Source organism: Podarcis cretensis, assembly GCF_951804945.1.
Source record: "Podarcis cretensis genome assembly, chromosome: 14".
NCBI lineage: Eukaryota > Metazoa > Chordata > Lepidosauria > Squamata > Lacertidae > Podarcis > Podarcis cretensis.
In genome coordinates this window covers 56,255,392-56,327,187 of record NC_137183.1, presented here as the reverse complement: position 1 = coordinate 56,327,187, position 71,796 = coordinate 56,255,392, and the positions used below count along the sequence as shown (strand labels likewise).

At 47.0% G+C, this 71,796-nt stretch overlaps 1 protein-coding gene and 1 long non-coding RNA gene across 2 annotated transcripts; both read right to left on the bottom strand.

Moving 5' to 3' along the window:
- Window positions 1-1,878: 1,878 nt before the first annotated feature.
- LOC307203567 lies at window positions 1,879-3,011 on the bottom strand. Its single transcript, XR_013833295.1, has 3 exons — window positions 2,514-3,011; window positions 2,076-2,189; window positions 1,879-1,939 (listed from the first exon to the last, which is right to left on the bottom strand). It is a non-coding gene; the product is annotated as an uncharacterized lncRNA (long non-coding RNA).
- Window positions 3,012-34,433: 31,422 nt separating this feature from the next.
- Window positions 34,434-59,271, bottom strand: LOC307202698 (vomeronasal type-2 receptor 26-like; the record flags this gene model as incomplete). The annotated part of the gene is made up of 6 exons (XM_079952863.1): window positions 34,434-35,335; window positions 37,106-37,232; window positions 44,538-44,829; window positions 45,774-45,886; window positions 48,006-48,234; window positions 59,225-59,271. The coding sequence occupies 6 exons, from the start codon at window positions 59,269-59,271 to the stop codon at window positions 34,434-34,436; spliced, it is 1,710 nt and encodes a 569-aa protein (XP_079808989.1).
- Between the last annotated feature and the right edge of the window lie 12,525 nt (window positions 59,272-71,796).

The window sequence follows — 71,796 nt, the reverse complement described above, 5'->3', positions numbered from 1 at the left end:
GCAGTGTAACGGTCAGGAGGAAGGTCACTGGGTTGGCGCGAGAGCCAAGTTCAAATGTACAGGCGCGCGGGACAGCAGAGAACGAGGATTGGGAACCAGGTCCTAAAGCCCGCCGGAGGCAGGGGGAGGAGTCAGGCGACTCAGCGTCAGAAGAGAGCAGAAAGGGGAATGCCTTGGCAGACAGGAGGACCCAGAGGAGGAGAGGGCAGAGGCAGAGGTGGAGCAGGGCTAGAATCTTAAACTGGTGTCAGAGGGGAGGAGATTCAGAGGGAACTTCGGCGGTCTAGGGTTTAAGACGTAGAGCTGCGCGCTACGGCTTTGAAATGGAAACTGAACTTCAATAAAGACTTTTGTATATAACGACGACCTAGCGTTGGTCCTCTGTGAGCTGGGACCTGGGGGCAGCTCTGACACTACGTTTTCCATTTTTGGAGAGACCGTGGGAAAATGCAATCTCTCTGACCATTGAGGAATCGAGACTGTTAGCTGAGAGGATTGCCAGGGTGTAAGGAGAGGAAAAGAGACTTTTCAACCAGCTGTTTGAGCAGAAATCCACCATTGGGGAAGGCAGGCTGCACCTCTGGAAAGGACCAGGCCTTGTGGAAGTGTAGGAACTGTGCGGTCTTAACGATTTAGAGAGATAGCTAGGTATTTCCCACCGTTCCCTTGGCTCCTTGCGGCTAAGAAGCTTTTCTGGTGGATGGAAGTGGACTTAGGCAGATGTAGCATTCGACATTAAGGAATAAAGCACAGCCCATGGAGGCAACCCACCTTTTGCAACTGCATGGAGATGTCTGTTACCTGCCTTGCCTCTTTTTCTTCTCTTTCCTTTCACTGCCACACTGCTGGGCAAATCAGGTGTTTGGTTAAACAAGCTGTTTGGGTCTTGTCTCAAAAGATCCCCTTTCCCCCTCTCGCCCCACAAGGCAGCAGCAGGAGGGCCCTGGCACTGGCATCTTTGGGGCACTGACATCTCCTCTCAAAAGATTCCCTCTTCTCCCTCCCTCCGTCAGGCAAAACTTCCCCCTTCCTTCTCCTCCCCCTTTTTGGGAGCAAGAATTCAGCACAACCCAGAGAGACCTGAGAAATAACAGTAGGGCAGACTTTTTCCACAAGAACTGAAAGAGGGATCCGTGTAAAAACAGGCACAGGATCTGCCAAGGAGATTAATTAGCATCCCAAAGTGGTACACTTGCACGTTACATCTTAAGATAAATGTTTTGGAAGAGGCCTAAATTAAAAAAGAGAATTAATTTCCAAGCAAATACTTGAATGCCCAGTGAATTAGAGAGGCAGGGAGCTGACTGGTTTGTCGAATTTGAGAAAGGGGCCAGTCTGTTGGCATGCCGACGGGCAGCTCCACGATCCGGACCTGGTCCTGCAAATGCAAAGCGGGTAGTTCAGGGCCAGGCTGCCTCTGGGGCTGGGGGTGGGAGGGCAGTCCCGGGTGCGAGGCCCTCCCCTCTCAAAAAGCAACCTTGCCGATGCCCTCGAACTGGGGCGCCTCTGTTCGTATGTGCCTGTGTGTCTCTCGAACCCCGGATCCCCCAAGCATTGGACCTCCCCTCCCCTTCACCATCGCTCACCTGGCGGTGCTCCTCGCACCCGCCTCTGGCCGCTTATGCTATGTTGTCCACCGCGATGGCGCCCGCTTCCAGCACCGCCTGCAAGACATGGGTTCAAAGCAGCAGCTCCTCCTGCCAGGAAGGAATTTGAATCCGACACCTGCTGAATGTCTCACCCCAGAGGCGTTTCAAAGTGGCAGGGAGTCCCAAAGGGGAATTGGGAGTCTCTTTTTCGAACTGAAAAGCCCCACGTCTTGATAGGAACACCAGTGGCAGGCAGTCCCAAAGGCACCAGACTTTCTGAGATGGCTTACCTGGAACTTGCCACCGCTGTCAAGGAGAAGCCTCTCCTCCCACCAGACCATGCGCTCCCCCTGCGGGCCGGACAGGAGCACCCGGAGGGAAAGGAAGACAGAGTCAGGTGGGCAGGGGGTTCAGGTGTCGGAGGCTCTGCTAGAATTCCCTTCCCGCAGCAGGCAGTTCCACCAACCCAAGCCAAACCCAACTCACCGCTTTCTCCCCAGAAAGCCATGCGGTAGCAGAAGCAGCCGGCGCCTTTAAGGGTCTTGTTGGCGAGGCGGGCGGCGTGGTGCCCGGCGCCCACCTGGATGGAGATGTGGCGCCCTAGAGAGAAATGAAAAGAATAAAGAGAGAAGCCCAGTTCCTCACACCCAGACCTGGCTCAGAGCAAACCGTTCTTGCAACGCTTCCTTCCGATCCCCTTGGCCCACCTCGCAGGGTTGTAAGCCTCCCGCCCCAGACGCATGGGGGTACCACGTGCGAGACTCACCGTCGGTGCCTGGCCCGGCCCAATCCCAGCTCCGTCAGTTGCCATGGGGCTTCCTTCAGCCACAGGAGCCGGATTCCAAATCGCATGTGTCGATCCCCTGGCCCTCTTTTGCACCCGGAACCCTTTGGTCACGCGGCGCTACAACTCCCAAGACTTACCTCCAGGTCATCGGGCGCCACAGGACGGCACAGCCCCTCCATCGCCACCTGCGCACGAGAGAGGGGGATGCACATGCTGCCCCAAACTCGAACCCGGCACCGTTCCTCCAACCCGACGCCGTGACAATATAAAGAATAGGAAAAGATAATACAAAAATGATAATAAGAAATACTATTTGTTCATTAATATTTGTTCATTGGTCTGTGAACCGCCCTGTATATAAAAATTTCATTCCTCTCATCTGAAAAGTCTCGGGCGACGCCACCCCTTCAAGGGGATCCCTCCCTCCGCTGAAATCCCTTGCTAGAGCTGAAGCTGCAGGTTCGAGTCCCGCCCTCTTCCGGGGCGAAAACTCCCTTTGGAAATCTAGGCCCGCCTGCCAGCTGACTGAATGGACTTGCAGTGCTTGCCACCTTGGGAACTCCCTGCCACTGGAGATGAAGAAATCCCCTCGCCTCTGGAGATGGGGACGTCTACTCCTTGGGAACTCCCTGCCACTTGATTCGCAGGCCAGACCTTCTGGCATCCTGGGCCCTCCCAGCCTCTTGCTCTCCAACCCGCACCATCTGGGGAACTGCCAGCCACTTGCTGATCTGGGAAGAGGCAGGAATTGGACGGTGTCCGCAAAGTTTGGGGGGCAGAGACCAGCCTTGCCAAGGGGAAAGAACGTGTGGGGCAACTGGCTCAGGTCCCGGGTTTGAATTGGAGCCACAGCTCAGCTTGCCCTTGAAATCCACCTGCTTGCCCCCTGAGACTTGCCCTCAAAGATCCATTGCAGAGAGCAGCTCCCTCCTTTGTAACTCCCCGCCAAGGGATAGTTTGGGGGCGGGGCAGAAACAGGATCAAGGATGGATTTTTTACATTTGATTTGAGGTTTTGAGAAATTTACAAAATGAGGTTTCTTGAGCCATCGAGAAATTCTTGGCAAACTGATAGGAATGGTTTAAGTCATTTGGTCAAGCCAATGTCTATATTTATTATGTATATTTACGTATATATTTATTATGTGTGTGTGTGTGTATCTATATATATGTATAATACTGTCAGGGGATCTGACAAATATGTATATATATATTATCCTATACCCTCCCTTCCTCCCAGGCAGCTTTGAGAAATTTAGGATGGGGAAATCATTACAAAACTAGTAACGATTCTTCAAATTGAAGCATCCTCCTCATTATCATCATTATTATTATCATTAATAGGACGCATTCCCAGCAAACCCAGACAGGGACTCCCGGCAGCTTATGGATCGAGGCACCCCAATCTGCGGCCCTCCAGATGTTTTGGGACTACAACTCCCATGATCCCTAGCAAACAGCACCAGCGGTCAGGGATGATGGGAATTGTAGTCCAAAACATCTGGAGGGCTGCAGGTTGGGGGTGCCTGGATAAAATGACAGGATATATAATTATATAATATAATAACATAACAACAACAATAATATTATAATATAATATATTATAATATATAATAATAAGGAGAAGCCAGGCCCCTTAGGCACTGTTGGGACTCCTCCCAGAGGGGATTTTTTTTTGGGGGGGGGTCCCTCCAGCCTTCCTTCTCTGCAGGGACCCCCAGAAGCATCTAGTCTGATCCCTGAAATGCAGAGATGCAGAAATCTAGTTTAGCCCCTGCTGCCCTCAACCAACATGGCGCCGCCGCCACCTCTTATGTCCTTTCTTCCCCCCTCCGGCCCCTTGCCCTCTTTCCAGTATCCATGTCTATTCCAGTATTGGCCACAATAACAAACACACACACACACACAGACCTACTCCCTGCAACAAAGGCCACAGGCACACAAACCCACCTGCTGCAGATATACAGAAGATATCCTAAAATATATGTATCCTTCCATTTGCACTAGAGATAATTCGAACAATGCTGATGGGGGGGGTCTGTTTCAATTGCTACTTATGGGTGCTTAAAATAAATAACTAAACAAAGCAGCAGAGTTATTTATTTTAAGCACCCATACACAGCTTTGAAAGCATAAAAAGCATTCCTGGAATAGAAATCAAGACTCAAGTAAACAGTGGCCCCATGTGGCCAGTGCTGGAATAGAATTCATGATAATTTCTAGGTGTAAGTTATTTCCAATTAGGAATTTGAATCTGGCTTTTTAATTATTTCCCCTTTCAAACTTTTAATTTATCTCATTTATTTCATTTGGACTCTGAAGCATACAAATGAACTTTATCTCAATGGATCAAGAATTAGTACCTGGCCCATTGGTATAGCCAAGGGGGAGCGGGGGGGGGGGCGGAGCACTAGAAATCCTTAACTATCTGACCAATCCCATTGGCTCTGTCCCCCTTTCCAAAGTCCTGCCCTCCAACAAAGACCCTGGCTATGCTGATGACCTGGCCCCCAGCTTCCTGGCTGAGTCAAATTTCTCAACATTTCACATTATGTGTAGTTTCAGGATTCTTCACATTAACACCAATTCTGGTTTTGAGAAGACAAATAGCTAACCAAACTTTAAGCAACCTTCTCTCCCACCACAAAGTAGTTCTCCCTTCAAGGTCATAGCCTCAAAGGGAGCATTTCCTTCAGAAAAATGAATTTCACAACTAACCCTAACCCCAACCCCAAGACCAACCCCAACCCCAACCCCAACCCCAACCCCAAGCCCAACCCCAACCCCAACCCCTAACCCTAACCCTAACCCTAACCCTAACCCTAACCCTAACCCTCAAAAAGGATTTGAGATGCCTTTCACTCCTAATTTATTCCCAACATAAATTGAGCTATATGAGGATGAGGAAAACCCTGAGTAGAAGAATCAGCTTTGGGTCGTATTCCAATCTCTCTGGAAACTGCCAAAATAGAAGTAGGAATGGGGGTATTTGTGGCACATTGACTGAGTCAAGAACCATGCTGACAGGAGTTTCCCTAAGCAAATACGCATAGCCAAATTTTCTCAAGATCTCTATCATCAGCATTTGTCTAGATGCACAATGAAGAGATGGCCATACTCTTTCATTTTGCTTTTCTTATGAGCTGCTCCCTGTCGTTCAGCTCAGGCCTCAGCAGAATGATGTAGCATTTTGGAGAAAAGATGCAACCCAGTAATCCAGCACCGGATGATAAGATGGAGAAGATCTCCACAGCCACCATGTATTTCCCTTTAGTGCTTAGGTAAGTTGGGAGAAATGATAACCAAACACTGCAAAATGCCAACATGCTGAAGGTGATGAACTTGGCTTCATTGAAACTATCTGGCAACCTCCTGGCTAGAAAAGCCACAAAGAAGCTGACAAAGGCTAGCCAGCTCATATAGCCCAAGACACAGTAAAACATGGTAACTGATCCCTCATTACATTCCAGTATGATTTTCCCTTTCAGTGAGTGTGTGTCCCTATCTGGGAATGGAGGGGAAGTGCTTAACCACAGAGCACAAATTCCGGTTTGAATGGAGGTGCAGGAAAGTACAAGAGCATTGGCCGGCCCTTTCCCTACCCATCTTCTCACCCGGGATCCTGGTTCCGTTGCTATGAATGCTAGAACCACAGTGATGGTTTTGGCCAAAATGCTGGAAAGGGCCACTGAGAAAATGATGCCGAAGGCTGCTTGCCGGAGAAGGCAGACCACCTTTCCGGGCTGACCAATGAAGAGCAAGGAGCAGAGGAAGCAGAGAAGGAGGGAGATGAGGAGGACGTAGGTGAGGCTGCGGTTGTTGGCTTTGACAATGGGAGTGTCCTTGTGCTTCACAAAAGTTCCAAGTACTAAAAGAGTGATTAAAGAGAAAGAAATGGCAAAGATAGCTAAAACGAATCCTAAAGTTTCTTTGTAAGAGAGGAAACTTGGCACCCTGGGAATGCACTGAGTTTGGCCCTTGTTTGCATACTTGTCATCAGGACAATTGGCACAAACATCCACATCTGAAAAAGAGAAAAAACAATTTTAATACTTCAAGATATTGACAAACATCCATCAAATGGAATCTGTTGTAGGAGCCAATGAAAGAGTGTCTAAAAAAAAAAAATACTCTTTAAAAACTTCTTGATGTTTTTAACTTGAGCTGGTGGACTGGAGTGACTGATTGATTCTCTGGTACACCAGGAAATTCCTGATTAAATCATGGTTTATGCTTTCTGTTTAAATAGTAGTTTCCTTAAATGCAATGCGATGAATATTATTATAATTCAGACTGTTTCTATTTGATTTGTTTTGAAGAACCTTGATCTGAATGCACATAAGGTGGCTGCAAACATTCCAGTCTTGGTTCAGGCCTGGTTTAAGCAGTTCATTTTGTTGTTGTTAAATAAAATAAATAAAAGAACTGTCATCTTGCTGAAGCTACAGAAGTCCGTATCTTGATAGTTCTAGGAACCTGACCATTTGAAAGTCCCATTAGCCTTAAACACTCAAACAGACTCTTATTGCCACATTCACTTGCAAACCTTTACATATGTTTTAAACTTCAATGCATACAAGCATTGCATCCTATGCATATTAAGCTGATATCTTTAACATCATGCTCCCTACCCTTTTTGTCAGAAATCATCCCTTCTGGACATGGAGCACAATCATAGCAGCAGAATTTCTCTCCCTCCTTCTTTTTCCTGCTGTAACCTGGATTGCAGTTGTCATTGCACACAGAATGAGGCAGCACCTGCATGAAATAATAAAAGATAGATTAGCAATAAGAGAGTAAGGCTGGATCTTGACACATCCAAGAAACATTTCAGTTAAACGTGTTGCAAACTTTGTATGAGAAATCGGGTTGGGAAAAAAATGGAACTCCACAGCGCCATCTGGTGCCACAGTTTTATAATGTATTAAAAAGCATATAAAGCACTTTTTCTTTGCCAATGTAGCTAAGTCCTAAGAGAGGATGTTGAGAATAGCAATGCCAGGAAATTTCTCCCCCACTAAGGCAAGATCTGTTAGGATATTTCCGTTCCACCTTAAAAGGGAGCAGGATGTTTGTGTCACAGCCTGCGTATTTCCTGTTCACAGGATGTTTCTGTTTTTGATAGAGCTGTTGTTTCTCTCTCTCTCTCTCTCTCTCTGCGCCTGAACACGCAACAGGCAGTCATGTTTTTTTCTTTGTTCTGACCAACGCTGAATAAACATTCTAAATGATACTCTCCTGAGTGCAACTTTCGCTGTGGATTATCTGCTGATAGAGCGTGCATCAGTTCTGGAATGTGGAAAGCTATTTTCTGGAGCTCGTGTCGCTAATTGCTGATACTGTATCTACGGGAGATTGATGGACGTCCGGAGTCGACGTGGAGGCAGTGATGCCCCATATCTCCCTGGCAGTATCCCAACAAGATCTTCCAGCAAGGGCAGCGTAGGATGAAGCAGGTCTTGGCTTCAGACTATGCTCAGTCCCCAAACCCTTGGCCAAATATACAAGTAACTTTCTTAGCCAAGGCTGACTGAGTCCAAGGAAGTGTTGTCTCCTAAAAGGGCATTCTGGGGGCAATGGAGGGGTAGGACCAGGCAGGCAGGACTTAAGCTGATTCCTAAGCTCAGAGTAGTGAAACCCTGTTCAAGGAAATGGGAATTCTGCCTAAACAGTACTCCATCTTCCCTTCTTAAAGTTCATTCATTTGGTCTTCCATGAATAGCACAGAGAACCAAGCCGAGCTCAGGGAACCCCCATAGGATTGCTGCCATGGGGCAAAATAAAACCTCTCCACATTAGATGCTCTACAATTCAAGTTTTGGTGGGGGGCACAAAGCCCAAATGTTTTGGAACCAGGAGATCTCAAAGATGGTCTCATCCCTTGGATACCCAGCTGATCGCTGCACTCAGGAGGAAAGGGTCTCCTGCAGATCCCATTTCTCGACGGGTCCATTTCTGTTGGCACCCACCCTTTGGCATCTCTCTTCTCTATTGAAGGCCTTCCTTTTTCAACAGACCTTTTCAGTGGGGATATTCATGTCAGTTTGCATTTCTTGGTACAGAAAGTACTGATCTGATATGTAGAGAAATTTCCTATTCTAATTAATTCAAGAGGGTTCTGGAAGCCTCTCTGTGTGAAAGAAACTGGTGCAAACTGTAAGTTTCTAGCTGACACGGAAGTTTCTATTCTCAAGATAAGTTTTGACTCAAGATACTCCAAATGATGTTACTCTGGAGGCAGATATTCTTATGTTTTGTTTTAAAGAAGAATTAAGGATCTACAATGATATCTCACCTGATTAAATCTTTGATGCCAGACAATTTGGCCATCATAAATGGTTAACTGTTTGCCTGGAGGAGCCCGAGGTTCCAGTCTTCCAATTTTGACTCTGACCACCGACCCATTAGGGAACATTTTCCAGTTTGTAACATCAAAGCCTGTAACTAATTCTCCATTGTCATTGAAGCACACAGTGTCTCCAACGCTGTTATTGAATATAATACGCCTTAGAAAGTGATGAACCTGGATTCAAAGAGAGGGGGAAAGTAGACATGATAACATCCCTTTTTTAAGCTGTGATTTCACTACATTTGTCTTTGATTCTGATTGTTTCTGATTCTGAATAATTTTTAAAACCCACTATATCATTATGTGGTTATTACTTACCAAAGCAAATTTCAAAAGAACAGCACCACAAAAAGATTTTTTTTGGTATGGAATTGTTTTATAGAATCTTAGATATCATTTTCACCTCTGCATGGAAACCTGCCATACTTTTAAATGAATGTTTTTTAATATATATATAAAGAAATTGTAATTACCTGCCATGGCTGCACATTCTGAAATTTCAATCTCCTGCCTTCTGCCATTTTTCTATGCTTGGAACGGGATTCATATATGGCATGCAAAGCATGGGCCACAGCATGGACCGCATTGTAAACACTGTAGCTGTGGCCTGTCATTTCCATTTCAAATAAGATTCCAGGAATATTCTCCAGCTTCTCCTCCCCAGTGCAGGTTTTCTCCTCCTTTTTTTCTACCTCCTTAGACATTTTTAATGAACAGCTGAATGCCTGTTCCCAGAAGTCCAGAATAAAACCATCCCTTTTGTTCCAGGAAGGTCTGATCTTTTGAATGAACTCTTGGAATCCTAATGGCTGATTTGAGTGAACTGTGAAGGATATGGAACCATGGAAAGTTTGCATTTCCCAAATCTTCTGAACAGACAGTGATTCAAAATCCCAGTGGGATGTAACAACCCACACTTTCCCTAGAGGAGGCAGTGCCATAAAGGGTGCTAGAAAGAGTAATACTCTCAATACTTGAAAGGATGGAGGCTCTCCGTATACAAATAACACATTGGCATTTCTCTGGATGATAGTTATGTAGGTTTCCCAGTGTTGTACAAGCAAACGTATCAGCTCATCCACATAGTTCCATTTTGGTATTCTTATGGTGAAGGCATAACAGATGCCATTTTCATCAAGCAATGGCACCATGGTCTGCAAAAACTGGTCCCCTTTGTCATTATCCACAGCAAAGAGCCCAACCCATGTCCATTTGAAATGCTGAAATAACTGCACAGCTCCCATGTATTGTTTGGCTTCATTTGGGACCATATGGTACAAAAAAGGGAAATGTGTTCTATCATCATGTGATGGTAAAAATGACCCATAAGTGAGCTGAAATGAAAATGGTAATCATTTTGCTGATTAAGATATTTTATTTTGGAATTACAGAATTGCAATGGGCTCGGCAACTCATGTGTTTGATGCTAGAAACACTGTGTTTGATGCTAGAAATTCAAAATTTCCCAACCCACCATTAAGCCTGCACTTATCCAATTTGCATATCAACATAGCAAGAGGAACTTGGTCAATAGCACTTCTAAAATCAAGAAGTTATGCCTAAAGTGTGAAAAATTTATACAGTGGTACCTCAGGTTACAGACGCTTCAGGTTACAGACTCTGCTAACCCAGAAATAATACCTCAGGTTAAGTACTTTGCTTCAGGATGAGAACAGAAATTGTGTGGCCCCATTAGCTAAAGTGGTGCTTCAGCTTAAGAACAGTTTCAGGTTAAGAATGGACCTCCAGAATGAATTCAGTTCTTAACCCGAGGTACCACTGTACATCACGCACACAGCTTACCTGTGGAGTTTTCTTGCTTGCTGAAATGATGGCCACATTGGCAGAGATCTCAGAAATGCATCCTCCAATGAGAGTTATCAAGATGTTCTGGTTGTGACATCTGTAGTTGGGGACAAACATCCGTTGTGTGGAAAGCAGACTAAGTGTGGCCTTATAAGTCGTTCGTGCAGTATAGTAGCTGTCCAGGATGCGGAAACCCAGAGAGATATTTGACAAGATTGCAGGATTTTCATTGATCTCTTTGACAGCAAATGTTAAGGCCAGGATGTGCTGGTAGTTCTTAGGCACTGAACTAGGAAAGGATTACAACTACTTAATAAAAAAGCAATATTTGTACCAACAACAACAACAGAATGCATTGTACTCATTGTCATTGTTCACCTGAGTGTTTTCAAGACTGAGGTTTACCTTAAACCCTAAAAGATAATGACATAAATAAAAACTGACAATTGAAATAGACATTCTTCCCATTAAGAACGAAATGGTCTAAATAAATTGGTATCATTCTCATGCTCAAAGATTCCTCCCTGAAATTGTTTTTGTCTTTCTCTTACATCCAACACCGATGATCAGTCCATGGTGTACGTGAAAATGTGTGTTAGGGTTATATCAAACATTAACATACTCAGATTAAATGCTTTCAGAACAACAGCCATGATTAATTAGGTTTATTAATTTCAACAAGTCTAACAATGGATGCAGCTTGGGGTGGGTGGTGTGCATTGGATTAGGATGACTCCTGTATCCCAGGCCATATCGTGCTGATGGATAAAGTCAGGCTGCTTGCCACTTCTGTGTCCATCCTGAGGTGTAGCAGCATTTAATCCTGCAATGTATTGCTGTATATAAGTTTCCTGATATATCTCTGTAATAAAGCACTAGAACTGATCGCTCTGGAATTTTTTGCATTTTTCTTTGCAATCCCTGCAAGTGGCTCCTTCAGAGCATCAGTCAATGTTTCTCCCTCATCTGTATTTGGACCTGCGGGACAGAGCAGACCCCTTCAGTCAAACCAGGTGTCCCCCATCCTATATTTGTGTTGCTGTTTATTCCTGCCTAAGTGTAGAACCTTATATTTGTCCTTACTGAAATTCATTTTGTTAGTTTTGGTACAGTTCTGCAAACTGTTAATGTAATCTTGAGTAGCAATTTTTTTCTGCTGACATACTAGCTACCCCCTAGTTTGGTGTCATCTGCAAATTTGATTAGCATCCCCTCTATTCCTTCATCCAAGTCATTCATAAAGATGTTAAGCAACACTGGGCCCAAGACACCACCCTGCAACATCACACTGGTCATTTTTTTCCAGAAGGATGAGGAACCATCAGTGAGCACTCTTTGGGAATGGTAAGAAACCAGCTAGGAATCTACCTAACATTGTCTAGCCCACATTTCACCAGCTTCTCCGCAAGAATGTCATGGAAGACCTTGTCAAAAGCCTTATTGAAATCAAGATATGCTACATCCACAGCATTCCTGCTGATGCACTAAGCTTGTAATGTTAATTTAAAAAGTAAATAAGATTTGCCTGGAAGGTCTTAGTTTTGAGAAACCCATGCTGGCTGTTAATAATCACAGCATCCTTTTCTAAGTGCCCAGAACAGACAATAAATAAATTCTTACTGAAGCACAGTGTTGCTTTATAATGTGTGCTCCATTACTATGGCCTGAATATTTTATAGGAGAAGAATAAAATAAATGAAATAATGCCTTACATGGGTTCATCAATCATTATCTGTGTAGGCTGTTCTATGAAAGAGAGGTTATTGTAGAGGAAAAAGACCTGAGAAACAATTCCCCCAATGACCAGGTCGCCCGGCTGGTAAAAATTATGAGGAATAGGAAGAGGATCATCAAAGATGCTGCAGTTAATAGAATGTGTCTTGCACACAGTATGACAAAGCAGTAACAGCAGAAACACCATAACCAACACAATCCTGTGGAAAAAGCTTTGCCTCCCAACATAGACTGCCATGTTTTGCCTCGACCTCCTTATCTGTTTTGCTACAAACTCCATTGAATGATAGCAAATGGTGGTGCTACACTGATTTGCACCAGAGCTTGGCATTTGAGGGACTGCATGAACTATAGCCTGGTCTTTGTATTTAGTAATGGCTCTGTGATCATCAATGTTCCTGAAGAGGGTGTTCTATTTCTCTCTTCACTCCCCCTTCCCCCAAAAAACCTGCTGAGTGCCAGGTATGTAAAAAATGATGAAGAACAGTGTATACTTTGGGGGTTAAAATCACGGCAGAATCATCTGGTGGGAAGCAGACCCTAACCTGCACAGGGAAAATGATGATGCAGGTGAATGACAGATCCCTACCTGTGTCCAGATCCACTGGTCAACAACACGAGGGTTTTATATCTTTCTTTCTTGTTCAGATTCTGACTGATGGTCTTGCCAATGACACACATTGTGTACGAGGATGGAAACCAGTAATTTTGACAATGAGAGGTGTGATGATAATTTCCCCTGAGTGTTGATGTTCCTTGAAATTGCATCATGAGAGATTGAAGTAGTAGGGGGTTTTTCTATCTGAACTCTACAACTATTTTTTTCTTCCTTGAGTGAAATGCAGTTGGTTGCACTTAGCTAGGAAGGCTGCTTTGTCCCTGACTAGAGATAAATTATCACACGTGGCTCACACATACTTGGCATACACCAACATCATCATCATCTTTACCCAGCTTTCTCCATAAAGTTCCCAGGTGAGTTGTACACACACACTGTCAAAAATCTGGGCTTAAAGCAATGGGCACCCAAGTGGTGGCTGCAGACACCCAGGGTGTCATCAGTGCCTCCCATGGAGCCCATAAGGGATATTATTTTTCCAATTCTGATGGTGTCAGATGGTTTATGGCATTTGTTTGCATAATGCACAAGAATATCTAAACTAGCAATTTTGGCATGGATAGGTGTTATTATAATTTCCCTTGTGTGCTGATGACATTTGAAGTTGCATAATGAATGGCAAAATTTTTCCTTCCTTTTCTTTTTTCAACTCTACAACAATTATTTTCTTCTTTGAGATATATTTAGTCAGTGGCACTTGATGAGGAGGTTGAAGGCTGCTTCTGTCCTAAGGAGAGGTTGTAAGGTAAAGGTAAAGGTACCCCTGCCCGTATGGGCCAGTCTTATCAGACTCTAGGGTTGTGCGCTCATCTCACTCTAGAGGCCGGGAGCCGGTGCCATCCGCAGACACTTCCGGGTCATGTGGCCAGAGTGACATCGCTGCTCTGGCGAGCCTGCACCAGAGCAGCACACGGAACGCTGTTTACCTTCCCGCTATAAAGTGGTACCTATTTATCTACTTGCACTTTAAGGGTGCTTTTGAACTGCTAGGTGGGCAGGAGCTGAGACCAAAAGACGGGAGCTCACCCCGCCACGGGGATTCGAACCGCCGACCATACAATCAGCAAGTCCTAGAAACTGTGGTTTTACCCACAGCGCCACCGCGTCCCCTAGGAGAGGTTGTAGTTATTGTTAGTGTTTTCAGAACTCACAGGGTTAAAGAGTTCTGTGTGACGTCCCTCAATTCCTGTCGCATGACTCACAAAGAGGGAGGAGTCGTTCCTCACTGTTCCGTCTCTGCTTCTGAGGAAGACGGTAGCAGCCATGAGTGCTAGAAGCCCAGGAGAATCTGAGAAATGCTGATTTGTTATTTTAACTGCTGTAATAAAAGACTGTAAGCACACAGACGCCTAGGTGTGTTTGGATCTTATACACTGAGAAGCATCAGTTTTCTGCTGTGTTTTACTCTGCACTTGTGGCTAACGGAGGAGGACCAGCAGAGGGATCGTCGCAGCTATAAGGAAGAGTGCCAGACCCGGAGATCGCTGTAAGCTGCGCCTAATTGGGGTCTTAAACAAATTAGCCACGTCGTTATCTGACAGGTTATGGACCTAATTACTGCTATAAAGCTGTTGCGAAGTGTGCCGAAATGCTTTGAAGTCAGCTGGGAAGACGCTGCTGAAAGCTGAAAGCTGATAGCCGGAGCCCTGCCTGACGCTGAGAGGCAGAGGAGCTGAGAGCTGAGAGCTGCTGCTACGTGAGTACAGCTGGGGCCCCGGGAAGAAAAATGACACAGTCCCAAAAGCATGGCTTTGAGCTTAAGCTGCCATGTGAGAAGCTGACGTGTGAAGGCTGGTGGAAGTGGAGCTTTCACGTAGAACTTTCCCTGGTCGGAGAAAACCTTTGGGAGACAGTCCAGCCGCCACAGAAAGCAGCTGGGGCAGCTATAAAAGCTGCAGGGTTGAGTGAAGCTGAAAAGCGTGTGCTAGCTTTTCTGGCAGAGAATGTGCATGATGCTCTGAAGCATGTTGTCCTGGATGCTGAGAGGCCTGAGGTTGCTTGGCTGGCACTCCGTGAGGCTTGTGAAGCGGGAGTGAGAAGCAAGAGCAAAGACGTGTGTCAGAGCTGCCTCCAGGTCCCAGCTCACAGAGGACCAACGCTAGGCTGTAGTTATGTACAAAAGTCTTTATTGAGATTCAGTTTCCATTTTAAAGCCGCAGCGTGCAGCTCTACGTCCCGACCTTAGACCGGCGAAGTCCCGTCTGAGTCTCCTCCCCTTCCACACCAGTTTAAGACTCTCGCCTTGCTCCACCTCTTCCTAAGTTCCTTTCTCCTCTGGGCCCTCCTGCCCGCTAGGGTCTCATCCTTCCTGGACTCCTCTGACGCTGACCCTGACGATTCTTGCCCCTCCTTCCGGCGGGCTTTAGGACCTGGTTCCCTATCCGGGCTACCTTCTGTGCCGCTCGCCTGTACCTTTGAACTTGGCGCGCGCGCCCAGCCTGCAACTTTCCTCTTGACCGTTAACTCGCTCTCCGATGGAGGCGTGGTCAACCCTGACTCATCTTCTCTCGCTGGTGGTGCATATGTGGGCTCTGACACCTGGAACTCCTCCCCCCCACTGCGCTCTGGTGGGGAAGCTGGTCCTGATTTGCAACTGCTGCTCTGGGAGTCCCCGCTGGCCCCTTGCTTCTGGGGTGTCCCCCTTGGCTCGCCCCTTGCCCTGCCCATCGGCGCCCCCTTCTGTGAATCTTCCGATTCGCTGGAGAGGCTCATGGAATCTATCGGGCTGCTGTCATATTCTCCTACGCTGCCCTCGGATTGCTCCCCCTCGCTCCCCATCTCTTCTCCTCCCTGCGCTCCCGCTGAGTCCCTGACATCCATCCCCCCCTCGAAGCCCCCCTTCCCCCCTCCCCCTCTTCTGGCGTGGGTTCCGGGTGCTCCAATGCTGTGGGGGTGCATGCCGGATACCGGTCTTTCCCCCTGGCATGCTGCCAGTCCGTGACGGGTACATCGACGTCGCTCTCCTCCGCTTCCATCTCGTTGCCGGCGTGTTCGAACCCAGGATCCTCCCCCAACCCATCCATGCCCCCTTGTTCCCCCATTTCCTCTGGGGAGTCTGCGTGCCAGGGCCCTCTGAGCAGTCCCCTGCGCCACTCCTCCTCGGGTTGAGTGTCCCACCAATAAGAGCGTTCCGCACCCAAGTCTGAGACCGACCCCTCTGGCGAGGTAGTCTCTGGAACCGTCTCCTCAGCCGAGGAGAACCCCTGAAACGTACTGGCTGAGAGTGTGGGGGTGAAAAGATATTCGTCAAAATAATCCTCCGGCATGGGCCTGTGTGGGAAGAGTGCGTGGAACTCGTCTTTGAGGTAGTGCTCCTCCACCGCATAGTACGGCACCCAGCTGTTGGCGCTGGCCAGGGCACCTTCCCTTGCGATGAGATATTCGACCCCCTCTTCCCCCCATCTCGAGTCCAAAATCTCCGTCACCTCGTTGAGTGGCCCCGCCCTCGGCGACCCCCCTGTCCTGGGTGCGTCACTAAGCGGACTGGGAGCCGTCCCTGGCTCCTGAAACCTGTGAGGTGCCTTGTAGGGCGTTAGCACCGATCTATGAAAGACCGGGTGCATTCTGGAACCCTCCGGTAGTGTCAAACGGAAAGCCACTGGGTTGATCTGTGCCTCGACTAGGTAAGGGCCTAGCTGCTTGTGTCCTAGCTTCTTCTTAGCTAAGGATCTGGCCGGCACTGCCTGGGCCGCTAACCAGACCCAGTCCCCTACCTGTATGTCCTCCCCCACTCTTCTGTGTTTGTCTGCTTGCACCTTGTATGCGTGTTTTGCTAGGTCTAACTGTCTACGGAGCTGTTCATGGACCTCCTGTAACTCCTCTGCCAATGCCTCTGCTCCCTGCGGCTCCCCCTCCCCCTCTTTCTCTAAGCCCGGGAAGGTCCTGGGATGTCGCCCGTTGTTGGCGAAAAGTGGTGTCACCCCCGTGGACACGTGTTGTGTGTTGTTGTAGGCAAATTCAGCCAGGGGCAGGTAGTCCACCCAGGTCGAGGGCTGCTGGTTAGCGTAGCATCTCAGGTACTGCTGCATGATGGCGTTGACCCTCTCCGCTTGTCCGTTGGTCTGCGGGTGTCTTGCCGACGCTAGGTTGACCTTGACGTTCAGGATTCCCATCAGCTTCCGCCAGAAACTCGAGATGAACTGGCGCCCCCGGTCGGACAGGATAGACCGTGGCAGGCCGTGTACCTTGAACACGTGGTCTATGAACAGCTTGGCTGTCTGTTCCGCTGTGGCCACCTTCGCGCAAGGAATGAAGTGCGCCATCTTGGTGAACATGTCGACTACCACGAGTACTGCTGTTTTGCCCCTCGAGCTGGGCAGGTCAGTGACAAAGTCCAAGGCCACCCTCTCCCACGGTTGGGACGGGGTCTGTAGCGGTTCTAACAGTCCCGCCGGCGGTCTGTGTACTGGTTTGGCCCTTTGGCATGTGTCGCACCTCGTGACGTAATCCGCGACTTCTCCCCGCATCTTGGGCCACCAAAAGTCTCTGGCTACTAATTCCACCGTCTTTTCCTTGCCGAAATGTCCGGCGCTGGGTGCGTCGTGTAGCTGTTGCAGTACTGTCGCGCGGAGTTCATCTCCCGGTACGTAGATGGCCCCCTTGCGGAGTAGCAGTCCGTCTCATATCTGGAACTCGTCGTCCTTCGCCGTGCCGCTGCGCACCTCCTCCATCTTGGATCGCGCGAAGGAATCTGTTCGCAGCTCGCGTCGTATCGCTTCCAGGTCTACGGTGGCTGAAGCGCATGCCCATGCCTTGGGTGCGAAAATGTGTTTGGCCGCTACCGGTGCTGCTTCCTCCAGATACTGCGGCTTCCTGGATAGCGCATCAGCCATGATGTTGTTGTCTCCGGGGATATATTCTATCCTGAAGTCGAAATCCGCAAAGAACTCCGCCCAGCGGATGTGTCTCTGGTTCAGGAACCGCGCCGTGCGCCAGTACTCCAGGTTCTTATGGTCCGTGCGAACTTGCACCGTGTGCTTGGCTCCGATGAGGAAGTGCCGCCACGCCTTGAAGGCTGCGTGAATTGCAAGCAACTCCCTGTCCCAGATGGTGTAGTTCTGCTCTGACTTGCTGAGTTTCCTGGAGTAGAAAGCACACGGCCTCCAATCCCCTTGTGGGTCTTGCTGCAACAGGACTGCCCCCACGGCTCTGTCGGAGGCATCCGTCTCCACCCTCATGGGTTTGCTGGGGTTCACATGCAGCAGTTGTTCCTCGGAAGCGAAAAGACGCTTGTGTTTCTGAAAAGACTGCTCCGCCTGCTCCGTCCAGATGAACTTCTTCTTCTTGGAGCTGAGGGTGTCCGTGATGGCCGCCGTCTGCATAGCAAAACCCTTGATGAACTTGCGATAAAAGTTAGCAAAGCCGACAAACCTCTGGACCTCCTTCCGATTGCGCGGGCTCTTCCAGTCCAGTACTGATCGTACCTTGGCGCTGTCCATGGCGATTCCCTTGTCGGACAGCTTGTAGCCCAGGAAATCCACCTCCGTCATGTCGAACTGGCATTTCTCCAGTTTGGCGTAAAGCCTGTGCTCCCGTAGTCTTTGCAGGACTTCCTTGACATCTCTCTCGTGAGCCTCCTGCGATTCCGAGAAGATCAGAATGTCGTCCAGGAAGCAGACGCACTTCTTGTAGAGGAGCCCCGCTAACACGTGATGCATGAAGGCTTGGAAGCAGTGGGAGCCATTTTGTAAACCGAAGGGCATAACCCTATACTCATAGGTGCCCAAGGGCGTGAACATGGCCGTCTTCCACTCGTCGCCCTCCCGCATGCGTATAAGATTGTACGCCCCTCGTAGATCCAGCTTGGTTTTCGAGTTTAAAATTCTGAAATCAACTACCAGCCTCTTTTGGGGCGTGTCTTTTTTCTTCACAAAGAACACAGGACTGCCCCCCACTGCTCTGGATTCTCGGATGAATCCCCGCTTCAAATTGTGATCTATGAACTCCCTGAGCTCTTGCAGTTCGTCTTCAGACATGGAGTACAGTTTTCCGGTCGGCAGCGTTGCCCCCGGCAGGAGGTCAATCTTGCAGTCGTAGGGTCTGTGGGGAGGCAGCTTGTCCGCTTCCTTCTCGCAGAAGACCTCCAAAAACGCCTTGTACTTGTCGGGTACCGCTTGCAGCATGCCCAGTTGTAGCTGTGGGTCATCCTCTTGCCCCTCGTCCTCCTGGTTAGTCATGATGCAATGTTCTGCGCAGTAGGAGGAGCAGAAGCTCAATTTACGCTGGTACCATGCCAATGCTGGGCTGTGCCTGTCCAACCAGCTCATGCCCAACACTATGGGCATGTCTGACAGGTGGGTGACGTTGAAGCTGATGACTTCGCGGTGATTTCCAATGCGCATCACCATTGGCGGCGTTTGCTGTACCACCTGTCCCCCCAGCAATTCTCTTCCATCGACTGTCACTACTTTCAGGGGCATCGCGGCAGGCAGGAGCGCTATGCTATGTTGCTTGATGAAATCCACTCCTATAAAGTCTGCATTGCTACCAGAGTCAATGGTAATAGGCACTTCCACGGTGAGCCCATTGGGAAGCAGGAGTGTTGCGGTGAGCTGCACCACTGGTTTGGGCGGGAGGGGGTCTGTGGGCTGTAAGATTCCTGGGGACTGCTTCACTGATTCGTCTGGCTGGGCCCCAGCGGCTCTGCTTCCAGCCAGACTTCGTCGTTTCCCTGCTGCGGTTCCCTCTGCTGAGCTGCTTCTGTTACTTTTGCTGAGGCTGCATTGTGCTTGCGGAGCCTCTGGGGGCACTCTTTTGCCATATGCTGAGCACTTTTGCAGATGTAACACTTCCTGTTCCCTCTAGGAGGCTTCACCTTGGCTGCTCCTGGTGTGAGGGCTCTGGTCGCTGACTGAGCCTTGGCACCACCTATCTCCATCGGCTCCTCTCTCCCTCCCAGTGGAGGCGTGGATTGAGAGCGCGCTGAGTCTCTGGGGAAGAAAGGAGGTGCCCTTGCTGGCGTGCGTCCCCAACGCCCTTCATCTTTGCTCCAGGGACGTTCTTCTAGCCGCACACCAATCGTCAGCGCCTTCTGGACCACTTCTTGAGTGCTCCGTGGCCTCTCCCCCCTTGCGATTTCATCTTTCACAGCCCCGTTGAGCCCCTCCCAGAACAGGTCCCTGACGGACGCTGAGTCTTTTTCCCATCCCAGCGCGTTGACCAATGCAAAAAAGCGGGAATGATATTGCCTTACAGTGGCTCTGCCTTGTTTCAAACCGTGAATCTCTTTTCTAGCGACATCCACATCTATGTCAATCTCCGATAAAAAACAATCGTCCATTGCCTTAATGAAGGCTTTTGCGTTTTGGAGGGCTGGATCATTATCTCTCCACAGATTGCGCAACCACGCTTTAGCTTCTCCATGGAGATGCGTTAGTATGAAGCCTACTTTCTCCTGCTCATCTCTAAAGTCCTTCTCCAGCAACTTTAGCGCAAAAACTACATCTGCTCTGAAGTTAGGATATTGCTGCAGACTCCCATCGAAATGCGACACCAGGCTCTCCCCTCTCTTCCCGAGCCCGATCCCTTCTGATTTGGCTCCCGGTGGCCCCTGTTTAGTCAACATTTCCAACCTGTTTTGCAGATCCTTGCAGACAGCATCTGATTCCTCTTCTCTCCTCCTTGCCGCTCGTATTTCTGCGTTAAGTTGTACCACGGCATCTTGCAAAGCTGCCAGTCGTTCTTCTGTAGTCATCTTGTGCTACTTTTGTGAGCTCGCGAAGCACCAATCTTCGCCCCTCGCTGCGTCCTCTCACGTTGCGAGGTTCTTTGAAATTTGAGACGGGACTTACTGTCAGAGCTGCCTCCAGGTCCCAGCTCACAGAGGACCAACGCTAGGCTGTAGTTATGTACAAAAGTCTTTATTGAGATTCAGTTTCCATTTTAAAGCCGCAGCGTGCAGCTCTACGTCCCGACCATAGACCGGCGAAGTCCCGTCTGAGTCTCCTCCCCTTCCACAGCAGTTTAAGACCCTCGCCTTGCTCCACCTCTTCCTAAGTTCCTTTCTCCTCTGGGCCCTCCTGCCCGCTAGGGTCTCATCCTTCCTGGACTCCTCTGACGCTGACCCTGACGATTCTTGCCCCTCCTTCCGGCGGGCTTTAGGACCTGGTTCCCTATCCGGGCTACCTTCTGTGCCGCTCGCCTGTACCTTTGAACTTGGCGCGCGCGCCCAGCCTGCAACTTTCCTCTTGACCGTTAACTCGCTCTCCGATGGAGGCGTGGTCAACCCTGACTCATCTTCTCTCGCTGGTGGTGCATATGTGGGCTCTGACACCTGGAACTCCTCCCCCCCACTGCGCTCTGGTGGGGAAGCTGGTCCTGATTTGCAACTGCTGCTCTGGGAGTCCCCGCTGGCCCCTTGCTTCTGGGGTGTCCCCCTTGGCTCGCCCCTTGCCCTGCCCATCGGCGCCCCCTTCTGTGAATCTTCCGATTCGCTGGAGAGGCTCATGGAATCTATCGGGCTGCTGTCATATTCTCCTACGCTGCCCTCGGATTGCTCCCCCTCGCTCCCCATCTCTTCTCCTCCCTGCGCTCCCGCTGAGTCCCTGACATCCATCCCCCCCTCGAAGCCCCCCTTCCCCCCTCCCCCTCTTCTGGCGTGGGTTCCGGGTGCTCCAATGCTGTGGGGGTGCATGCCGGATACCGGTCTTTCCCCCTGGCATGCTGCCAGTCCGTGACGGGTACATCGACGTCGCTCTCCTCCGCTTCCATCTCGTTGCCGGCGTGTTCGAACCCAGGATCCTCCCCCAACCCATCCATGCCCCCTTGTTCCCCCATTTCCTCTGGGGAGTCTGCGTGCCAGGGCCCTCTGAGCAGTCCCCTGCGCCACTCCTCCTCGGGTTGAGTGTCCCACCAATAAGAGCGTTCCGCACCCAAGTCTGAGACCGACCCCTCTGGCGAGGTAGTCTCTGGAACCGTCTCCTCAGCCGAGGAGAACCCCTGAAACGTACTGGCTGAGAGTGTGGGGGTGAAAAGATATTCGTCAAAATAATCCTCCGGCATGGGCCTGTGTGGGAAGAGTGCGTGGAACTCGTCTTTGAGGTAGTGCTCCTCCACCGCATAGTACGGCACCCAGCTGTTGGCGCTGGCCAGGGCACCTTCCCTTGCGATGAGATATTCGACCCCCTCTTCCCCCCATCTCGAGTCCAAAATCTCCGTCACCTCGTTGAGTGGCCCCGCCCTCGGCGACCCCCCTGTCCTGGGTGCGTCACTAAGCGGACTGGGAGCCGTCCCTGGCTCCTGAAACCTGTGAGGTGCCTTGTAGGGCGTTAGCACCGATCTATGAAAGACCGGGTGCATTCTGGAACCCTCCGGTAGTGTCAAACGGAAAGCCACTGGGTTGATCTGTGCCTCGACTAGGTAAGGGCCTAGCTGCTTGTGTCCTAGCTTCTTCTTAGCTAAGGATCTGGCCGGCACTGCCTGGGCCGCTAACCAGACCCAGTCCCCTACCTGTATGTCCTCCCCCACTCTTCTGTGTTTGTCTGCTTGCACCTTGTATGCGTGTTTTGCTAGGTCTAACTGTCTACGGAGCTGTTCATGGACCTCCTGTAACTCCTCTGCCAATGCCTCTGCTCCCTGCGGCTCCCCCTCCCCCTCTTTCTCTAAGCCCGGGAAGGTCCTGGGATGTCGCCCGTTGTTGGCGAAAAGTGGTGTCACCCCCGTGGACACGTGTTGTGTGTTGTTGTAGGCAAATTCAGCCAGGGGCAGGTAGTCCACCCAGGTCGAGGGCTGCTGGTTAGCGTAGCATCTCAGGTACTGCTGCATGATGGCGTTGACCCTCTCCGCTTGTCCGTTGGTCTGCGGGTGTCTTGCCGACGCTAGGTTGACCTTGACGTTCAGGATTCCCATCAGCTTCCGCCAGAAACTCGAGATGAACTGGCGCCCCCGGTCGGACAGGATAGACCGTGGCAGGCCGTGTACCTTGAACACGTGGTCTATGAACAGCTTGGCTGTCTGTTCCGCTGTGGCCACCTTCGCGCAAGGAATGAAGTGCGCCATCTTGGTGAACATGTCGACTACCACGAGTACTGCTGTTTTGCCCCTCGAGCTGGGCAGGTCAGTGACAAAGTCCAAGGCCACCCTCTCCCACGGTTGGGACGGGGTCTGTAGCGGTTCTAACAGTCCCGCCGGCGGTCTGTGTACTGGTTTGGCCCTTTGGCATGTGTCGCACCTCGTGACGTAATCCGCGACTTCTCCCCGCATCTTGGGCCACCAAAAGTCTCTGGCTACTAATTCCACCGTCTTTTCCTTGCCGAAATGTCCGGCGCTGGGTGCGTCGTGTAGCTGTTGCAGTACTGTCGCGCGGAGTTCATCTCCCGGTACGTAGATGGCCCCCTTGCGGAGTAGCAGTCCGTCTCATATCTGGAACTCGTCGTCCTTCGCCGTGCCGCTGCGCACCTCCTCCATCTTGGATCGCGCGAAGGAATCTGTTCGCAGCTCGCGTCGTATCGCTTCCAGGTCTACGGTGGCTGAAGCGCATGCCCATGCCTTGGGTGCGAAAATGTGTTTGGCCGCTACCGGTGCTGCTTCCTCCAGATACTGCGGCTTCCTGGATAGCGCATCAGCCATGATGTTGTTGTCTCCGGGGATATATTCTATCCTGAAGTCGAAATCCGCAAAGAACTCCGCCCAGCGGATGTGTCTCTGGTTCAGGAACCGCGCCGTGCGCCAGTACTCCAGGTTCTTATGGTCCGTGCGAACTTGCACCGTGTGCTTGGCTCCGATGAGGAAGTGCCGCCACGCCTTGAAGGCTGCGTGAATTGCAAGCAACTCCCTGTCCCAGATGGTGTAGTTCTGCTCTGACTTGCTGAGTTTCCTGGAGTAGAAAGCACACGGCCTCCAATCCCCTTGTGGGTCTTGCTGCAACAGGACTGCCCCCACGGCTCTGTCGGAGGCATCCGTCTCCACCCTCATGGGTTTGCTGGGGTTCACATGCAGCAGTTGTTCCTCGGAAGCGAAAAGACGCTTGTGTTTCTGAAAAGACTGCTCCGCCTGCTCCGTCCAGATGAACTTCTTCTTCTTGGAGCTGAGGGTGTCCGTGATGGCCGCCGTCTGCATAGCAAAACCCTTGATGAACTTGCGATAAAAGTTAGCAAAGCCGACAAACCTCTGGACCTCCTTCCGATTGCGCGGGCTCTTCCAGTCCAGTACTGATCGTACCTTGGCGCTGTCCATGGCGATTCCCTTGTCGGACAGCTTGTAGCCCAGGAAATCCACCTCCGTCATGTCGAACTGGCATTTCTCCAGTTTGGCGTAAAGCCTGTGCTCCCGTAGTCTTTGCAGGACTTCCTTGACATCTCTCTCGTGAGCCTCCTGCGATTCCGAGAAGATCAGAATGTCGTCCAGGAAGCAGACGCACTTCTTGTAGAGGAGCCCCGCTAACACGTGATGCATGAAGGCTTGGAAGCAGTGGGAGCCATTTTGTAAACCGAAGGGCATAACCCTATACTCATAGGTGCCCAAGGGCGTGAACATGGCCGTCTTCCACTCGTCGCCCTCCCGCATGCGTATAAGATTGTACGCCCCTCGTAGATCCAGCTTGGTTTTCGAGTTTAAAATTCTGAAATCAACTACCAGCCTCTTTTGGGGCGTGTCTTTTTTCTTCACAAAGAACACAGGACTGCCCCCCACTGCTCTGGATTCTCGGATGAATCCCCGCTTCAAATTGTGATCTATGAACTCCCTGAGCTCTTGCAGTTCGTCTTCAGACATGGAGTACAGTTTTCCGGTCGGCAGCGTTGCCCCCGGCAGGAGGTCAATCTTGCAGTCGTAGGGTCTGTGGGGAGGCAGCTTGTCCGCTTCCTTCTCGCAGAAGACCTCCAAAAACGCCTTGTACTTGTCGGGTACCGCTTGCAGCATGCCCAGTTGTAGCTGTGGGTCATCCTCTTGCCCCTCGTCCTCCTGGTTAGTCATGATGCAATGTTCTGCGCAGTAGGAGGAGCAGAAGCTCAATTTACGCTGGTACCATGCCAATGCTGGGCTGTGCCTGTCCAACCAGCTCATGCCCAACACTATGGGCATGTCTGACAGGTGGGTGACGTTGAAGCTGATGACTTCGCGGTGATTTCCAATGCGCATCACCATTGGCGGCGTTTGCTGTACCACCTGTCCCCCCAGCAATTCTCTTCCATCGACTGTCACTACTTTCAGGGGCATCGCGGCAGGCAGGAGCGCTATGCTATGTTGCTTGATGAAATCCACTCCTATAAAGTCTGCATTGCTACCAGAGTCAATGGTAATAGGCACTTCCACGGTGAGCCCATTGGGAAGCAGGAGTGTTGCGGTGAGCTGCACCACTGGTTTGGGCGGGAGGGGGTCTGTGGGCTGTAAGATTCCTGGGGACTGCTTCACTGATTCGTCTGGCTGGGCCCCAGCGGCTCTGCTTCCAGCCAGACTTCGTCGTTTCCCTGCTGCGGTTCCCTCTGCTGAGCTGCTTCTGTTACTTTTGCTGAGGCTGCATTGTGCTTGCGGAGCCTCTGGGGGCACTCTTTTGCCATATGCTGAGCACTTTTGCAGATGTAACACTTCCTGTTCCCTCTAGGAGGCTTCACCTTGGCTGCTCCTGGTGTGAGGGCTCTGGTCGCTGACTGAGCCTTGGCACCACCTATCTCCATCGGCTCCTCTCTCCCTCCCAGTGGAGGCGTGGATTGAGAGCGCGCTGAGTCTCTGGGGAAGAAAGGAGGTGCCCTTGCTGGCGTGCGTCCCCAACGCCCTTCATCTTTGCTCCAGGGACGTTCTTCTAGCCGCACACCAATCGTCAGCGCCTTCTGGACCACTTCTTGAGTGCTCCGTGGCCTCTCCCCCCTTGCGATTTCATCTTTCACAGCCCCGTTGAGCCCCTCCCAGAACAGGTCCCTGACGGACGCTGAGTCTTTTTCCCATCCCAGCGCGTTGACCAATGCAAAAAAGCGGGAATGATATTGCCTTACAGTGGCTCTGCCTTGTTTCAAACCGTGAATCTCTTTTCTAGCGACATCCACATCTATGTCAATCTCCGATAAAAAACAATCGTCCATTGCCTTAATGAAGGCTTTTGCGTTTTGGAGGGCTGGATCATTATCTCTCCACAGATTGCGCAACCACGCTTTAGCTTCTCCATGGAGATGCGTTAGTATGAAGCCTACTTTCTCCTGCTCATCTCTAAAGTCCTTCTCCAGCAACTTTAGCGCAAAAACTACGTCTGCTCTGAAGTTAGGATATTGCTGCAGACTCCCATCGAAATGCGACACCAGGCTCCCCCCTCTCTTCCCGAGCCCGATCCCTTCTGATTTGGCTCCCGGTGGCCCCTGTTTAGTCAACATTTCCAACCTGTTTTGCAGATCCTTGCAGACAGCATCTGATTCCTCTTCTCTCCTCCTTGCCGCTCGTATTTCTGCGTTAAGTTGTACCACGGCATCTTGCAAAGCTGCCAGTCGTTCTTCTGTAGTCATCTTGTGCTACTTTTGTGAGCTCGCGAAGCACCAATCTTCGCCCCTCGCTGCGTCCTCTCACGTTGCGAGGTTCTTTGAAATTTGAGACGGGACTTACTGTCAGAGCTGCCTCCAGGTCCCAGCTCACAGAGGACCAACGCTAGGCTGTAGTTATGTACAAAAGTCTTTATTGAGATTCAGTTTCCATTTTAAAGCCGCAGCGTGCAGCTCTACGTCCCGACCATAGACCGGCGAAGTCCCGTCTGAGTCTCCTCCCCTTCCACAGCAGTTTAAGACCCTCGCCTTGCTCCACCTCTTCCTAAGTTCCTTTCTCCTCTGGGCCCTCCTGCCCGCTAGGGTCTCATCCTTCCTGGACTCCTCTGACGCTGACCCTGACGATTCTTGCCCCTCCTTCCGGCGGGCTTTAGGACCTGGTTCCCTATCCGGGCTACCTTCTGTGCCGCTCGCCTGTACCTTTGAACTTGGCGCGCGCGCCCAGCCTGCAACTTTCCTCTTGACCGTTAACTCGCTCTCCGATGGAGGCGTGGTCAACCCTGACTCATCTTCTCTCGCTGGTGGTGCATATGTGGGCTCTGACACCTGGAACTCCTCCCCCCCACTGCGCTCTGGTGGGGAAGCTGGTCCTGATTTCCAACTGCTGCTCTGGGAGTCCCCGCTGGCCCCTTGCTTCTGGGGTGTCCCCCTTGGCTCGCCCCTTGCCCTGCCCATCGGCGCCCCCTTCTGTGAATCTTCCGATTCGCTGGAGAGGCTCATGGAATCTCTCGGGCTGCTGTCATATTCTCCTACGCTGCCCTCGGATTGCTCCCCCTCGCTCTCCATCTCTTCTCCTCCCTGCGCTCCCGCTGAGTCCCTGACAACGTGGCTGTATCCGAAGGGGAGAGGCAAGATGGCGCTGGGCACATTCTTGAGAGCCAACACACAGCTGAGGGAAGCTGTGGGCCCCCAGAGGGGGACGAAGGGACTATTGTTGGCAGCTGTATGAATGCTGCACCGTACCTGTGTGAGGAGCCAGGCCAGAAGCCAAGCGTTGGGAGCCCTTTACCCACTAGAGGGGGTGCAGGAAAACGTCCTGGGAGCCCTGAGAGCAGTGGGGGGGCAGTGAGCGGTGGAAGCTCAGAAATGGCTTGTTTTGCAAAGGCAGCCAAAAGTTGTTTTCGTCGTCAGCCGAGGTCTGGAAAGCTGCAGAGAGCTAGATGCTTCAAGGCCGGCCACCTGCACGAAGTGAAGATAAGCCCCAAAGAGTTGCGTGGGAACGCAGAGGCCAGTCCGGTCTCCAAGGCAACGGAGGAAGTTGCTTCTACGGAAGCTGCCAAGGTCCTGAACAAGGGGGAGTTGGTTGCTGTGACAACCAGAGAGAACAGCTGCAGAAGCCCAAAGGGAGGGGGCAGCGAGACGTTTGTTGCTATGGCGATGTTGAAGAACAGCTCTGAGAGAGACAATGACTTATGCTTTGTCATAGACTCAGGAGCTAACCGCAACCTGGTTCCTGAGACCCCTGCTGTCGAGATGTGGAATTGCAAGGCAATTCCAGCTGGAAAAACTGTTCAGTTTGCAAATGGGGAAAAGAAAAATGTAACTAATGTTGCAAATATTTTTCTTTCTGTTTTGCAGGAGCAGGTGGAGGTTTGCACTGTACCTGGGATGCAACACTGTATTTTTTGTTGTTGTTTAGTCGTTTAGTCGTGTCCGACTCTTCGTGACCCCATGGACCAGAGCACGCCAGGCCCTCCTGTCTTCCACTGCCTCCCGCAGTTTGGTCAGACTCATGTTTGTAGCTTCGAAGACACTATCCAACCATCTCGTCCTCTGTCGTCCCCTTCTCCTTGTGCCCTCCATCTTTCCCAACATCAGGGTCTTTTCCAGGGAGTCTTCTCTTCTCATGAGGTGGCCAAAGTATTGGAGCCTCAGCTTCACGATCTGTCCTTCCAGTGAGCACTCAGGGCTGATTTCCTTAAGAATGGATCGGTTTGTTCTTCTTGCAGTCCATGGGACTCTCAAGAGTCTCCTCCAGCACCATAATTCAAAGGAATCAATTCTTCGGCGATCTGCCTTCTTTATGGTCCAGCTCTCGCTTCCATACATCACTACTGGGAAAACCATAGCTTTTACTATACGGACCTTTGTTGGCAAGGTGATGTCTCTACTTTTTAAGATGCTGTCTAGGTTTGTCATTGCTTTCCTCCCAAGAAGCAGGCGTCTCTTAATTTCGTGGCTGCTGTCACCATCTGCAGTGATCATGGAGCCCAAGAAAGTAAAATCTCTCACTGCCTCCATTTCTTCTCCTTCTATTTGCCAGGAGGTGATGGGACCAGTGGCCATGATCTTCGTTTTTTTGATGTTGAGCTTCAGATCATATTTTGCGCTCTCCTCTTTCACCCTCAATAAAAGGTTCTTTAATTCCTCCTCACTTTCTGCCATCAAGGTTGTGTCATTTGCATATCTGAGGTTGTTGATATTTCTTCCGGCAATCTTAATTCCGGCTTCGGATTCATCCAGCCCAGCCTTTCTCATGATGAATTCTGCATATAAGTTAAATAAGCAGGGAGACAATATACAGCCTTGTCGTACTCCTTTCCCAATTTTGAACCAATCAGTTGTTCCATATCCAGTTCTAACTGTAGCTTCTTGTCCCACATAGAGATTTCTCAGGAGACAGATGAGGTGATCAGGCACTCCCATTTCTTTAAGAGCTTGCCATAGTTTGCTGTGGTCGACACAGTCAAAGGCTTTTGCATAGTCAATGAAGCAGAAGTAGATGTCTTTCTGGAACTCTCTAGCTTTCTCCATAATCCAGCGCATGTTTGCAATTTGGTCTCTGGTTCCTCTGCCTCTTCTAAATCCAGCTTGCACTTCTGGGAGTTCTCGGTCCACATACTGCTTGAGCCTTCCTTGTAGAATTTTAAGCATAACCTTGTGAAATGAGTGAAATTGTGCGGTAGTTGTAGCATTCTTTGGCACTGCCCTTCTTTGGGATTGGGATGTAGACTGATCTTCTCCAATCTTCTGGCCACTGCTGAGTTTTCCAAACTTGCTGGCATATTGAGTGTAGCACCTTAACAGCATCATCTTTTAAAATTTTAAATAGTTCAGCTGGAATACCATCACTTCCACTGGCCTTGTTATTTGCAGTGCTTTCTAAGGCCCATTTGACTTCACTCTCCAGGATGTCTGGCTCAAGGTCAGCAACCACACTACCTGGGGTGTACGAGACATCCATATCTTTCTGGTATAATTCCTCTGTGTATTCTTGCCACCTCTTCTTGATGTCTTCTGCTTCTGTTAGGTCCTTACCACTTTTGTCCTTTATTATGGTAATCTTTGAACGAAATGTTCCTTTCATATCTCCAATTTTCTTGAACAGATCTCTGGTTCTTCCCATTCTGTTGTTTTCCTCTATTTCTTTGCATTGCTCATTTAAGAAGGCCTTCTTATCTCTCCTTGCTATTTTTTGGAAATCTGCATTCAATTTCCTGTATCTTTCTCTATCTCCCTCGCATTTTGCTTGCTTTCTCTCCCCCGCTATTTGTAAGGCCTCGTTGGACAGCCACTTTGCTTTCTTGCATTTCCTTTTCATTGGGATGGTTTTCGTTGCTGCCTCCTGTATAATGTTGCGAGCCTCCATCCATAGTTCTTCAGGCACTCTGTCCAGCAGATCTAAATCCTTAAACCTGTTCCTCACTTCCACTGTGTATTCATAAGGGATTTGATTTAGATTGTATCTTACCGGCCCAGTGGTTTTTCCTACTTTCTTCAGTTTAAGCTTGAATTTTGCTATAAGAAGCTGATGATCTGAGCCACAGTCAGCTCCAGGTCTTGTTTTTGCTGACTGTATCGAGCTTCTCCATCTTTGGCTGCAGAGAATATAATCAATCTGATTTCGATGCTGCCCATCTGGTGATGTCCACGTGTAGAGTCGTCTCTTGTGTTGTTGGAAAAGTGTGTTTGTGATGACCAGCTTGTTCTCTTGACAGAACTCTATTAGCCTTTGCCCTGCTTCATTTTGCTCTCCAAGGCCAAACTTGCCAGTTGTTCCTTTTATCTCTTGACTCCCTACTTTAGCATTCCAATCTCCTATAATGAGAAGAACATCCTTCTTTGGTGTCACTTCTATAAGGTGTTGTAAGTCTTCATAGAATTGGTCAATTTCAGTTTCTTCTGCACCAGTAGTTGGTGCATAAACTTGGATTACTGTTATTGTCAGAGCTGCCTCCAGGTCCCAGCTCACAGAGGACCAACGCTAGGCTGTAGTTATGTACAAAAGTCTTTATTGAGATTCAGTTTCCATTTTAAAGCCGCAGCGTGCAGCTCTACGTCTCGACCTTAGATCGGCGAAGTCCCGTCTGAGTCTCCTCCCCTTCCACACCAGTTTAAGACCCTCGCCTTGCTCCACCTCTTCCTAAGTTCCTTTCTCCTCTGGGCCCTCCTGCCCGCTAGGGTCTCATCTTTCCTGGACTCCTCTGACGCTGACCCTGACGATTCTTGCCCCTCCTTCCGGCGGGCTTTAGGACCTGGTTCCCTATCCGGGCTACCTTCTGTGCCGCTCGCCTGTACCTTTGAACTTGGCGTGCGCGCCCAGCCTGCAACTTTCCTCTTGACCGTTAACTCGCTCTCCGATGGAGGCGTGGCTAACCCTGACTCATCTTCTCTCGCTGGTGGTGCATATGTGGGCTCTGACACCTGGAACTCCTCCCCCCCCACTGCGCTCTGGTGGGGAAGCTGTTCCTGATTTCCAACTGCTGCTCTGGGAGTCCCCGCTGGCCCCTTGCTTCTGGGGTGTCCCCCTTGGCTCGCCCCTTGCCCTGCCCATCGGCGCCCCCTTCTGTGAATCTTCCGATTCGCTGGAGAGGCTCATGGAATCTATCGGGCTGCTGTCATATTCTCCTACGCTGCCCTCGGATTGCTCCCCCTCGCTCTCCATCTCTTCTCCTCCCTGCGCTCCCGCTGAGTCCCTGACAGTTATGTTAAAAGGTCTGCCTTGGATTCGTATCGAGATCATTCTATCATTTTTGAGATCGCAACCCAGTACTGCTTTCGCAACTCTTTTGTTGACTATGAGGGCCACTCCATTTCTTTTGCGGGTTTCTTGCCCACAGTAGTAGATATGATGGTCATCCGAACTAAATTCGCCCATTCCCGTCCATTTTAGCTCACTGATGCCCAGGATGTCAATATTTATTCTTGCCATCTCATTTTTGACCACCTCCAACTTACCCAGGTTCATGGTTCTTACATTCCAGGTTCCTATGCAATATTTTTCTTTACAGCATTGGACTTTCCTTTTGCTTCCAGGCATATCCGCAACTGAACGTCCTTTCGGCTTTAGCCCAGCCGCTTCATCAGCTCTGGATCTACTTGTACTTGTCCTCCGCTCTTCCCCAGTAGCATGTTGGACGCCTTCTGACCTGAGGGGCTCATCTTCCAGTGTCATAACTTTTATATGCCTATTGTCTTTGTCCATGGAGTTTTCTTGGCAGGGATACTGGAGTGGCTTGCCGGTTCCTCCTCCAGGTGGATCACGTTTGGTCAAAACTCTCCACTATGACCTGTTCATCTTGGGTGCCCTGCTCGGCATAGTTCATAGCTTCTCTGAGTTCTTCAAGCCCCTTCGCCACGGCAAGGCAGTGATCCATGAAGGGGACACTGTATTTTATCTGTGCCTTATTTGTTGAAAAAGGGGTTTAAGGTGTACTTTGAGAATGATGCGTGTACAATCTCCAAGGGGGAGAAACAGCTGGTCAAAGTTGAAAAGGGGCAGAATGATCTCTTTGTTCTTAAAACGCCTCTGGAAGGTGAGGGGAAGGTTAAGAGGGCACAAGCTATGCGTGCTACAGTTCCCACTCATGTTTCATGTGCATGTGTTTGGCACAAGAAGACAGCTCATAGTTCTCTTGAAGAACTTCAGATGTTACAGGAGTGTACCAAGGGTTGTAAAATTCGGGAATGTGGAAAAACCCTAAGTTGTAAGACTTGCAGAAAGGCAAAGGTAAAAGGGTGCAGTTACCCCAGTGTGGACAGGGTAACCACAAAACCTTTTGAGCTTGTTCACATAGATCTGTTGGGCCCCATGGAAGAGCCAAGTCTGGGAGGGGCCAGGTTTTTGCTAACAATTTTTGATGACCATACACAGAACTCCTGGACACATGCTCTGAAATCCAAGGGAGATGCACCACAACTGATTAAAAGTTGGGTTGAGGAGGTGGAACTAAGGTTCTCTACCAGGGTACAGGGAGTTCGCAGTGACCGTTGTGCAGAGTTTACTGGGTCTGCTCTGCAGAAGTTCTTTCACCAGAAAGGGATACGTCACAAGGTGACTTCTCCTCAAGAGAGGGGGGTGGCAGAGCTCAGAAGTGAAGCTCTGGTTAAGGCTACACAGGTGTTGCTGTTAGACTCTGGGTTACCTCCAAGCTTTTGGATGGAGGCAATTAAGAATGTGAATTTCACCTGGAATCGGTCCTACAATTCAGTGGTAGGAGACACCCCATTTTTCATGCTTCACGGAAGGAAACCTCAGGTTCACTTCCTCCGTTCGTTTGGGTCACCAACCTTGGTGCCAGTGCCAAAGGCTTTGCAAAGGCTAGGTGGACCCAAGTTCCAGAAGATGATCTTCTGTGGGTATGAACCAGCTTCTAAAGCATGGAGATTTGCATACCCAGGAGGTGATCAGAGCAAGCTTCTGATCAGTAAACGTGCTGAGTTCTATGAGCAGGATAGTTGGTCAAAGACTCCTGCAAGGCATGATGTTCTCTCAGAATGCCTGTCTGATTCAGAGCAGGAAGATTCTGATGAGGAAGGAGAGCCAGGGGCTGAACCTGCTGACGACCAGGTCACTGACCAGGGTCAAGAACAGGATGGGGCGTCTCCACAGGTTGTCAAAAGAGAGCCCAAGAGTGAGCCTGCGTCTCCTGTTAGCGTAATGCAAAGGATTCGAAGACGCTTTAAGTCAGAGGGGGAATCCCGTGATGCAGAGGACACACCTACTGGCCACAGTGAGTCAGAGGAAATACCTGAGTTTGTGCCCAGGAGGTCCAGTCGCACAACGAAGGGCATTCCACCTGAGAGGTATCAGGCCACAGGGGTGTGGGTTGGTTTCGCACAGTGCGAACCTGAGAGTTGTGAGGATGTTCCACAGGTGCCTGACGAGAACGCCAAGAGAAGGCGCAAGGCATTGAGAAAGGGAGTGATCTCACAGAGGTCTGTAAAGGTACATCCACGAGTCACCTCAGGAATGGAGGGAAGAGGGGGTGTTAGTGTTTTCAGAACTCACAGGGTTAAAGAGTTCTGTGTGACGTCCCTCAATTCCTGTCGCATGACTCACAAAGAGGGAGGAGTCGTTCCTCACTGTTCCGTCTCTGCTTCTGAGGAAGACGGTAGCAGCCATGAGTGCTAGAAGCCCAGGAGAATCTGAGAAATGCTGATTTGTTATTTTAACTGCTGTAATAAAAGACTGTAAGCACACAGGTGTGTTTGGATCTTATACACTGAGAAGCATCAGTATTCCGCTGTGTTTTACTCTGCACTTGTGGCTAACGGAGGAGGACCAGCAGAGGGATCGTCGCAGCTATAAGGAAGAGTGCCGGACCCGGAGATCGCTGTAAGCTGCGCCTAATTGGGGTCTTAAACAAATTAGCCACGTCGTTATCTGACAGTTATTGCTAAATTTGTTCCCTGCATCACACCCTAAATTCCAGGGGTGCCAACTTGAATAAAATATGGGGGGCAGGTAAGCCCCACCCCACATAATTGGTCACAAGAAGTGGCGCACTCACAGCATTTGAATGGCAGTGCCCATTGACCTGAGGGGGCCTGGACCCCTGAAATATTTTTTGATCAATCTATATTTTTGGCAGTTATGCACAGTTTCTGGCCCTGATTTATAAATCTGGATCAGACTCTATAGGGTCCAAACTAACCCAAACCTGATTTCCATGCCCTGCATCCACATCCAGATCATGATCATGGTCCAGAAAATAGAGTTCCCCCGTCTGGAGCTGGTCAAGAATAAGACACCAACACAGAGGAAACTGATGAGACACAAATTTATTCAAAGATCAAGATCAGAGGTCAGAGTAAATGATATCCCAGGACTACTCAAGCTCTAAGATATGGACACACACACAAACACACTATTTTCTCCCCCTTATTAGGCTTTCCTTGTTGTTCAGGTCAGACCTCAGCACAATGATGTAGCATTTAGGGAAAAAGATGCAACCCAGTAACCCAGCACTGGAGGACAAGATGGAGAAGACCTCCACGGCTACCATGTATTTCCCTTTGGTGCTCAGGTAGGTTGGAACAAAGGTCAGCCAAACACTGCAGAAAACCAACATGCTAAACGTGATAAATTTGGCCTCATTAAAACTGTCAGGTAACTTTCTGGCCAGGAAAGCCACAAGGAGACTCACAACGGCCAGAAAACCCATATAACCAAAAGCACAATAAAACATGGCAACTGAACCCTCATTGCATTCAAGGATGATCTCACTCTTCAGTGACTGCATGTCTGTATCTGGGAATGGAGGGGAAGCACTTAGCCAAAGGGTGCAAATGCCAGCTTGAAGGAAAGAGCAGGAAAAGACCACGCAATTGGCCAGCCCCTTCCCCACCCATCTCCTCATTCTGGATCCTGGCTTGGTTGCCATGAATGCTAGAACCACGGTGATGGTTTTGGCCAGAATACTGGAAAGGGCCACCGAGAAGACGATGCTGAAAGTCATTTGTCGGAAGAGGCAGGTCCCTTTTCCAGGCTGACCAATGAAGAGCAAGGAGCAGAGGAAGCAGAGAAGGAGGGAGAGGAGGAGGAGGTAGGTGAGGCTGCGGTTGTTGGCTTTGACGATGGGAGTGTCCTTGTGCTTCACAAAAGTCGCCAGCACGAAGGTGGTGATCAGGGAGAAAGCCAGAGCGGAGACAGCTAAGCTGAGCCCTAACTTTTCTTGGTAGGAGAGGTAGCTCAGCCCCCTTGGAATACACCCTGTTTGGTCCTGGTTTGGGTAGTTTTCTTCTGCACACTTGACACAGGCATCCATATCTGGAGGGTGGAGGGGGAGAAGATGGAACAATTAAAAATGTCAAGATAATGATCTACATCTACCTGAAAGAATCGGTTATGGCAGGCAGTGAAAGTGGCCTGGTTTGCCAGAGCTTGAATCTGGATTCTAAATAACCTTTATTATATATAAATTTACATATAACTTAGACAATACATACAATACACACCACAACATAGACACACCATAGACACTAATTTCTGATTCCTCTCATTGTGCTATTTTACATTTCTTTAGACTATACACATTTCATTTTTATTGTTTTCTTTCCCATTTATTATCAAGAAAAAATTACTATGTACTTTCTCTATAATTCAAGATTCATTCTAAGTCTGTCAGGAGATTAACATTGTCACAGTAGTTTTTAAGATATTATTTAAATATTATCCAATTAACTTTCTCTATTGAGTTTCCTCTTATTCTCCCTGTCATTTGGGCAAGTTGTAAATATACAGCTGCTGTGGTTGCATACATAAAAAGAGGTCTAAGATTTTTCTTAATCTCCATGGACATGATACCTAACCGGAAGGTTCAGGTTTTTTTGAAATTGAGAATTTGAAAATCTTTTTGAGTTCATTATATATAACATCCCAAAATTCTCTTATCCTATTACACTCCTACCACATGAGCATAAAGGTACCTACCCCATTTTTACACCTCCAACAAGCATTTGAACTATTCTTATACATCTTGGCCAATTGGGCTGGGGTTAGGTACCATCTGTATAACATCTTCATCACATTTTCTCTAAGATTATAACATGCATTGAACCTGATGTGCTTCTTTCCCATTCGTTCGTATATATATTGTGTCCAATATCTTGGGACCACCATACCATAACCAATTTCTCCTCTTCCTCCAAGTCTGGACTAAGGCTTCTGAGCCCCTGTGTTCTGATTCAATACATGATATCCAATCACAGAACATTTCAGGATTTGGGTTACTGCCATTAGCCCTTAAACTCTAAGTTATGATGCGTAGCTTGGGAGTTTAGACAGCCAATCACATTGAGAGTGGGAGTGGCCTAGCCCTTCAGAAATGTATAAAAGCAGTTGCTATGCCCCTGTTGGCCAGTTCTGTTAGTTCAATAAAGTTTCTTGCTGTTACCATTGTGTCTCGCTTCGCGGGAACCCAGCTACACTTCAAGGGCTGCCTAGCCACCTGAATCTATTTGTGACCTGAGGTCTCTGAATACAGAGAATGATAAAGTTTCAGTAAAGAGCTTTTCTTTAGGTATGGAACTCCCTGAGAATGAATCCCGCTTTCACATTTTTAAAATATTCATCTCATTGATCGCATTGCTGATGCGTGTGATTTAATGACCCCTTAATAGTCTGTGTTTTAATGGAAAATATATTGTATTTAATCCTGTCTTTCTTCCAATTATCTCAATGCAGCATATATCACTTCCCTCATTAGATCTTCACAATATAAAGGTATGGTGACTTCTGTTTCAGTGTATCTGAAGAAGTTTGCATGCACACAAAGCTCACATCAAGAACAAACTTAGGTGGTCTCAGAGGTGCTACTGGACATTTCCCGCCCCTCCTGTTTGGTAAGATAGTGACTGGCATAAGGTCAAAATGTCCTTGTTTGTTTGAAACATAATTTTTAAAATAAAGTTGCTTGTTTAGTTTTCTTTAACATATATATTGCAGAATGCATTCAAGGGGACATACATTTTCCAAAGAAAGGAGGAGCAAGCATATTATGCTAAGAGTCTTGATATCACTGTCCATGTTGCCTCTTACCCTTCTGATTAGAGATCGTCCCTTCTGGACATGGAAAACAATCATAGCAGCAGAATTTCTCTCCCTCCTTCTTTTTCCTGCTGGAGCCAGGATAGCAGTTGTCATTGCACACAGAAACTGGCAGCCCCTGCACAGAAACATGAACAGGAGCTTAGTAGGAATATATGAACCCTCATGATGAAGAGAGTGTGCATGGGCCAGCTGGGTCTGTGGACCCTAAATCAGCATTTCTCAACCAGGGGCCATATAGCCCCCTGGAGGCCCCCAGGATATTCCAAAGGGGCCACAGGTGAAAACTGCATAAATAGGGGGCCATGATAAGAGACTAGGGGGCCAGGTTTCAGTCATGTGAATTATTTACTCTGCCTAATGTGGAGTGGATTACTGTCATCATGCCCAGAATATGGAAATATCAAGCAGAGATAAAGTAATTAAACAAGAAAAGAGATAATGCAGGATTTGACCAAAACAAATTCTGGAAAAAGGAAGAAACTTTCAAAAGTGTTGAAACTTGTTTGCCTCTCTGTCATTCAGTCTCCATTCTCCAGATGTTTGCAGATTATAGTACACCTCCCATCATCCTTGATCATTGGCTATCCTGCCTGATGGTGATGGGAGTCGTAGTCCAACAACATTAGGGGACCCAGCGTTGATTTTGATTTTTTGCGGGATGGATCTACACTCATGCTTTATAAGATTAAGAAAGGGTTAATGAAAGATTTTCAAAATGTAAGAGCCACATTACGTTTAGCTTAGAACGTTGATCATGCATTATTAAAATGGGACACCAGAGGTTGCTGCAGAGCAACCAGGAACCAGGTAGGGAGGGGAACAGCTCTTTTGTAAGTAATGAACGCTTTTTTTAAGCAATTATGTTTTAGAATGATTTAGTTAAAATCATTCTAGACATTAAAAAGGTCAGTGTACATCCAGCTCTGGTCTCAGACCGCTACATCTCACCTGATTAAAGCATTTATGCCACACAATCTGTTCATCATAAATGGTTAACTCCTTGCCGAAAGGAGCCTGAGGGTTCAGTTTTCCAACTTTGGCTCTAACCACTGAACCATTGGGGTAAATCCTCCAGTTTGTAACATCGAAACCAACAACTAATTCTGCATTTTCATTAAAGTGTACAATATCTCCAGCACTGTTGTTGAATACAATGCTCTGTAGAAATAGATGGACCTGGATTGAAGAAAAAAATAGTCTATGGCAGAAAATCTTAAATTAACTGGAGATTCAAACACCCATTGGACAGAGAATTTACTTTTTTCTCAGAGCCAAATTGATCTGCAGGAAGAATCAACTCGGTATGGATATCTAATCAGTATGGGTATCTAATGAACTAACATTAAGAACTAAAAAAGTGGAAACACAACCTAGGACACTCTTGGAGCATAATTCATTACTGTTGGAACTAAGAAGAGAAGAAAATTCACCTTCAGGTGGAGACTAAATGAAGGCTTATTAGACAATAAAAATTACCTTGCAGAAAGCAGGGAAAAACCCTGAGAGATTATTTTGAACTAGATTTGAAGCGATGTATGGATATAAATGTGGTTTGGGGCACAATTAAAGCAGTAATGAGAGTTTTTTTTATACAAAAAAATACTCTGCAAAAAAAGAGAGAGAGAAGAGAGAAGAAAAAGAAAGAGTTACTAGATGAACTGATTAAACACGAAAAACAAATAATTAAAAAACCAGGAAATGAATCAACAAAACAGAATATAAAGATGTTACAAACCTAATTTTCAATGTTGGTAAATCAAGAAATTGAATGGAAAATAAAATTGATAAAACAGACAAATTTTGAGTTTGCAAACAAACCAGGAAAATTGCTAGCATGGTAGTTTTGTTTTGTTTTTTTTTAAAGCAAGGAAGTTAGATTGGAAATGAAGATAAAATTGATCCATATTTAAAGCAGAATGACCTACAAAAGATTCCAAAAGAAAAGATAAATGTTTTAAATGCACCAGTAATGATGATGAAACTGCAACAAGCAAGAGGACAAGCTAAATTAGAGAAATTGCCATGACCAGATGGACTTTCAGCTAAATATTTCAAAAAATCTGCAAGATCAGTTGGCACAACCATTGAAAGATGTAATGAATAGGATAATGAATTTGAGTCAATTGCCAGATTCTTGCTTATATTACATTAATTCCAAAACAGGATTCAGATTTACTTTTAGTTAAAAATACAGGCCGATCTCACTAGTGAATAATGACTGCAAATTATTTGCCAATATTTTGGCAAACTGTTTGAAAACAGCGTTAAAAGAAACAATCCACCAAGATCAAGCTGGCTTTCTACCTGGCTGCTAGATGAAAGATAATATAAGGAATATAATAGACATAAAAGAGTATCTAGAGGCCAGGAATGAAAAGCAAGTGGCTTTGATGTTTATTGATGCAGAGAAGGTCTTTGATAATGTTTCTTGGACTTTTATGAAAAAAGACAATAGAATTTGGAGAGCCATTCCTTAGAGGAATTGACTCTATTCTGAGCAGAAAGCCATGCTGATTGTGAATAATGTAGTAACTGAAAAATGTGGAATTACAAAGGGAACAAGACAGATTTGTCCCATGTCACCATTACTGCTTATACTAGTCTAAAAGATCCTGGCGAGAAATATAAGAGCAGATGAAGGAATAAAAGGAATTACGGTGGGGAGTAAAGCATATAAACTGAAAGCTTTTTCAGACAACCTTGTGATAACAGTTGAAGAACCCCTGGTCAGCATACCAAGGCTGTTAGATAAGATTCAGGAATTTGGGCAAGTAGCCGGTATCAAGCTATATAAAACAAAAACTAAAACGTTGGTGAAAAATATTACAGAACAATCTAAAGAATCATTACAACAGATCACAGAATGATAGAAAAGAAGGTTAAATATTTAGGGGTATGGTTAACAGCAAAAGACTTAAACATATTCAAATATAATTATGAATTCAATTTGTCTGTCTGTCTGTCTGTCTGTCTGTCTGTCTTTCCTCTATCAATGTATCTATCTCTCTATTATATCTATATCTATCTATCTTCTTTCTATCTATCATCTTCTATGTCATCTATCTATCTATCCATATCTATCATCATCTATCTATCATCTATCTATCTATTGTCTATCTAGTACAAAAAAGGCAAAGGAAATAGAAAAACTGCAACAGTTGCTAATGATAAGCAGCCTAGCTGACCCCAAAGCCCACATCATTATTCCTTAAAATCTTATTCCCTTTGTTTCTGTTTTGTCCTCTAGATAGATGGCAAGAGAGTTCCCCCTGCAATGCAAGAATCTCAGCTAAAGCATCCATGACAGCTCTCCATGTCGGAAAGTTCTTCCTGACAAGTATAATACAGTGATTAAGGCTAAGAATAAAAACAACAACATGGGAGGGTTGGGAAGTAAATATATATATATATGAGTACAGTATGTGAACTAAATTGATTTAACGTTCTTGAAAAACCTAATAAATACTACTACTACTAATAATAATAATAATGAAAGTTCTTCCTGATGTTCATTCAGAATCTCCTTTCTTGTAACTTGAATTCCTTGCTTTGGGTCCTACCCTCTAGAGCAGGGGAAAGCAAGGTTGTGTCAGGAGTCCCAGTTTCCCACTTGATAACACAGCAAGTGTGGTTAATTAAAAGGTAAGATTTATTGCAAAAACAGAGTTCTCCAGAGGTCTCTAACATGCCGCCAGCCTAATCAATCATGATGACCCTTCTGACTGCCTCCTGCGAGGCCAGAAGCAGCTGAACTTTCACTTATGACATCTTGTTTTGGTTCCTGTCTTGTAGCCCTCCCATTCGCCAAGACTGTGGAGAGATAGGGTCAGCTCCCGCCTCTTCTCCACTCTCTGAGAGGCTGTCTTTTAATTCTTTACCACTTGCTAAACTGCTTCCTTCTTTTTGTACTTCCCAAGAGCATTGGCAGGGTTCCGGCTCGCAACCCTCTCTGTTCCTGGCTGTTTCCTTTAGCTGGTTGCAAACTTTCCCTGGGGGTTGGCTCATTCATGATATCTTGCACCATCTTCCATGGAACAGCCTATGGATACTTGAAGATAGTTATCTCATTCCCTCTCAGTCTCTCCCATCTCTCCTAAGTGTGCCTCATATGGCTTGGTATACCTCCTCTGCACGCATTGCACCATCTGCTGGCAGGAATTTCAAAAAGCCAAATCTGTAGCTCAGCTCTCTTCCCTCCATTCCTCCTCTCCACCACTGCACCTCTCTCCTCTCCTCTCCTCCTTTCTTACAAAAATATGCTTTCTTGTAACTTGACCCCTTTGGTTTGGATCCTACCCTCCAGAGCAGAAGAACACAAGCTTGCTCCATCTTCCAGTGTGGAGCCTGTGTGGAGTAGTGGGAGCCAGTGTGGTGTAGTGGTTAAGAGCAATAGATTTGTAATCTGGGGAACCCGGTTCGCGTCTCCGCTCCTCCACATGCAGCTGCTGGGTGACCTTGGGCCAGTCACACTTCTCTGAAGTCTCTCAGCCTCACTCACCTCACAGAGTGTTTGTTGTGGGGAAGGAAGGGAAAGGAGAATGTTAGCCGCTTTGAGACTCCTTCGGTTAGTGATAAAGTGGGATATCAAATCCAAACTACTACTACTACTACTACTATTCTTCTTCTTCTTCTTCTTCTTCTTCTTCTTCTTCTTCTTCCATTAGACAGCTCTTAAGATACCTGAAAATGGCTATTACATCTCCTCTCAGTCTTCTCTTATCCTGACTGTAGGGAGACAGCCATAGGGTGGGAACATGGTTACCTAAAAAAATTATCTGGTTTAATTACCTGCCATGGTTCCACATTCTGAAATGCTGATTTTCGTCCTACTTCCAATCTTCTATGCATGAATTTGAATTTGAATATAGCATTCAGAGCATGTGCCACAGCATAGATAGCATTGTAGACATTGTAGCTGTGGCCAGTCATTTTCATTTCAAACAAACCTCCAGGAAGACTCTCCAGATTCTCTTCCCCAGTGCAGGTTTTATTCTCCTCTCCTTCCCACTCCTTGGACGTTGTTAGCAAACAGCCAAAAGCCTGTTCCCAGAAGTCTTGAATAAAGCCATCTCTTTTGAACCACGAAGGTCTTACCATCTGAAGAAACTTTTGGAAACCCTCGGGCTGATTTGAGTGAACTGTGAAAGATATGGATCCATGGAAGGTTTGTAAATCCCAAATCTTTTGAATAGAGTGTGATGCAAAATCCCAGTGAGATGTAACAATCCAGACTTTTCCAAGAGGTGGCAATTCCATGAATGGTGCTACAAAGAACAACATTCTCAAAACCTGAAAGGATGGCGGTTCTCCATATACAAAAAATACATTGGCTTTCTCCTTGAAGACAGTTACATAGTGTTCTATGCGTTGTGAAACATATTCTATCATCTCATCCACATAATTCCATTTTGGTATTCTCATGATGAAGGCATAACAGATGCCATTTTCATCAAGCATTGGGACCATTGTCAGCAAAAACCTGTCCCCTTTGTCATCATCCACAGCCAATAGTCCAATCCATGTCCATCCAAAATGTTTGAGTAACTGCACAACCCCGATGTGCTGTTGGGCTTCATTTGGGACCATCTGGTACAAAAAGGGGTATAAAGTGTTGGCATGTTGTATTGGCAAAAATGATCCATAAGTGAGCTGAAATAAAATGCACAAGTATTCTTCACATGGTCTTCTCTGTTTTGCCACCAAACCATTTAGCCACTATCACGTCACCCCCAGAAGTTTATATACAATAGAACAAATGTTCCAGAGCATAACCAGACCCATCTCTGGCAGTCAGAGCTGAAACAGGGAATTGGTGAGCTGAGCCAGAGGGTTGGAAAGGAAAGATCTCAGTACAGAGCTGTTCACTAAAGTAGTGTCCAGAGCAGACAGAGAAGATTACATCTACAATAAGAGCAAAGTCCTCACCCACCCTCCTGAGACACTTTTTTGTCATGCTAGGGTAGACGCTTCCCTGCCTTCCTCGCTTGATACTGCCTTCTGGTAGCAAGGAGATTTGGCTTCCCACAGATTTGGCTACAGTGGGAATAGGGCTCCCTGCTATGTCTCTGCTCATTTAGTGCCCACGGTTTTAATTATGCTGGTTTGGTTCATGTAGCTACTTCAGCTTGGCCCTTAGTGGGTATGATGGCCATGGATGTTGTTGAGCTATATGTCACCTATCATAGCTGCAAGGGTGGTATGGGCTTTAAAATGGAAAGTTACTTTTCTCATTTCCTGGAAAGAAGGGTTTGATGAAGTTTTGGTATTTGATAAGAATGGCCAAGAAAATACATTTTATTTAAACTCAAAAGTGGCAATTAATATAGAAATAGATGCTGGGAAAACTGGAGGTCCTTTATACAATATCGCCATGGAAAGAATTATCTCCTGCAAAACCAACTTCAAGTACAATTTTTAATTTTTTTCTGAATAAATATTATACTTACATTTACTTATGTAACATTGTGATACAAAGTTATTTTGAGGGTAGTTTTGTTGATTATTGATAATAATTCTCAAATAAATAAGATTTTTTTTTTTAAAAAAAAAGTATTAAAATTTCTTCTCTAACTTTGTTTTTTAATGCCAGTGCAGGGAACAGAATAATAATAAAAAACCCATCACTTAAATATGCTAGAAATGGCACAGATAGTTCCAATATACAACAATCATCTTGGATAGGATGGGAACTGCAAACACGGTGAGAGTGAGCTGAGCAGAGCTATGAGGTTCACGTCAAAGATTGAAAAACCTGAAGAGAACTCTGGAGTGAGAAGTTTATTGAAAGATCAGTATTGAAGACTGTTCACAAGCTCTTGCCTGTGAGTCATGAGATCGGCTTCTGCAAAAAAAGTGTGCAACTTCCTCTTCTGATTGATTTTAAGAAATTTTCCATCTCTAGCTGCCACTATCCAACTTTAGGTCCATGAGACAAAGGGTGAAATAGGGGAATAAGACAAGGCTTTAATATTGGGAAGGAGGCAATTAGTGGGCCAAGTGAGTCATTGATGTGAAGAGGGACTTGAAGTGGTTTGAGGACTATTGCTGATTCCTCCAGATATTTGGTTGTCCTGGGTTTCTCTACAGGGCCCCACATCTTTCCCTCAGAAGAGTTCTCCCCAGCCTCTGTGTCCCACAGCATCCTGAGAGTTCCCAGCTCTGAAGTAACGCATGGATAAAAATGTTGAACCACATCTGGAGAGTGACAAAGCCCTGAGTCACTTCACTGCAAATTTATCTGAAGACTGATTTACCTCTATGATCAGCCCAGTTTCCAAAGAGCTGTGAATAAACCTGATAGGATTATCACTTGGACTGTATTTAACCAGTTGGCTATCCAAAATATCACAGGCCATGTTTTTGAAATCATGATATTGTGCCACAACTCTGAACTATCTGTACTTGCTTGCACACAGCTTACCTGTGGAGTCTTGTAGATGGCTGAAATGACGGCCACGTTGGCAGAGATTTCAGAGATGCATCCTCCAATGAGAGCTATCAGGTTGTTGTGGTTGTGACACTTGAAGTTGGGGACAAAGCGACGCTGTGCAGAAAAGAGGCTGAGGGTGGCCTTATAGGTCATCTTTGCAGTGTAGTAGCTATTGAGGGTGTGAAATCCCAGAGAGAGATTTGATAAAATGTTGGGATTTTCATTGATCTCTTTGACAGCAAATGCTAAGGCCAGGATGTGCTGGTAGTTCTTTGGCACTGAACTGTAGTAAAAGTAGTAGATGACACAAATACTGAGAGAAGCAAGAAAAATATGCGTGTCCTCTTCATCTCTCAGCTCATCTTTCAGTTATTACAATCAAACAATAAATAAGATAAAATTGCATCATGTAAGTAAGAAGGGATTATTTATTATTTGGATATAGCAAGGTAACTGAAGAGCGTCTCCCACTTAATGATGAAATCAGAGAAGACAGCAAGTGAGAGGTACAACTGGAAGTCTATATATTTGCAAACAGTGTAATACAATATGTCTTATGACCAATTTAAAAATTATACGCACACACATCCCATAATGTATTACCTCTACCTATTTAAATGCACCAGAAGAGGCATCTAGAGAATATTTCCAAATGCTCCTCTCATACACATACTCTCATCAGATTTGATTGTGGGTCCAATGTATTTGGAGTAGACTGAAGGAAGGGCAGGAAGAAATCAAGAGGAAGGATGGAATAGGGTGGTATACCTAGACCAAAATAATATGAAATGAAGATGACTGAAAGACAATGGGATGGGATACAGATGAAGGCCAAGGATGGTAGGGAACAAAGAGTAAGAAGAAGTAGTGTGGAGAAAAACAAATACATGCCAATTCCTCCACCTAGAGTCACAAATAGCCCAGTGGAAGTACTGAACATCCTTACACTTCAATGGCACTTGTGTGAGAAAACTCACTAATGTTTTGTGTTAACAGTATAATGCGGAAGGCTAAATAGATATTAACAAGCTTCTGACACAACACTTTTCTCACTCCAAAAATGAACCCTTTTCCTTAAAGACATATTCCCAGTAATTATATTCTGAACATACTTTGCAACAAGTGTGTGTGTGTGTGTGTGTGTGTGTGTGTGTGTGTTTATGAGAGAGAGAGAGAGAGAGAGAGAGAGAGAGAGAGGGAGAGAGAGAGAGAGAGAGAGAGACTTACATTGGCTCATCAATCACAATCTGTGTCGGCTGTTCCATGAAAGAGAGGAGATTGTAGAGCAAGAAGACCTGAGAAACAATTTCACTGATGACCAGGTCTCCCGGCAGGTAAAACTCATGAGGAATAGGGAGAGGATCGTCACGTATGCTGCAATTCGTGGAATATGCCTGGCAAACACTATGACACAGCAGCACAAGCAGCAACATCACAACCAGCAGGATCCTTCTGTGAAAAGGGTCTTCCCACGAAAAGCAGCTTTGCATGTTTCCCGCTGCAGAATTGTATGTGGTTCTGATCAGGACTGATTTCAGCAGGAGCTAGCTTTCATGAAAATAATCTGGATCAAATCGTTTTTCTGTTGACTTTATTCTTTAGTGGTGAGTGGTAATTACTTTAAAAAGGGGAAATACCTCATATACAGCTAAAGTTGTCACTGCCCTGATGTGAAAGCAGGCAGAAAGGGTCAAACTTTGCAAATCAGTTCGCGCAAAGGAACAGAAATAATGCCAAAACAGGATTTCAAATAAAATCTGGGAAGTGGAAGATACAGCAGCCAAAGAGAAATACATCAACATATGAAGTGGGAATGATGATTATTGAATTATACAGACTCTTGCCTACCTCTTGTTCTAAAATAATATGAGGCTTTTGTAACTTCTTTCAGAAACTGATGGTTGATGTGCTAAAGATCCCTGGAAGCACTTTTTGTTGTCAGTCGATGGAAACCAGCAATTCTGGTAATGATAGGGGTGACTATTCCCCAGGGTGCCCCTTGTTTTTGAAGTTGCATTTTTATTGAACCTGTGAGGACTCCACCCTCTTCGCCTCCCTGGAGTCCTACAACTCATATTTTCTCTTTTGAAGAGTAGTTAGGAATATGTGACACTTAGCTCAGTAGGTCCAAGCTGCCTCTGCTCAAGTTAGAGTCAATTTATCTACATATTTCTGATATTGGGCATTGCCCTGAATGTTTTCATTTTTGCTATAACGTGAAAGTCCAAATTTTAATGTAGAATCACAATCTGGGAAATGGTTTTTATTTAGGAGCTAGCGGTTGTAAATAAATCGGGACATCAGTAGACATGGATTAAACACTTGCAAAGAGCAACAAAAAGGATAATTTTAAAAGGGGAAATTGTAAGCTTGGATGTGTAAAATCTCTGAGCAGTATATCACAAGTTTAATTGTTTAGTAGTTGGAAAATTGGGTAAAGGGATCTGGAATGTAAGGTGATTTGGTTTATTTAAAGAACGAGAGGAGGGGGTGGAGGGAGGTCCAGGGATGGGGTGGTGGTGGTAATAATGTTTTCTTTTTGGTTATTTTTTAAAATGTTAATGGGAAATGTGTGGGGTAATTTGGTATTGATACAATGTGGCATATATTGGATTTTTGTTATTGAAAATTAATAAAAAATTATTTATTTTTTTTTTAAAAAGGTCTGGGGCCCAAACATTTTAGTATTTGTATTTTGACCATATTCAGATATCTGGAAAGAGGTTCATCAGCTGGATTTTCAAAACCCATTAAAAAATATCTTCAGGACCTACAAAACTCAATATAGTGACAAGTGATGGCTCTATTAGTTTTTCAGTCTACATTATTTCTCAACTTTGCTACTCCAAATCCTCTGGGAGGTCATAGGAGAGCATGCATATGGTGGGGGAACAAGAATGACTTCCCTAGAAAACTCTTTCTCTGAGACTGAAGTCTACCTATCAAGACCTTCTGATGGGTCCCTGACTGTGAGAAGTGAGGTTACAGAGAAGCAGGCAGAGGGCCTTCCTGGCAGTGGCGCCCGTCCTGTGGAACACTCTCCCATCAGATGTCAAGGAGATAACAAGTACCTGGCTTTTAGAAGGCAACTGAAATCAGCCCTGTTAAGGGATGTTTTTTAAGGTTGATGTTTCATTGTATTTCTTGGGAGCTGCCCAGTATGGCTGAGGCAACTCATTTAGATGGAGGGCATATCTCTGAAGCCAAAATGACATGGACTAGAATTGACCAAATATGGATAACTAGAGGACTGGCACCTAAGACAAATATAATAATAATAATAATAATAATAATAATAATAATAATAATAATAAATAAATTTTATTTATATCCCGCCCTCCCCAGCCGAAGCCGGGCTCAGGGTGGCTAACAATAATCAAAAGGTGGAAATCTGCCCAAAAACTTGCTCTGACCATAATGCTGAACTGGTCTACTAGATCCTCCGATCAGAGCTATCACTTTGTTCTGGTTGTGACCCTGGAAGTTGGGGACAAACCTCCGTTGTGCAGAAAAGAGGCTGAGGCTGGCCTTATAGGTCATCCTGGCAGTGTAGTAGCTGTGAAATCCCAGAGAGACGTTGGATAAAATGTCAGGGTTTTCACTGATCTCTTGGATAGCAAATGCCAAGGCCAGGATGTGCTGGTAGTTCTTTGGCACCGAACTGCCATGGAAATTGCAGATGTTATAGCTGTTGACAAACAACAGTAACAGAAGCAACCAAAGGACATTAATACTCTTCTTCTCTCATCTGCTTGTTTCCAAGATTGACTTGCAGTTTGAACCTCAGTTGAGTCATTCCCTTTGCCAATCAATTGAATATAAAAGTAAGATTTTCTTTACATGTTTTCACAAGGTACATAAAATATTTTGTTTAGTTTTAATCTTATTTCTCATGGATCAGTATGTTTATTCATTATGAGGTCCAATTTTCCAGTGGCCAAAGACGAATGCCCTAACAAACAGAGGGGAAATGATCATAATGTGATACAGAGTCCTGCCTAGACCCAAATCTAGTTCTAAACAATGTGAGATCTTTATAGCTTCAGATGGTGATTGTTGATATAGCTGAAGAGCTCTGGAAGCACTTTGTGTTTTTCAGGATGGAAACTAGCAATTCTACTAATGGTGGGGAGGATTATCTGTTCCCTGGGGTGTTCCTTGCTTTGGAAGTTGCATCATGCATGATGAACCTGTGAGGAGTCATCTTCCCAGCTTGGAATCCTACAAATCTTATTATCTCTTTTGAAGAGTAATTACGGTAGGAGGAGGTGGCACTTAGCTCAGTAGGTCCAAACTTCACCTGCCCAGAACTAGAGGAAATTCATCTACACATCCCTGATATTGGCCATAACCCAGCAAGCCTTCATCCCCCCCCAAATGTGAAGGCCTAGAGCTAAAGGTACAAACACAGCCTAGGGAAATTCAAGGTTCAGATGCATTGTGACTATGGGTTCATTTCTTTAAATTGTTTGCCCCATTCATTGTTATTTGTGTATTGTGTTATTATCAAAAGTATTTGCTTATGCAGTATTATCAACATGAATGTCATGACGTAAGAACATAAAACTGTCAAATGGTTAGAATTATGTATTGAGGAGAGTATGCAAGGGCCAGTTGGGTCCATGAGCATTTGTCACACCCGAGTCACTTGTTCCAGGTTTCCTCCACATATTCTGGGTTGGATACCTGTAAGAGGGAGCCTTCTCTACTTCTGTCACATTTCAGTACAGCTTAGAGCACTTCATTCAGACCCCAAAATCTGGAGGGAGACACAGGTGGCCCAAAAGATCAAAATGCAGAGGATGGAGCCACCAGCTCCCCCCGTCAGATCACTCCAGTTGTGTGAAGAATGAGCACCTGAAATAAGCTAGCCTAGTCCTAAGCATGAAAAAGGTGCAGAACTTGGGGATTCTAGCCTAGTTCAGAAGGAAGCCTTGAAGAAAATGTTCATGGTTTGAAGAAATGTTTCTGGAAGCCAATCCTTTGCAGAAGTCATCTCCTTCTCTGCCTCCTCTTCCCAAGGTTGCAGCTCAGCTGCTACCTCTGCACTGAACTGATCAAGGAACAAGAAAGGAAGGTGACATTCCCTCTTGCTCTCAAAATGAAATATGAGGGGCTGAGATCTCCAACTTTTCCATCTCCAGTATGCTTCCCTGCAACCTCTTAACATCTGCAGGCTGAGGAGCCACTGAGATATAAATGAGTGACACTGTTCTATAATATGACCCACTTTGGTCAAAGTGTAAATAATTGATAAATGTCAATAAATTCAAATTAAGAGAACAAATATGGATTGTGTTTGCCTTTTGCTGCTCTCACCAGGCATGTTAGTTTCTCAGCCAATGCTGTTGACCATACTCTGTTATACCAAGAATCAATGTTTGGCCCATCACTGGTTTTCCAACATGTGGCTATCTCCATACGAGCAGCAGTCAATAGAAAGGCTAAGAGGTCATCTTTAGGAAAATCATCAGCAGACAGGATCTGAAGCCCAAGTAGTGCGAGTGCAAGGGATATTTCAATTGTTTTGTTGTATATCAAGCTTATTTCTTTGACAACAGCATTCCAGAAGGGTTTGATGATGTCACAACACCACCACATATGGAAATATGAACCCTTGACTACTCTTCCCCTCCAATAATTGGGATTGACATCCTTCCATATTCAGGATAGCCTCACCAATGTATAATGCCATCTATGCAGAAGTTTTAATGAGGCTTCCCTTATTTTTACAAATCTAGGTCCATTTCCATGGCATTTCTGTGTACAACATTCTAGTGTTCTTAGAGCTTTATAAACTGAGGAAGCTATGCCCTTGGAGAGTGGAGAGGAGTTAACAAAGATGTGCTCTATTGCAGTTAGTTTCCTGTTTGCTTGAGTGGAAATGTCTGGGTTTAACAGGAATCTTAACAGCTGGTTGAAATGGTACCATGACCATTTAAGGTTTTGTATGGCAGTTATGAATTCTTCTTTTTGTAGGGGGATACAGTTTGCATGAAGACAGGAGTGCCTGGCGTGCTCTGGTCCATGGGGTCAAGAAGAGTCAGACACGACTAAACGACTAAACAACACTGCTTACATAGAAATCTTTTAATCTATAAAGACGCACTTTCCCAACCATTCCATTCTAAGTATTGCCCTGCTTCTTTAATAGATGGGTGAAAGCGAAGAGGGATAAGGGGAGATATTGGGGGAACTAGTTTTTAAAACTTTGATTTCCACACATTTAGAGTGGTGAGGGAAAATGGTTCACTTTTTTTGTATGGGTTTTAGTGAGTGAGGAGTGTAGAAAGGGATATGCTCTATGTACAGGATCTGAAAAACTTATTTTATGCATTTCTTTTTTTATTTCTGCTCCTTTTATCTCCAAATTGTTTCCAGTGGAGATGGCTAGTGGTGCAATTGAAAGAGCAAACAAGAGGGGTGACAGAGGGCATCTCTTTCACACCCCTCTTGCAACAGAGAAAGTTTTAGAATCTATACCATTTACCCTAACCTGAGCATATGAGTTTTTGTATAGTCTCAAATTGAATTCATAAAATGTTGTCCCATATTCATTTTTGACAACAACCCTTCTAGGAACTGCCAGTTGATTCTATCAAAGGCTTTACACACATCTTGTGATATGACAGCTAGTGGTAAATTTTGGCTTTTGCTATGATGGATAGCATTACTTTCATCCTGATCATTTAATAGCCAGCGAATTACTTTCATCCTGATCCCCTTCAAAAGAGAGGATTATAATTAATAAACATTTGATAAAAGAAAACAATTCCACTCATCATATTCTCATGTGTGATGCCATCTCACAGGTCAAGACACCAGGGAGGTGATTATCTTCGCAACCATTTTTAAATAATATGTTATCTTCTTGTCATTCAATGGATAGCCTTGCAAGATCAACCATAAGAAAAACCAGATGCTTAAAAACACAAACATGTAGGTCATTGCTGGGGATCTCAGGACAGGCTGGGCATATTTCAGGTTACCTTCAAAGAACACCTATTATAATATAGTCATCCACTTCCATATTTCAAAGTGTGAAAAACTGGATTCCATAACATGGGCAGAAGGAAATAAATCTGCTTCACTGCAATATCTGTTTGTGAGCTTTCAGGGTAAAGATTTTACAGCGCATGTCCTGTTGTCAATGATTCTGTCTGATTTAGTACCATAGGATCCCCCCCCCATATGTGAAATTGTCTATTTACAAACTTTAAGGTTTCATTTATTTTCACCCTCAAGCTGTACAGCTGCCTCTGAGTCTTTTTAAAAGAAAACCACCTTGAGTTCAGCTTCTTCCCTTTCTCTGCGAGAAGAGAAAGTGAGGATTCAGACAGAAGATGCTGTGGAAAGAACAGGCTGAGGTCCACAGGATCATCCTGCCAGTCCTCCTCTCCCTTCTGCTGCTGCCTTACTCTGTATGCCAAACCCATTCCATTAACTGCAGTATATCTGACGATCTTCTTCCTATACCTCATCAATTTTATCAGCCAGGAGACTTTGTAATCGGAGAGATTGCTTCCCAGGTCTTTGTTTTTCACCGCAGTCCCTCTTTCATGGAACGGCCCACCCAGACATTGATTGGCAAACCAGTGTAAGGAAGACTCTTTCCCTTTCCTTTCAGTATTATGACAAGTTCAGATCATTCAGCAGAGCAACAGCAGAGGAAGGTGGAATTCCAGCAGTCATGGGAGCTTGCTCATAGCTCTGCTCAGGAAAAGCAGTGAAGGGGGTTGCTAACAGGGAAAGCATTCATGAATACAGATGGTTCCAACTCAAGGTGCAGGTGAGGGCATGGAGGGAAGTGGAGCCAACACATTTGCTCCTGCTAGTGCCCTCCAAAAGGAGCACATGCACCCGTTTCTTATTCTGTTTTTGCATTAAGTTCTGCCATAATCGTCAAAGTAGACAGAAGTGTGACCATGAAAGGAGAAATCCTTTTTTGCTTGTTTGATTAAATAGCCAGTAACTCTCTTTACAATTACCTGAGAAATAAATGCCAGCACTATTTTCTTTGGTTAATAGTCAACCATTCCCATTGCAGTTCTGTGCCAAAGAACTACCAGCATATTCTGGCCTTGGTTTTTGCCATCAGAGAGATTAATGAGAACCCCCAAATCCTTCCAAATATATCCTTGGGATTCCACATTCTCAACAGCTACTATGTGGCAAGAATGACTTATAAGGCCACCTTGAACCTGCTTACCAGACAGTATAGGCTTATTCCCAACTTCCAGTGTGATGCCTGGAGCAACCTCATTGCTCTCATTGGGGCGCTGGCTTCTGAAACTTCTGCCAATGTGGCCACCATTTCCGCCATCTACAAGATGCCACAGGTGAGACCCAAGCATGGAGATATGGACATTTTAGAAGGATGGCTGATGTTGTAATGCTCTATAGTCCATGCGATGAATTGTTATATATTTCTTTTCAGCTTACCTATGGGTCAATTTCCCCAGTGCAGGATGACAAAGTCCTGTTCTCTTCCTTGTACAAGATGGTTCCACATGAAGCCCATCAGTACAAGGGGGTTGTCCGATTACTTCACCATTTCAGATGGACATGGATTGGGCTTGTTGCTGTGGATGATGACAATGGGGATCAGTTTTTGCAAACAATGGAATCAATGTTATCCCAAAACGGCATCTGTTGTGCCTTCATATTTAGAACAGCAAAGAGGACTTATATGGAGGAGCTGATAGACATGGTTTTAAGACAGCTGGACAAATATCAAGTTTTAACGGATGGAAAAACCAATGCATGTGTTGTATATGGAGAAAATCCCTCCCTCCAAGTTTTAAGAATGTTACTGTTTTTTGCAACAATGCATGGATTGCCACCTGTGGGTAAAGTCTGGATTGTTACATCCCAATGGGATTTCCCTTCAATATCAATTCAAAGACTTTGGGATATAGAAAGCTTTCATGGTGCCCTATCCTTCACAGTTCATTCAAAGGAGCCCCCTGGATTCCAAACATTTGTTGGGAGCATAAAACCCTTTTGGGCAAAAGGAGATGGTTTCATTCAGAATTTCTGGGAGCAGGCATTCAGCTGCTCATTAAGAGATTCCACTGGGAATGTGGAAAGCATGGAGACCTGCACAGGCCAAGAGAAGTTGGAGAGCCTTCTTCAGACTTTCTTTGAAATGCGTATGACCGGCCACAGCTACAATATCTACAATGCTGCTTATGCTGTGGCGCATGCTCTGCATGCCACGTATATGTTCACATCCAAATATGAACTATTAGTAAAAGGAGAGAGGGCGGCATTTCACAATATACAGCCATGGCAGGTAATTACACCTCTTTGCTGAGATCTAGCAACTGTGTCATAGAACAAAACATATTGCACTCAGGCTGTACTGAACTGATGAATGCAATTTCTCATGTATTTTACCCAAATGGAATCTGGGTGTTTCCTTTTGGTGGTTGGAGTGGGGGTGGGGAAATGACTATATTTGCAGAAAATAATTGGAATGAACAACAACTGATTCCCCCCAGTTCCCAGGTACCTGTGGTATTCTGAATCTATGTGCCCATTAAAAAGATGGATTCCTCCTTAGGCCCTGACTGGGGGCCACCATTATATTAGGCAACAGTTGAGAAAATAATCCACATGTACAGAGTCAGCAGATCGTTCCTTCAGCAGGTTAGGAAGGATGAAATACAATCAAATAATCCTCCTATAAGGGAACAGTGAGCTAAACACCTAAGGTAAAAATAATAATACCTTATCAAACAACAACAACAACCCAAACCCAAATGTGCTTAATTTTAAAGTAGATGCAAAGATTTAAGGGCACCCATCCCAGTGTTTTATTTTGCTTTTTGAGGGGAGTCCTATGTGCGTCTCATCCAAAGTTCATGGAATGAGACTTACTGCCATATAAACATGACCAGGAGCTTGTAAAGAGGAGGGTGAGCCTGTTTCTTTAGGATTCAGGCTGGTTTCTTGTCTGAGCTGTTTGGAGGCTCTATTGTGAACTGGTTTGTGGCTCTTGGTGTGCTTGGCTGCATGCTCTGCTAAAGCACATGATCTGAGAGGAAGCCGGGCTGCATGAAGAAGTGGGCAAGGAGTTCTCTGCCAGCAGCAGTTCTCCTTAGCTGCTTGCAGACTCTGGGAGTTTGTGAATTTGTAACCAGGGGCATTTGTGAGGGCATTTAGCAAGAGAGTTTGAGGGGAGGCTTGTCTCACCATGTGCTTAGAACCAAGAGACATGGAGGTTGCAATGACCTGCAGTCCCTGTGCCATGTTTGCCTTCCTGCCTGAAAATGTGCAAAACTACACCTGAAGCAAGTGCAGGCTGCTTTCCTTCCTGTAAGGGAAGGTACGATAGCTTGAGGCTCACATATCCACACTTCAAGTCATCAGGCAAAATGAGGAATTCATTGATAAAACAGAGCGGACTGTCCTGGGGGTGCCCCTCGGGAGGAGAAAGATCACCCAGTGCAGGAGGCGAATCCCTGGAAGAATGTGAGGTCATGTCAGTGTGACAAAGGTAGCATCCCAGCAGCCATGGGAGGTTGCCAATAGCTCTACTCAGGAAAAGCAGGGTTCTCCAATGTCGGGGAAGCAGAAGGTTCCCCACTTGTAGGGTGTCCTGCCTCTTGCATTAGAGTTGGCTCCTATGGTGTACAGAGGAGAAAGAGACATGGGGGGGGGTAGCAGGGGACCCCCTACTGATGGGGACAAAAGCAGCAGTATAGAGAGATAACAGGAAGTCCCACAAAGTGCGCTGTCTCTTAGGTGCAAAGATGCATGACGTGACAGAGAAGTTGCCACACCTTACAAAGACAGACCACACTCCCCTTCCTTCTGATTCACGGGGGTAAAAACCAGGGGTGCAACTTGAATACAATATTAGGGGGGCAGGTAAGCCCAGCCCCACATAACTGATCACAAGATGTGGCACATGCACACCAGTTGACTAGCAATGCCCATCAACTTTGAGAAGTCTGACCCCCTTAAATATTTTATTCGGGGACTGAAGGGACCTCGGCCCCTAGGAGTTGGCCCCTATGGTACAAGCAGTACTGCCAGAGACAGCCTTCAATATATAGCAAGGAACTAGGAGACTCAGGGTAAGAAGTTGAAGGGCTTAGAGGCACAGGTGGTTTTTTCATCACTCCTTCCTGTTGAAGGTTGTGGCCCAGGAAAAGAGGGGGAAATACTGGAAATAAACCACTGGCTGGACAGGTGGTGTTATCAGGAAAGATTTGGCTTCTTGGACCTGGCCTCCACTTCCTTGAGGAAGGACATCTGGCAAGAGATTGATTGCACCTCACAGCAGTTGGCCAGAATGTGTTTGCTAAGAGTCTCATGAACTTGATGAGGAGAGCTTTAAATTAAATATTGAGGGGGAAAGAGACAATATTACAGACTGCGGGGGAATACCTGGTACTGGGGAGAATAGCTTCATCTGATACCATCTGACACAAGTCCGCTCCATCTTTAGAGAAGCATAGAACTCAGTAACTCACATTCTCACCGTGTTTCATTGTCTCTTTCACCAAAGCTCCATGGCTTTCTAAAGAACACCATGTTCAACAACAGTGTTGGAGAGAGTGTATATTTTGATACAAATCAAGAACTAATTGTAGATTTTGATGTTACCAATTGGGTGACTCTCCCTAATGGATCATTTGACAGAGTCAAAGTTGGAAGACTGGATCCTCAGGCTCCGGCAGGCAAAGAGTTAACTATTAATGTTGACCAACTTGTGTGGCATAGAAGCTTCAACCAGGTGAGACAGAACTCCAGCTGCAGGAATGAATAAAATGAATGGAAATAGTTCCTATTTTGCCAGTGCAGAGTTCTGCCTGTTCAATTCTTCTGGGTAGCATTACGTTTGCAGACATTTGATTTCATACCTTCATCCTTGAAAAATGCCATCTTTTTTAACTCTTAAGAGATAACTTCTGAAATAAGCTGGATTAAATGCCACAATGTGCCAATTATTTCATGAACTGATTTGGGAAACCGAGTCAGGACTCCTTCCTGAACCCACTTTGTCCCCTAAGAAAATGTTTCCAAGCTCAGGGCATGAGTGAGGGAAATTATGCTTATCTTACTGGTCACATTTCTGGACAGGTTGTGCCTCTTTCTGTGTGCAATGACAACTGCTATCCTGGTTACAGCAGGAAAAAGAAAGAGGGAGAGAAATTTTGCTGCTATAATTGTGCTCCATGTCCAGAAGGGATGATCTCTAACCAGAAAGGTAGGAGCCACAGTCAGTGAACAACTAGCTCTGGTCTAAGCACTGTCTTTGGGAGTTTTCTGATTGGCAGAATAAGCAGGTGAGAGCTTTTGCACCATCTGGAGGCTGACATCACTGTGTAGACATTTTCTGCAGAGTAAGTAGTTGCTAAAGGGTTTAAAGAGAGAGAGACTGCAAAACTGGGCAAAAAGTAACAAAATGAATTTCAGTAGGAACAAATGTAATCTTCGACTTTAGATACAGTAAGCAATGCTAAGGATGTGACTCAGTATAGCATGGGTTCCTATGTTCCTAGTCCCCATCTAGTATTTTCATAACATACAAAATAAAAATGTTGTTGTTGTTGTTTAGTCGTTTAGTCGTGTCGGACTCTTCATGACCCCCTGGACCAGAGCACGCCAGGCACTCCTGTCTTCCACTGCCTCGCGCAGTTTGGTCAGGCTCATGTTTGTAGCTTCGAGAACACTGTCCAACCATCTTGTCCTCTGTCGTCCCCTTCTCCTTGTGCCCTCCATCTTTCCCAACATCAGGGTCTTTTCCAGGGAGTCTTCTCTTCTCATGAGGTGGCCAAAGTATTGGAGCCTCAACTTCATGATCTGACCTTCCAGTGAGCACTCAGGGCTGATTTCCTTCAGAATGGAGAGGTTTGATCTTCTTGCAGTCCATGGGACTCTCAAGAGTCTCCTCCAGCACCAGAATTCAAAAGCATCAATTCTTTGGCGATCAGCCTTCTTGATGGTCCAGCTCTCACTTCCATACATCACTACTGGGGAAAACATAGCTTTTACTGGACCTTTGTTGGCAAGGTGATGTCTTTACTTTTTAAGATGCGAAAATAATAAAACAAAATAATAATAAAACAAAATAATAATACCTATCATTTATAGAAAAGCTTTTCGTTTTTCATTGCAGCATGCACATTATTCTAGAACTTTAATACAAATGGCCAGTAGCCTAAGTTCAGGCGGGTGGGTGGAGTCTGAAAGGAGAGAAGACAGGAATAAGTGGAGAGGAGGAAAAGTCAAAGCTGGTGGAGGGGCAGAAATAGGGGGCTGATGGACAAAAACTTTCCACTGAAGAGACTGGTTAGCATGAATATAAAACTCTAAAGGCTGAATTTTCTAATTTGGCATACCAGGCAATTGTAATGGACAAACACATGGTGCTCTTTCTCCTTTTAATATTATTACAGTATTTCACAATGGTCGCAACTGCATAATAGTCGCACCCCCTTTCTTTGCTCCCTAAAATCAGTTCCAGAGAATTCACCCCATAATAGTGGCAGGACATCCTCAGCGCGCTTTCTCTGTGCCAGCCAAAGACACAAGGGGAGTGGGCGGCAGGGGGGGGGGGTTGAAGCTGCCATGAGCAACATGGACAGAAGTCTGTTCATGAATAAAAAATGTTTCCTCGCATAATGGTCGTGCCTCAGGTTCTTCCTCACGCAATTGTCGCACCCCCTTTTTTGTAAAGAAAAATCAGCATGAAAAATGTGACCATTATCTGGTGAAATACTGTCTTCCCATAGCACTCTTTTGGGAGGGAGGGAGAATCCTAAAGCTGGGTGAAAATTTTGCCAAAACACACATGGAAAATAAATGAGAGTTGTCAGTTCTGAATCAAACATTTCCTGGCTTATAGGTGCTTCTAATCTGCTCAAATTCAGTTACTCCCTGAATCAGCTGAAACATTTCTATGTGCCATCCCTTTTTCAGACATGGATGTTTGTTTCATATGTCCAGAAGACCAATATCCCAACCAGGATAAAAACCAATGTATTCCCCGGATTCTAATCTACCTCTCTTACAAAGAACCTTTAGGAATCTTTCTCACCGTGTTGGCCGTTTCGTTCTCTGTGATCACAGTTTTAATACTTGCAGTCGTTATTAAGCACCACGACACTCCCATGGTCAAAGCCAACAACCGGACCCTCACCTACGTTCTCCTCATCTCCCTCCTTCTTTGCTTCCTCTGCTCTTTGCTCTTCATTGGGCAGCCTGGAAAGGCAACCTGTCTTCTCCGACAAATGGCTTTTGGCATTGTTTTCTCCTTGTCCGTTTCCACTGTTTTGGCAAAAACCATCACTGTGGTTCTAGCATTCATAGCAACCAAACCAGGATCCAGGATGAGGAAATGGGTGGGGAAAAGACTGGCGTATGGTATTGTTCTTTCTGGCTCATTGACTGAAGGGGCCATTTGCATGGTTTGGCTGGCTCATTTTCCTCCATTCCCCGATGCAGACATGCACTCTGTGATTGGGGAGATCATCATGGAATGCAATGAGGGCTCCGCTTCCATGTTCTACTCTGTCCTGGGATACATGGGCTTCCTGGGCATTGCCAGTTTCACCGTGGCTTTCTTTGCCAGGAAGTTACCTGACAGTTTCAATGAAGCCAAATTCATCACCTTCAGCATGTTGGTGTTTTGCAGTGTGTGGCTGTCCTTTGTTCCAGCATACCTGAGCTCGAAAGGAAAATACATGGTAGCTGTGGAGATCTTCTCCATCTTGTCCTCCGGTGCTGGGTTGCTGGGTTCTATTTTCTTCCCCAAATGCTATATCATTATTCTGAGGCCTGAACTGAACAGCAAAGAACATTTAATAAGGAGATCATAGTTGCTGTTGTTTAAATCGCATTGTCTCTGTATTCTTCATTAATACATAGTTCACCAGACATGGCAAATTGACCATGGAGATCATTACATCTTTGATTGACACCAGTTCTTCAAGCACTTAAAAAATAATAATATTGTTATTATATTAATGTAGAAATGGTTCAAATTTGTATGAGAGTTTCTTTCATCTGTAAAATAAAGCTTTAACACATTAACCTTTGCAAAATAATATTTCTCAAAAGCACATTCTAGAGTTAAGACATTTGTTCACAGAATCTAAGAAAGTTTCTGAGCCAATTGCAGACATGGGCAAAATTTGGTCCAATGAGGGACAGGCATCCATATCAGATGAGGACAGAGCTGATATCTCAGACTTAAGAGCTTAACTTGAGTTTCATTTGAACCAGCAATGAGGACTACCGTAATTTTCGCTCCAAAACACGCACTTTTTTGCTCCTAGAAAGTAAGGGAAAATGCCTGTGCGTGTTACGGAGCGAATGCACTCGACCGGAGCCATGGCTGCCGTCAGTCAAGCAAAGCGGGAGCCGCTTGCAGGGCTTTGCACGGCTCTAGCTTTGATTGCTTTACAGCCAGGAGGAGGGGGAGGAGCCGAGGAGGAGGGAGGGAAGGAGAGCCATGGCAGCAAAGCGGGCAGCAGCCGCTTACACGTGAGGAGGGACAGACGGGAGCCATAACGAGCCGGAAAATTGCCATGTAGCCAGCAACAGCTGCTGCAGCCTCAGCTGGCATAGGTCCATGTGCTCTCTAAACGGAGCAATGAGGCTGCAGAGCGACGGCAGGGCACAGGAGGGCTCTGAGCCACGAGCGCAGTGAAAACCAGTAAAAAAGTTTTTAAAAAGGCTGCTGGGGACAGGAGGGCACGGGATGAGGGAGAGGGGGAAATTACGATTCTCCCAGTGTCTCAGCTGATCCGCTGAGCAGAACTTGGGTTGCAGGGGATTTGCCATTAGCTGCGTAAAGCATCAAAGAGGGAGAGAAGGAGCAAAGCAGGAGAGGAAAGGAGCTGCTTACACTGCTGTAAGTGGCTGCTGTCCGGTTGGCTCCTTTAAAGCAACAGTGCTCTTTCCCTCCCCCCTCCCCGCTCAGCTCACCGAAAAGCTCCTTTTCCACACACCCCACGCAAGCTCCTTCTCCCCTTAAACCCCTCTTCTGCATCATTAGCAGCATCCTTCTCCACCCACCCCACGCGTGTTCCTTCTCCTCTTAAACCCCTCTCCTGCATCATTAGCAGCATCCTTCTCCACCCACCCCACGCACATTCCTTCTTCCCTTAAACCCCTCTTCTGCATTATTAGCAGCATCCTTCTCCACACACCCCACGCGTGTTCCTTGTCCCTTGAATGCTTTTCCTTCCCTCCCCACTTAAAACGTGGTTACAAAGCACGGATCCTCATGGATCCTCAGGATTTTTGCACTGGGTCACCCCAAGTTCACCATCAGATCACATAGCATATCCATGGCTACAGCCTGCACCAAAACACACACACGCACCCACTGTTTCATGGGGCTGCAATGGCACAAAAACATGGTTACAAAGCATGGATCCACGTGGATCCTCAGGATTTTTGCATTGGGCTACCCCAAACTCACCGTCAGATCACGTCTGTGGCCACAGCATGAACCACAAAAATCATACATCCACTGTTTCGTTTAGAATATTTTTTTCTTGTTTTCCTCCTCTAAAAACTACGTGGGTGTTATGGTCAGGTGCGTGTTATAGAGCGAAAAATACGGTAAATTGTGCATATCAATGCCTATCTGAATGTGCCATGGTATCCCATGAAATTCACAAGTTGAAGGCTGCTTCTCCTTTACTGGCTTGGGAGAGAAATAGCCTTGGCTGGTTTAAATACCTCATACTGTGCTGAAACCTGTTCCCAAATTTCCTGGTTTTATGAGTCATCTGTGAAAAAGACTCCTGTCTTCTCCTCATTACTGTTTATAGTTTTCCCCTTGTAATTTCCTTTTTAATTCAGAGCATTCCCACATACTTCATGCAAACAAACAGGTTTGGTTCTGAAAGTATGCCAAAGAGGGGATCACAAGGATCTTGGCTCATCACGACCCTTTGCAAATTCTGGTTTGTAGTCCCTTATCAATAATAATAACAGTAATTTATAACTTGTACCCAGCCCATCTGACTGGGTTCCCCAAGCCACTCTGGGTGGCTTCCAACAGAATATAAGAGAATACACAATACATCAAACATTAAAAGCTTCCTGATTCAGGGTTGCCTTCAGATGTTTATGGAAGGTCATATAAATGTTTATTTCTTTGACATCTGTTGGGAGGGCACCACTACGCATAAGGCCCCGCGCCGGGTTCCCTAACTTCATTTCTTGCAGTGAGGGAACCACCAGAAGGCTCACAGAGCTGGACCTCAGTGTCCAGGCTGAATGAAGGAGACACTCCTTCAGGTATCCAGGGCTGAGGCCATTTAGGGCTTTAAAGGTCAGCACCAACACTTTGAATTGTGCTTGATCTTTCAGGACCAATGTTATATGGTCCCAGTCACCAGTCTGGCTACCACATTCTGGATTAGTTGCAGTTTCTTAGTCACCTTCAAAGGTAGTGTAGTGATGCTAGGAAATCTGAGCAAGGAAAACTTTGGTTCAAGTTAAAGAAGGGCATTGTGGGGGAACCAAACACTAGAGAATTCTGGGGAATGTGTATCTGTTTCTTTAAATGCAGACCTCTTGTCTCTGGAAGTGTGAATAAGTTATCTTCTCCATCTGCCGGAAGGAGGCTCATAGTTGATTTGTAGTTTTGACACCTGGCTGTCTAAGATACAGTTTCTGTGTGAACAGGGTCATCAAGGCTTATTACAACAAGAAGGCGGATCTGGTGTGTGTCTGAGAATAAGGGAGGATGCCCTTTCATCTTCAAGGTCTTGGGATAAACAAGATTCAGCTGCCAATTTCTCTAACAAGCTTAGTTATCGCCTGTCTGTGTAACCATTGGAGATTTCCTAATTAAACTAAGGGGACGCAGGTGGCGCTGTGGGTTAAAGCCTCAGCGCCTAGGGCTTGCCGATCGAAAGGTCGGCGGTTCGAATCCCTGCGGCGGGGTGCGCTCCTGCTGCTCGGTCCCAGCGCCTGCCAACCTAGCAGTTCGAAAGCACCTCCGGGTGCAAGTAGATAAATAGGGACCGCTTACCAGCGGGAAGGTAAACGGCGTTTCCGTGTGCGGCTCTGGCTCTGGCTCTGGCTCTGGCTCTGGCCAGAGCAGCGTTGTCACGCTGGCCACGTGACCTGGAAGTGTCTCCGGACAGCGCTGGCCCCTGGCCTCTTAAGTGAGATGGGCGCACAACCCCAGAGTCTGTCAAGACTGGCCCGTACGGGCAGGGGTACCTTTACCTTTACCTTAATTAAACTAAAGAACTGATTGGTCTTTGAGTTGGGATACATGTGGGTTCCCAGGGGATGAAACCTTAGGGAACCGATTTGCACTTCGCAGCAGCCTGCCTCACCTATTCTACATTACTATGCAAGACCTTTGTTATGTAGAGAGGGCCTCTCCTGATGCCCAGGGATGCGGAATCAGTCGAGAGCCTTACGAACTGTTCTAAGTCTTCTTTTGTTCTCGTTGTGAGTATGTTTTGTGACAAGTGATATTATACAATGTTTTTATTTTCTGTTTGAAACTTGTAAGAGATGTGTCAACTTTTATGTTTAAATAATCTTGTTTTTTAATAAATTCTGGAAAAAGGACTTTTCCCTGCTTCTGTCTTTTGTGCCTTCTGCTAGGGAAGCTAAACCAGCACCTGACCACTTAGTCACCTACCAGACTTGTTGGAATTCTGTCTGTGTCATGGTAAAGTGACACAGGGTGGGGCAGCCTGGTAACGCTGAAGAGTAATCTCCTTCCTTAGGTTACTTTTCTGGGCTGTTCTAAGATAAGGAAGTGGTGGCAGCAACTACTGTTTTTGTTTGTTTCCTGTTCTGAAAAAGAGCTTCGTTGCACCCCTCTCTCTCAGCCGGGTCTTGCCAGACTTGGGGGGGGGGAGGTGGGGGAGTGCGCATGAATGCTACAGGAAGCCACTGGTAGAGAGCATTGCATTAGTCCAAGAGGCAGATAAACAAAGCATGTACCACTCTGGTGAGACAGTGCACAGATGATAGGGTCTCAGCCGGTGTACCAGATGGAGTTAGGTAGACAGCCACCCTGGGCAGAGAATCCACCTGTGTCTCCATGACACTTCTTTTGTTCTACTAGAACTTGATATCAGATCACCTATGTCCACAAAGGCAAATGCCAGATCTAAGGCATGTCCATGGCTATGAGTAGGGCCAGGTGTGTTCAGGGACAGACCCATGGAGGCCATGCTTTCAATGAAGACCTGAGTTGCCCCTTGTAAGGTTGTGTCAGAATGGACGTTAAAATCCCCTAGGACCACCAGGGTAGGTGTCTCTAAGAGAACATCTGACACAACCTGAAGCACTTGCACAGTGTATCCTTGGTGCAGTGGTGAGGGTGGTACACAAGTAGCAATGCAGTACTGCCCCTATTATCCAGCTTCCATAACATGCACTAAGAAAACTGGGTCTCCCTAATAGGATGCCTGGTGAAAACTAATGACGTATTAAACATCACTGCAACCCCTGTTTCCCATCTACATGACCTAGGTTGCTGTGCATAGGTAAGGTTATCCAACTTCCAAGTAAAAACCAGAACACCCCAAAATTGTTGAGCTTTTTTCTACGAAAAAGGTCATTATCAAGAGTATACAAAAACTTCATGACACATAATTTGATTTTTTTTTTAAAAAATGTTTTGATTAATTTTCATTTTTCACATCACACATAAAACAGCATAACTCACAACACATCAACCACATTGCAAGCATAATTTTAAATGTTGTCTATTTTTAATCCACTGGAATTGTGTTATGTTATGTTTTATGTTATGTTTTATGTTATGTTACGTTATGTTATTATAAATATACCACCCTTCCTCCCAAGGGAGCCCAAGGGGGCAAAGAACAAGTGATAAAACAACAAAACCTTATATGGGGATTAAACCTACAACCTTTCCTTTATCAGCACCATGCTCTAATCATCTAATTGATATTTAATTGAAATATTTTCATTTATAAAGGAATAAAATGATAAAAGAAAAGAAACGTGGCGAGAGAAAAGAGAGACTAAGAGACCAAGAGAGAGAGACATTTAATACGTGCAATGTAATACATTAAGTAAAGTCAACTCCGCTGCTATAGGTTTTAGATGGTAGCAGTGTGTTGCCATTGCCCCATGTTTTCTGCTTGACCCACACGTTCTAGGCACAGGTTCAAGTGTCTTTCTGCTTTCTCCACTCCTTCCCCAGGAAAAACCCACTCTTTAGTGCTAAATCAGAGCAAACGTCAATCCAGAAAAAACCCAGATTGCTGTTTGCTCTGATTGACTGCTAAAGCACATTTATCTCCTTCTGATGAATATTGTGTGGCAAATATCTAAATTTGTGTTAAAAAATATATTATTTATGATCAAAACTCTCATAACAACATCAGAATTAATTCTGGATCGCTTAAACCAAAATGCCTTCAAAGAAGAACTTTAGAAATTTGACTTGTCTAAGGATGTAATTGGAATGCGGGGTTCCCAAGGGGAACGCCCCAGGAGCAAGGGGGCAGCAGGGACTCCCAGAGCAGTAGTTGGAAATCAGGACCAGCTTCCCCACCAGAGCAGAGTGGGGGGGAAGAGTCCCAAGGATCGGGGCCAGTGCATTCCCCACCAGGGAGAGAAGATGAGGCAGGGCTGACCATGCCTCCATCAGAAAGTCGGACAACGGAGGGGAGGTCAGATCCGGCCAGTATCCCGGAAGAGGGAAGCAGTGACCGAAGTAGTGTAACGGTTAGGAGAAAGGTCACTGGGTTGGCGCGAGAGGCAAGTTCAAATGTACAGGAGCGCGGGACAGCAGAGAATGAGGATTGGGAACCGGGTCCTAAAGCCCGCAGGAGGCAGGGGAAGGAGCTAAGCGACTCAGCGTCGGAAGAGTCCAGAAAGGGCAATACCCCAGCGGGCAGGAGGACCCAGAAGAGGAGAGAGCAGCGGAAAAGGTGGAGCAGGGCTAGGATCTTAAACTGGTGTCAGAGGGGAGGAGACTCAGACGGGACTTCGCCGATCTAGGGTTTAAGATGTAGGGCTGCGCGCTGCGGCTTTGAAATGGAAATTGAACTTCAATAAAGAGTTTTGTACATTACGACAGCCTAACGTTGGTCCTCTGTGAGCTGGGACCTAGAGGCAGCTCTGACAGTAAGTCCCGTCTCCTCTATACCTCGCAACGTGAGTGGACGCAGCGAGGGGCGAAGATTGGTGCTTCGCGAGCTCACGGAAGCAGGACAGGATGACGACCGAAGAACAAATGGCAGCCCTGCAAGACGCAGTGACAAGGCTTAACATGGAGATATTAGCATCCAGAAAGAGAGAAGACGAAGCAGCCGCTGCCTGCCGGGATCTGCAAACCAGGTTGGAAATGTTGACCAAACAGGGGCTACCGGGTGCCAGACCAGAGGGGATTGGTCTAGGAAAGAGGGGAGGCAGCCTCGTGTCTCATTTCGATGGGAGCCTGCAGCAGTATCCTAACTTCAGAGCAGACGTAGTTTATGCGCTCAAGTTACTGGAGAAGGACTTTAGAGATGAGGAGGAAAAAGTGGGCTTCATACTAACTCATCTCCATGGAGAAGCAAAAGCGTGGCTGCGCAATCTGTGGCGAGATAATGACCCAGCCCTCAGAAATGCGGATGCCTTTATTAAGGCGATGGACGCTTGTTTTTTATCAGCAGTAGATGTAGATGTCGCCAGAAGAGAGATACATGGACTGAGACAAGGCAAAGCCACTGTAAGACAATATCACTCCCGCTTTTTTGCATTGGTCAACGCGCTGGGATGGGAAAAAGACTCAGCTGCCGTCCGGGACCTGTTCTGGGAGGGGCTAAGCGGGGCTGTGAAAGACGAAATTGCAAGGGGGGAGAGACCCCAGAGCACTAAAGAAGTGGTCCAGAAAGCGCTGGCGATTGGAGTGAGGCTGGAAGAACGTCCTTGGAGCAAGGACGAAGGGCGTTGGGGATGCACGCCAGCTAGATCACCTCCTTTCTTTCCCAAAGAAACAGCGCACGCTCAGTCCACGCCTCCACTGGGAGGGGGAGAGGAGCCGATGGAGATAGGTGGTGCCAGGGCTCAGTCAGCAGCCAGAGCCCTCACACCGGGAGCAGTCAAAACGAAGGCTCCTAGAGGGAACAGGAAGTGTTACGTCTGTGACAGTGCTCAGCACATGGCGAAAGAGTGTCCCCAGAGGCTCCACAAGCACACTGCAGCCTCAGCAACAGTAAAGGGAACAGTTCACCAGGAGGAACCACTGCAGGGAAACGACGGAGTCTGGCTGGAGGCACAGGCACTGGGGCCCAGTCAGACGAGTCAGTGAAGAAGTCCCCAGAGATCTTACAGCCCACAGACCCCCTCCCGCCCAAACCGGTGGTGCAACTCACTGCATCACTCCAGCTACCCAATGGACTTACCATGGAAGTTCCTATCACCATTGATTCTGGTAGTAATGCGGACTTTGTAGGAGTGGACTTTGTCAAGCAACATAGCGTAGCACTCCTGCCGGCCACGGTGCCCCTGCACGTTGTCACAGTCGATGGCAGAGAGCTACTGGGAGGACAAGTGGTAAAGCAAAGGCCACCAATGGTGATGCAAATTGGAAATCACCGCGAAGTCATCAGCTTCAACGTCACCCAACTGTCGGACACCCCCATAGTGTTGGGCATGAGTTGGTTGGACAGGCACAGTCCGGCATTAGCATGGTACCAGAGCCAATTGACCTTCGGCTCCTCCTACTGCGCAGCAAACTGCATACTGCCTACCCAGGAAGATGAGGGGCAAGAAGATGGACCGCAGTTACACTTGGGCGTGTTGCAAGCGGTACCCGACAAGTACAGAGGGTTTTTGGAGGTCTTCTGCGAGAAGGAGGCGGACAAACTGCCCCCCCACAGACCATACGACTGCAAGATTGACCTCCTGCCGGGGGCAACGCTGCCGACTGGAAAACTGTATTCCATGTCTGAAGACGAACAGCAAGAGCTCAGGGAGTTCATAGATCACAACCTGAAGCGGGGATTCATCCGGGAATCCAAAGCAGTGGGGGGCAGTCCTGTGTTCTTTGTGAAGAAAAAAAGACACGCCCCAAAAGAGGTTGGTAGTTGATTTCAGAATTTTAAATTCGAAAACCAAGTCCACGGCTTTCCCGATGCCCAAGATCGACGACTTGCTCGCGACGGTGAGGAAGGGACGCATCTTCACCAAGTTGGATCTACGAGGGGCGTACAATCTTATACGCATGTGGGAGGGCGACGAGTGGAAGACGGCCATGTTTACGCCCTTGGGCACCTATGAATATAGGGTTATGCCGTTCGGTTTACAAAATGGCTCCCACTGCTTCCAAGCCTTCATGCATCACGTGTTAGCGGGGCTCCTCTACAAGAAGTGCGTCTGCTTCCTAGACGACATTCTGATCTTCTCGGAATCGCAAGAGGCTCACGAGAGAGATGTCAAGGAAGTCCTGCAGAGACTACGGGAGACTACGGGAGCACAGACTTTACGCCAAACTGGAGAAGTGCCAGTTCGACATGACAGAGGTGGATTTCCTGGGCTACAAGCTGTCCGACAAGGGACTCGCCATGGACAGCGCCAAGGTACGCTCGGTACTGGACTGGAAAAGCCCGCGCAATCGGAAGGAGGTCCAGATGTTTGTCGGCTTTGCCAACTTTTATCACAAGTTTATCAAGGGTTTCGCTATGCAGACGGCGGCCATCACGGACACCCTCAGCTCCAAGAAGAAGAAGTTCATCTGGACGGAGCAGGCGGAGCAGTCCTTTCAGAAACTCAAGCGTCTCTTCGCTTCCGAAGAACAACTGCTACATGTGAACCCCAGCAAACCCATGAGGGTTGAGACGGATGCCTCCGACAGAGCCGTGGGGGCAGTCCTGTTGCAGCAAGACCCGCAAGGGGACTGGAGGCCGTGCGCTTTCTACTCCAGGAAACTCAGCAAGTCGGACTCTCTGGGACAGAGAGTTGCTGGCAATTCACACAGCCTTCAAGGTGTGGCGGCACTTCCTCATCGGAGCCAAACACACAGTGCAAGTTTGCACGGACCATAAGAACCTGGAGTACTGGCGCACGGCGCGGTTCCTGAACCAGAGACACATCCGCTTGGCAGAGTTCTTTGCGGATTTCGACTTCAGGATAGAATATATCCCCGGAGACAACAACATCATGGCTGATGCGCTATCCAGGAAGCCGCAGTATCTGGAGGAAGCAGCACCGGTAGCGGCCAAACACATTTTCGCACCTAAGGCGTGGGCAAGCGCTTCGGCCACCGTGGACCTGGAAGCAATACATCGCGAGCTGCGATCGGATTCCTTCGCACGTTCCAAGATGGAGGAAGTGCGCAGCGGCACAGCGAAGGACGACGAGTTCCAGATACGCGACTGTCAGAGCTGCCTCCAGGTCCCAGCTCACAGAGGACCAACGCTAGGCTGTAGTTATGTACAAAAGTCTTTATTGAGATTCAGTTTCCATTTTAAAGCCGCAGCGTGCAGCTCTACGTCCCGACCTTAGACCGGCGAAGTCCCGTCTGAGTCTCCTCCCCTTCCACACCAGTTTAAGACCCTCGCCTTGCTCCACCTCTTCCTAAGTTCCTTTCTCCTCTGGGCCCTCCTGCCCGCTCGGGTCTCATCTTTCCTGGACTCCTCTGACGCTGACCCTGACGATTCTTGCCCCTCCTTCCGGCGGGCTTTAGGACCTGGTTCCCTATCCGGGCTACCTTCTGTGCCGCTCGCCTGTACCTTTGAACTTGGCGCGCGCGCCCAGCCTGCAACTTTCCTCTTGACCGTTAACTCGCTCTCCGATGGAGGCGTGGTCAACCCTGACTCATCTTCTCTCGCTGGTGGTGCATATGTGGGCTCTGACACCTGGAACTCCTCCCCCCCACTGCGCTCTGGTGGGGAAGCTGGTCCTGATTTCCAACTGCTGCTCTGGGAGTCCCCGCTGGCCCCTTGCTTCTGGGGTGTCCCCCTTGGCTCGCCCCTTGCCCTGCCCATCGGCGCCCCCTTCTGTGAATCTTCCGATTCGCTGGAGAGGCTCATGGAATCTCTCGGGCTGCTGTCATATTCTCCTACGCTGCCCTCGGATTGCTCCCCCTCGTTCTCCATCTCTTCTCCTCCCTGCGCTCCCACTGAGTCCCTGACATCCATCCCCCCCTCGAAGCCCCCCCTTCCCCCTCCCTCTCTTCTGGCGTGGGTTCCGGGTGCTCCAATGCTGTGGGGGTGCATCCCGGATACCGGTCTTTCCCCCTGGCATGCTGCCAGTCCGTGACGGGTACATCAACGTCGCTCTCTTCCGCTTCCATCTCGTTGCCGGCGTGCTCGAACCCAGGATCCTCCCCCAACCCGTCCATGCCCCCTTGTTCCCCCATTTCCTCTGGGGAGTCTGCGTGCCAGGGCCCTCTGAGCAGTCCCCTGCGCCACTCCTCCTCGGGTTGAGTGTCCCACCAATAAGAGCGTTCTGCACCCAAGTCTGAGACTGACCCCTCCGGCAAGGTAGTCTCTGGAACCGTCTCCTCAGCCGATGAGAACCCCTGAAACGTGTTGGCTGAGAGTGTGGGGGTGAAAAGATATTCGTCAAAATAATCCTCCGGCATGGGCCTGTGTGGGAAGAGTGCGTGGAACTCGTCTTTGAGGTAGTGCTCCTCCACCGCATAGTATGGCACCCAGCTGTTGGCGCTGGCCGGGGCACCTTCCCTTGCGATGAGATATTCGACCCCCTCTTCCCCCCATCTCGAGTCCAAAATCTCCGTCACCTCGTTGAGTGGCCCCGCCCTCGGCGACCCCCCTGTCCTGGGTGCGTCACTAAGCGGACTGGGAGCCGTCCCTGGCTCCTGAAACCTGTGAGGTGCCTTGTAGGGCGTTAGCACCGATCTATGAAAGACCGGGTGCATTCTGGAACCCTCCGGTAGTGTCAAACGGAAAGCCACTGGGTTGATCTGTGCCTCGACTAGGTAAGGGCCCAGCTGCTTGTGTCCTAGCTTCTTCTTAGCTAAGGATCTGGCCGGCACTGCCTGGGCCGCTAACCAGACCCAGTCCCCTACCTGTATGTCCTCCCCCACTCTTCTGTGTTTGTCTGCTTGCACCTTGTATGCGTGTTTTGCTAGGTCTAACTGTCTACGGAGTTGTTCATGGACCTGTTGGTTTCTGCTCTCTTCACTGTGCAGCGAAAGGCTTGTCACAAGACAATGTTTACATTCCACAGTCTGTACTGCTGGAGTTTTCCCACGGGAAAGGGAAACTGGATGTGACGTACACTGGTTTCCTGTTTTTCACTGTTCTCACAGTGTGATTCTCTCTGTGCTTCAGAGGAGAGAGGATGCCTTTTCTGCTCCGGCAGAGGCAAAGATGTTTTTCTGTAATCTACCAGCTTTGAAATGTAAATAAAGCAATATAGAGTATGAGCACGTACTCCTCATCATTCCGCTGTGCACGGACACTGGATACTATAAATCAACATTTTGGTTATCGGCCCAGAAGACGCAGTCATCTGATGCCGGCAAAAGGATCGGACGCTATATCTGCGCGTCAAGATGATTGATGAGGTATGTGCTACTGCTCCGGGCAGCCTGCCAGCTTCTAATTAATGGCTTTATGGCTGGACTTTGAACTTTTATGTCCGTTTGCCGGGAACAGGCAGCGGCTATGCTGGGGAAATCGAAAGTAACTTTTGCTGCTTTTGGGCTGAAGCAGCTGCAGATAACAGTGACGCAGCATGATTTAGGGCAGCAGAGAGAAAGCTGTTTTGAACTTGCCTTTGGAATGAGGCTTGAAGCAGCAGAGACACAGCTTGTATAAAGCAGCTTGTTTAAAGCAGCAGAGATGACGCAGAAGGCTAATGCCAGAGTCATGATGGCCCTTCAGGATGCTTGTGGGATTCCCAAGCTCAATAAGAAAAATTATGCGGACTGGGTTATCTATGCAGAGGCTATTCTGCGGAAAGAGGGTCTGTTTGAAGTTATTACAGATACCCCCCCAGCTCCAATTACAGATGCATGGAAGGCTAAAGATTCCAAAGCAAGGGGAACTCTTACATTGATAGTATCCCCAGAAGAGCTCTGTCTATTGCGTGATAAGACCTCAGCCAGAGAAATTTGGGACGTTTTGAGAGAGGCTCACATGAGGACAGAAGCTGGATCTACTATGTTTTATTTTAACAAGCTGCATAATATGGCTCTTGCTGAAGGTGGAGATGTGCGTACACATCTGATGGAGATGCAGAATCTGAGACATGAGCTGCAACAGAGAGGACTCAACTTTCCAGAGGCTGTGTATTCCTTCATGATACTACAATC